We start from the raw sequence: 72,089 nt of genomic DNA on the forward strand, positions 1-72,089 counted from the left end.
ATAATTCATATTACTTTTAAAGAGAAACATCTAGAGTGCAAAATAGTCCTGTGTTGTTAGTTTTGTGTAGATCTTTTTTATTTTGCTTCCTTCTCTGCTCTATATAATGCAAAATCTGTTGTTTACTGTTTGACTGAGAGTACAGTCTATTTCATCTAAGATATGTGAAGCAACCAGAAACCGCACTGATGAATTTTGTATTAAAACCTAGATAGTTCATAACAGTTAAGTACATGCATTTCTCATAGTCCCAATCATCCTCTTTGACTAAAGTCATGGAAACCCACCTACCTTGGCATGAAGCCATTTCAACACCGAGGAAAATATTATTTACTTTTATTACAGTAGCAAACAAAGACCCTAGTGAGGATTGAGACCCTACAGTGCTAAGTGCTGTAGAAAGACATGATGAAAGACTAGGCCCAAGTTACTAATGATCAAAGACTATGATCCCTGGCTTGTAAGAGCTGAAGTGAGAGATATAATAAAATAAACAAAACCTTACTGTGGAAAGGGTTACACATTTACCCCTAAACAACTACATTTAGTTTGTTGCAGCTTTGTGTTGTTATTATTTGTAGAATGCCAGGGGTGTACTGAGTACCTACCCAGTTACTAGCATGATAAATTCCTGTCACAAGGATATTATACCAAAAACAGACATAGCATCGCAAGAGATGACAATAAGTATGGGTGGAGACTGGGGACTAAAAATACACAGATTTCAAATGTAAGAGAATATAAGAAAATATTATTGCCACATATGCAGATTATCATTTCTAAAATTGCTTGTTGTATTGACATTATAATAGTTAGTGTATCTGTGTTTGTTAGAGGAGACCCAGATTATTAAAATCTGAACATTGAAGTACTAAATAATTTGACATTTTGTTTACTGTAGGTTTTTATCCTGGCTCTTATAGAATAGATTGGTGGGCTAGTTAAGATGTACAGAATAAGGTGATCCACCAACAACAGAGAGAAAAGATTGTCTTGTGGCTAGCTGGAAGTTAAGTATCTGACCTCCAAGGCTATGTCTACCCAGCAAGGAAAATCTTGTGGCTGGCATGGGCCACCTGGCACGTGCTTGTGGGGCTAGGGCTCAGGGCTGATTCACTGCAGTGTAGACATCCAGGTTTGAACTCTGGGACTCTTTATCCCACAGGGCCCTAGAGCCTGGTGCCAGCCCTAAAGTGGAACTGTCCTGCAGCTGGAGCCCCACAAGACCAAACTGGCTGGCACAGGATATCCTGTAGGTTTTTCTTTGCTGGGTAGATATACCTCAAGTCACTTAAGCAAATGTTTAACTTTAACTATACAAGTAGTCTCACTGACATCAATGGGGCTACTTGTATGCTTAAAATTAGGCACATACTTATGCAACTCGCTGAATAGGGACCTACATTTCTCTCATCATCATCAACTTTCTGGATGACTAAGTAAGCTTATATGGAACTAGTTGTCACAAGATAGCAATATCTTCATCAACATCAGCATCTTCATCAATGATTTAAACAATGGCATAGAGCAGGGCTACTCAACTTTGGAAGCCCCAGGGGCCACAATGATACTCACAGCACATGCCAAGGACTGCATCTTAAGTGTGGTTGCATGGACACGCAAATATATATGCAAATATATGCAAATAGATTCTTTTATACTGATGGGCATGAATACAAAGATTAAAGCAAAACTACGCAACATACAGTCCCCATTTAAATCAGTTCTGCTGATAAAAATAAAATGCAATATTTACCTGATTTCCACAGCACTTTTAATGAGCAATGGCAATCCAGGAATTTAACTACTAAAATGCATATCAACAGAAGACCATTATATTGACTCACCGTTGTAGAGCATGTTCCCAGTGGAGGCCATGTTCAAAGGATCCCAACCGTGGGCCGCATGTTGAGCCCCACGTAAACCCAAACCACATCGTGGGCCGCAAACAAACAGGCCATGCGCCACATGTGGTCCAAGGGCTGCGTGTTGAGTAGCCCTGGCATAGAGAGTACCCTTTTAAATTGTATGGATGACACCAGATTAGGAGGGGCGGCAAGTGTTTTGGAGGATAGGGTCATAATTCAAAATGATCTGGACAAACTGAAGAAATGGTCTGAAGGAAATAGGATGCAATTCAATAAAGACAAATGGAAAGTACTCCACTTATGAAGGAACAATCAGCTGCACACATACAGAATGGGAAATGACCGCCTAGGAAAGAATACTTCAGAAAGGGATTGGGAGAAGAGGGGAGAGGATAACAAGCACAGTATGAGTCAACAGTGTAACACTGTTGCAAAAACAGTAGAAATAATTCTGGGATATATTAGCAGGAGTACGCAAGACACAAAAAACCAATCTTCCACCAGGCTCTGTGCTGTTTAGGCCTCATCTGAGTATTGTGTCCAGTACTGAGCACCATATTTCAGAAAAGAAGTGGACAAACTGGAGTAAATCCAGTGAAGAGCAACAAAATTGACTAAAGATCTAGAAAGCATGACCTATGAGAGAAGGCTGAGGAGTTATATAGTGACAGCTTTCAAGTACATAAAAGGATTTTACAAGGAAGGAGATAAATTGTTCCTTTTAACCTTGGAGGACAAGAAGCAATGGGCTTAAACTGCAGCAAGGGAGGTTTAGTTTGGACATTAGGGAAAACCTCCTGTCAAGGAGGTTAAGCACGGGAATAAATTTCTTAGGGCAGTTGTAGAATCTTAATCACTGGAGATTTTTAAAGCAGATAGCACCTATCAAGTGTCTGCATAATACTATGTCCTGCCATGAGTGCAGGGGACTGTACTGGATGACCTTTCAAGGTCCCTCCCAGTCCTATAATTCTATGATTTTATTATTCTATTATTCTAAAATGTCTCTGAGGCCAAGAGTTTGGCAAAATTCAAAGAGGGATTGGACATTTTTATGAGTTACAGGAATATCCAGCATGATAATAGCTAATGCTAGCAAAAATGTTAACATGGATATAAAACCTTGAAATTTAGGATTTAAGTCTCTCTCTTACTATTAGGGATTGAGACGAAACATTAATATGTAGCAAATTATCCTATGCCTATCATGGGATTACTTGCATCTTCTTTTGAGCATCTAGTATGGCCACGTTGAAAGAAAAGACACTGGACAAGATGGATATTGGGTCTACTCCAGTATGTCAGTTCCTATGTTTCCTCTGTCCCTAACCACTCAGAGCTTCAGTTTTCTCATTTGTATAATAGGATCACTGATACATTCTTCCTCACAGATGTGTTGTGAGTGCTTGGAAAAAATCTGTATTTGAATACATAAAAAATTTCACTGGCCATTTAAATAAATGTTTGGATAAAAACTTCTGAGAGAACATGTTTGCAACAATTTTTTTAAAAGAATGAGTGGATTAATTTCAAACTTGGCAAAAGGGAAACACCTTCAAAATATTTTCTATTTAAAATTTTATTAATATTCTTATTCATCTCTGTCAGGCTTCTTTCTATTTAAATTCTCTTGCCACTTCCATTACCAGATTTAAAAAAAATTGTCAGTGACATGTCCCTTGATAAGTTGTGCCAATCATTAATTACTCTCATTGTTAAAAAATTACACCTTATTTCCAGTCTGAATTTGTCTGGCTTCATCAACTTTCAGCCATTGGATAGTGTTATATTTTTCTCTGCTAGACTGAAAAGCCCATGATTAAATAGCTGCTCCATGTTATTAATTGTAATCAAGTCTCCCCTTAGCCTTCTCTCTGTTAAGCTAAATAGATTGAGATCCTTGAGTTACTTAATCATTGTAAGGAACGTTTTCTCAATCTTTCATCATTCTTGTGGCTCCTCACTGAACCCTCTCTAGTATATCAACATCATTCTTGAATTGTAGTCACCAGAAACTATATACATTATTCCAGCAGTTGTACCAGTGCTGAATACAAAGAAAAAATAACTTCTCAACTCCATCTCAAGATTCCCCTGTTTATGCGCCCCAGGATCACATTAGCTCTTTTGGCCACAGCATCATGCTGGGAGCTCATGATCAGCTGATTGTGCCCTGCTCCCCAATCTTTTTCAGAGTTACTGCTTCCCAGGATATTTCCCATCTTCTAAGTGTGGCCTACATTCTCTTTTTCCCCAGTTATAAATGTAAGCAGGATCTGAATGAGCTTTCCCCTGATATCTACTGGTGAGCTGGGGAAGAGACCTTCAGGAGATTTGTATAACCACACCCAGCCTGCGTAAGTTGCTCAGCATGATGTGATTCCTCGCCCAAATGATTGCTTTAAGCTGATTTTGGATTCCCCATCTCTTTTTTATTGGGACAGGAGTAATAAAGCATTATTAATCTGGTTGGCTGTGTCTAGACTACATCCCTTTTCTGTAAAAGGGATGCAAATTAGACACATTGCAATTGCAAATGAAGCGGGGATTTAAATCCCCCCCGCTTCATTAGCATAAAAATGGCTGCCGCTTTTTTCTGGCTCAGAGCTTTGCCGGAAAAAAGCGCCAGTCTACACACGGATCTTTTGGAAAATAAAGCCTTTTCCAAAAGATCCCTTATTCGTCTTAAAATAAGGAATAAGGGATCTTTCGGAAAAGGCTTTATTTTCCAAAAGATCCGCGTGTAGACTGGCGCTTTTTTCCGGCAAAGCTCTGAGCCGGAAAAAAGTGGCAGCCATTTTTATGCAAAGGAAGCGGGGGGGATTTAAATCCCTGCTTCATTTGCAATTGCAATGTGTCTAATTTGCATCCCTTTTACGGAAAAGGGATGCAATCTAGACACAGCTGTTGTGTGAATCAAGGACAGCAGAACTGTATTTGTCATACCCGTACTGAGGGACTCATCCTCAACTAAATAGCAATTGCTAGGTAGGTGACATGGGTTCCAAAGCCCAGTGTGTAAGAAGAAGGTGGGGTTAGGGGCTTGTATTGGGGGCACTGGTTAAGGTTATCAGTCATCATCTGAGCCTTTCTTTCTCCACTGTTTAATAAAATGGTTAATTTATACTCAATTGACTATCTTGTTACATACCCCAAATCTGAAATCACTGGTGTCTAGATTTAAGTGTTAAACTCAGGATAGTATTTCTGATGCAAGAGACTGTCTAGTGTGTACCACCAGTGAGGCTTCCCCACTAACAGCTGAAATTGCTGAGAGGTGTTGTGATGGAAAGGAGGAGTGCTGACCAGCACTTCGTGCCTAAAGGGTTAAACTCAGGTAGCTAAGAGTGTTGGCAAGGGGACAGAAGAACCAATGGGATATAGTGCTGCAATTTAAATCCTGCTGCCCTTTCTCTTTGTGCGAGTTCTAAGTCAGCAACTGGAGGAACAAGATGAAATAATCAACCAGAATTATGCCTTCAAGAAATATTGGCATGGGACTGGACTGGACCTTGAAGTACAGATCCGTACAGATTGGGAGTAGAGGGGAAATGTATATTTAGTCATGATCAGGTTATTTTTCTTTATTTTGCTGTCTGGTAAAACTTCTCTATGTGAATCCATGTGCCTCCCTCCCCCCATTCACTATGCCCCAAGCTCGTGCTCAGATATATCATTTTTTCTCTGTGTTTTAATCTGCTCTTTCCTTAGTTGCTCTGAAACACCTAGCAACCAAGTATTCCTTATCAAGTATATCTTTCTCTTTTGTTAATAAAATCATCTTTTTTAAGGTGATAATTTGATTTTTATGTCCTAGATGGTAACAGGAGGCTTGTGTGGGAAAAGAGGCTATGTCTAGATTACAGAGTTTTTCTGGGATACCAAAGGTATCCTGGGAAAACTCCCGCTGCATCCAGGGGAACGCGTCTACTCTTCCGACATTTTTTGCGGAAGAGCAGACGTGCTCTTTCGGAAGCCCTGTCTTCCTCATTTTACAAGGAAGAAGGTATCTTCCAAAAGAGGAAGTTTTTCCAAAATTTGGCCCAGTGTAGATGGGCCAAATTTCGGAAAAGCCGCTTCTGAAAAAACAATTGGAAAAAGGTACACAAATTACAGAGTGCAATTTGTGTACTTTTTTCGGAAAAAAAGCAGCAGTCTAGATGTAGCCTATGTCAGGCTTATCATTATCCAGTTCATCCCTTTTATCCTTTCTAAATAATGGCACACCTTTACCTTTCTTCTAGTCTTGTGGAACTTTCCCAATGCCCGCAGGATTATGGAAAGAGATCTTAACAGTTAAGTGAGCTCCTCACCAGCTCTTTAAAAACTCTTGGATGTAAGTTATTTGGACCTATTGACATTATTACTTTCTGTTTAACATCCTCCAGAGATACTAATGGAGTGTAAAGAGTGTTATCCTTACCATATTTTAAGAATATATCATCCGTTTTTCTCCTAATACAAAACATAAGTATTTACTGAGCACTTCTGTACTGTCTGCATTACTGTTGATTATTTTATTTTATTATTCAGGATTATTATTCAGGATTCTTTTGTTGTTAATATATTTAAAAAACAGCCTGTTTCTTATTGTCCTTATTACTGCTGGCTAGAGTTTTCGCTGTGTCCCTTGTCTGCCTTATAAATATTCTACAATTCCTAAATTTTGATTTACATTCATTACCATGATAGTTCTCAAAATGAAAGCCTAGGCTGCATAGCCTAGGCAAATGGGATTACTCTAACCCTGTAAAAGTTAAGCATTCACATGTTTTTGCAGGGTTGGGGCTTTTCATTTGGGTAAACAAAGCAACGACTACCCTGTTTCTCATAAGTGCATTTTATCAGCATCCCAGGAAAATGCTGCTGGAAAGGGTGTGCATCATGTTTCATCTGAAATTCCAGTTCTATAAACAGGAAGAGCAACACAACAGATCTTTGGTAAATCAATTGTATGCTGTATTTAGGAGCTAGGAACTTGCCTACCCTTAAATACTGTACTGTTTTAACTATTGCAATATAGTTAAAGTGATAAAAATCCTCTAATGTGGATGGAGTGACATTGATATAAAGATGCTTTAGATTGGTTTAACTGTTACAGAAAAGAGACTAAATTGCCTTTATAATGGTAAAACAACAACTACCATGCCTCTAACCGTAGATATAAAGGTAAAACTTTTAAGTGTAGGTCTTGTCTTACCCAAGCTTTGATGGTCTGAAACAAAATTTCTTTTTCTTCTTGTATTTTTTTTAATGATTCGTATATTGTATGCTTGTTGAAACACAGAGAGGAGGAAAATATCCATCGTTAAAGGCTGAGCATCCTTAAAAACTGCTTTAAAAACTGCAGGGAATCTCCCTGCAGCAAGCAGTGAAACATTTCAATGTTTATCTATTACACTATCTTCCATGCAAACCCTTTAGTCCCTGCAGTATTACTTATCACACAGCCACGCCTCACACTAAAGTTTGCAAAGAAAACTGTTGGGAGACTTTTCCTGCTTGATTTGCTTTCCTGCTTCTTTCACCCTGCAGCTGGGCTGGCTGCTGGGTCTGGGCGTTTCTGCTCCTAGGCTAGGGGAGGGAGCTTCCACCTCCCCTCTTTTCTTCCCTGCCTGGTTCTTCACTCCCCCTCTCCTCCTCAGCTTAGCAGGATCCCAAAAGCAGAGCATGCAATCAGAGAGCAGCAGCAGCAGCAGGGAAGATGCAGAAGCCTAGTCCGAAAGAGCATCTCTACAAGCTACTGGTGATTGGGGACCTGGGCGTGGGCAAGACCAGCATCATCAAGCGCTATGTGCACCAGAACTTCTCCCCACACTACCGGGCCACCATTGGGGTGGACTTTGCCTTGAAGGTGCTCAACTGGGATGCTGAGACAGTGATACGGCTGCAGCTCTGGGACATTGCTGGTTAGTACAGAGGAGAAGAGAAGGGATAGAGGGAGGGTTCCAATTCCCTTGCCCCAAATCTCTGTGTAGTTTAGCACAAAGTGCTAACTCCAGTCAGAATCAGGCCTTGAAGTGGGAACTATTGATGCTTTAAAAACAATGGAGGAGACCTAGGAGTGAATTCCTTGGGTTAGTGCAACACTTCAGAGTTCTCCGCGAAGCAAGGGGAGGGGAAGCCCACCCTCTGCTTGGGATGTTAGTGCTAAGGCAGTTCTGTCTAGTCTCACTTATTTTCTTCCCCATCCCTGACCGTCCACACTGTGCCAGAGGCACATTTACAGTCTCTCTCATCACTGTTACAATTTCCCACTCATTCAAATTGTTGTCACTGACCTTGCCTAACAACCCTAAGAGGTTTTGGGTTATTGTGGTGGGAGAGGGAGAAATGGCCTGCTCATGCATTTTCCAGAGGAAAAAAGACTCATTAGGATCCATAATGTGGTTTTTGTAGTTAACCAAGAAAAAACACTTGTTGGGTTATTTTATCAAACTTCTTCGATTTTTTTAAACTTTCAGGAGAGGGGAGGTTGTTGCAATCATATAGCATTCATACTGTTTTTTTTTTTTTAAATCACTACTTTTATTTGAGGAATAACCTCACTTGTTAATAACTGGTTTGCTAGTATTTCTGAGACATTGTACAGTAAAAGCAGCAAATTTCAGTAAATTACTCTGCATCGTGAGAGAAAACAAAACTAAACATCCTTTCATGCCTGTTTTATTTTCACTTTTAAAGCAGAATAATTCCATATCATTGCAACAGATTTTTTGGGAAATATTTTTTTGCATTGTCCTATATTTTGCTTCTTATTAAAGCCATGGATTTTCATTTTCACAGTCTCTTTTCATAACCATTTATGGGGTTTTCAGTGGGCAAAATGTAAATATGTCCCAAAGCTTATTTATCATGATGTCAGTATCAATTTTTTATTTAGTCTATATAAGAGAGGAATCTTAACTTCGACTATAACTCAGAATGTTTTATACTTCTATAACATAAAGTAAGGTCTTTTTCATTCAAATGAATTAAGCAGTTATCTTTACGAGCAAGAAACTGCAGAGAAAATTTTATGCCCGCTACTTACATTCTGACTTCTGATGTGTATTTTGGGTTTATTGACTTACTCTAGAATTACACCTACTAAGGCCAGTGAAAGAAAGAAAATTCTTAGCATTCCTTTTGAATAAGGGGATTTTATATACTTGTGTACTTGGCATAAACAGAGGAGCTAGCTCATAGCTAAGCTCTAAAGTTGGCACTGTACTATCAAAACTTACGCTACTAACACCACAGAAGCTGGTTGGTGTAAAAATGCACAACCCCTGATATTTGTATACATTTATGTGCCCCTATGGTTTTCTGATGCTAAAATGGCAATGAGAACATGAATTATAGTTGCTTGCCAAGGCCTAGTTATAATGTTATTAAAAAAATCCACATCTGTAAGATGGAATAGTCCATAGTAGACAAAGCATGATCTTATAACCAAACCTTTAAAAACACATGTTGCAGCATCGCTAAGGAGACATGTAGTCACTATTTTTACAAACTTCTTTTGTATGCCTTGCTCCAGAAACTATATTAAACTGCTGATCATGTGCTGTTGGATCATATGATGTAGCTTTCAGTCAGGCAGTAGAAGGTTTGAAGGCAATTACCCCAAGCAGTAGTATTCAATGACTAGCACCATCTCTGAGTGATCACACATGACAGAGAGAATTACAGTAATGGGTTTGTGTGAATTAATCAAGTGACTTTCTAAACTTCAAGCTGGTTGCTAAACTCCAAGAATCTCACTGAAGGTCAATAGAATGCTCAATAACAGAGAGAAGTTCCCATTCAACTTCTAAGATCTGGTGTCTAGCGAGTTTTTAGTTGTTGACTGATGTAAAATAGAAAATAACTTCTGTAAGCGACACTGTCAATTCAAATCAGCATGATTCTGGTTTAAGAGACACCAGGTATAAGACAGCTGGCTGGAGTGACACCCACATTACTTAAAAATCAGAGGGAAATAAATCTGATTGGGAAGTTTGAGAAATAAATTTGATTGGCAGTGAACAGAAGTGGTGTTTTGCTTTGTTTCTTTTACTCTGACTGTCGAGAGCTACAGCGAGCAAAATGCAAATATACAAAGTAGAAGAGGGACATGTGAAGTTCCAGAGCTGCTCTGGTTCTCATTCTGGAAAATGTCTTTATAATGTAATGCTTAGCTTTGCAGAGGAAGCAATGCCCATTCGCATGGGCAGCAAGTCCCCTTTGGAGACACTAGCCCTCCCCACCTCATTCCTTCTTCCCAAGGCCTGCCCCCTTTCATCCAGAGCCCTGAGACTACCTCTGCCCTGGGCCCCAGATGTAGGAGCCCCAGCCAAAGCATCCAGACCCCCAGGCTGCCAGCAAGCCTCAGCCCTGGACTGATCCCCAGCCCTGCCCAAGCTGCCACCTTTGGAAAAAGGGGGAATAAGGACAGGGCCATAACCTGGATCAGGGGAGGTTGAGCTTCTCTTGGCCTATTATACCCGCCACCCATGCCTTTTATCCTGCAAAACGCATGTACAGATTTGGCTTTGTATTAGGGCAACATTTAAAGCAGAAGATCCTGCACATTTATCAGTCTGAATTCTTATATGGCTCCCCACTTCAATGGTCACTAAACGTGCCATCAAACATTGTGCTTTCTTGCAGGAGTAGATCAATCCTCCTTTTCAGGGTGGTAAACTGAACCATGAGCCCATCATTTGCTCAGCAGTAAAATTAGTATGGGCTTGATTCTGAGTGGCACTGAGCATTGGAAATTGCTGTTACAACACTGCTGGAGCTTAGAGCTCAGCTGACTGCAATATCTATAGAATGAATTTACACTTTCCAGTGAGGTGTCTGCACACAATATAGCTCGAGACAGACATAGACAGACAATACTCTTATTGTAGCGGAAAAAAGGCATAATGCGCTCTAATGACTGAAAGCTGAGACTAGATTAAATTTAGACTAGAAATTAAGCACAAACTTTAAAAAGGGAGGGTAATTAACTATTAGACCAATTTAACAAGGAATGAGGCAGCTTCTCCTTCACTCGATGTCTTGAAGTTAAGACTGGATACCTCTCTCAAAAATACACGGAAATGAAGTTGTGGACTTGATGTTGAAATTATTGCATGACATTGTACAGCCTGTTTTCTCCAGGAGCTCAGACTAAATGATCAAATGGTCCATTTTGGCCTTTTAAAAAAATCTATGAATTTAAGTGTTTTAATAACTGCAAGTTCTAAAAAATAACATGCATCTGTGCTGCTAGCACATGCATGGGGAGGCCATTCCAGAAACCAATACTCCAGGAAGATTTTCCTAATACACAGCCTATCTTTCCTTATCTTAACCTCATCCTTTTATTCCTAGTTACATTTCAGAGTATCCACCTTCTTAAATACTCCTGCAGCTTGGCTTTCACACCCTTCAAATATTTGTAGTTTATTCTCCAATCCCCCTTGATTAACCAAGAGGTAGATCATTAGCTCTGTTAATCTTTCAGTCCCTGCATCCCCCTTATCTTTTTGTTGTTCTTTTCTGAGCTCCCTCCAATTTATCAGTATACTTTTGGAGGGTGGTTCTTAAACTTTAGACCAAAAAATACCAGGCATAGTTTGAACCAGAGTCTTGGAGACAGACACAATTATCTACTTGGCCTGCAGTGGTGTGCCTGCCAAATGCAGTTAGGGTTACTAGATGATTTAAAAAAAATACCGGACACACTTGATCTCAGATGGGGTGTGGGGACCAACCAGGAGGGGAGTGGGGCCGGCTGGGAGGAGGACGGGGGGAGCGGGGCTGGCCAGGGGAGATTGGGGGAGGGGGGAGCAAACCAGCCAGTGGGAAGCAGGGTTGGCTGAGTGAGGGTTGGGGGGGAGCAGGGCTGGCCGGGAGGAGAGCGGGGGGGGGGGGGGCGGAGGAGTGAACCAGCCAGCAGGGAGCAGGGCTGGCCCAGGCACATGCAGATCCCGGGGCACTGCCCATCCCGCTCATGGTCCTGGCAGAGCACACGGGTGAGTCCGGCCCCAAGGATTCCATCCCTCCCCTGCCCCGCCCCTGCCCCCCCCTCCCAAACTGCATAGTTGCGTACTGCCAGGCTGGTAGACACGCTCACGCAGCGTGAGCATGTCTACTTGCCAGGCAGTACGCAACTACGTACTGATACTCATGATACTAATAAAACTTACGTAATTAGAAAATACCGGACATTTATATGTCCATTATTTTCTCAATTTGTTTCCTGGACAGAAAGCTCAAATGCCGGACTGTCCAGTTCAAAACCGGACACCTGGCAACCCTAAATGCAGTCCAGAACTGTTTGGTGTACCTCCCAAATACAATTCAGATCATGTAATACACAGCAAACTCATGTCTAATTTACAGTTCACTATCACTCCATGGCATGATTTTGCGGAAATACTTTTAATGGAAAAGTTTTTCCATTAAAAGTATTTCCGCAAAAGCACGTCTAGATTGGCATGGATGTTTTTGCGCAAAAAGTGTTTTTGCGCAAAAGCATCCGTGGCCAGTTTAGACGCGATTTTTGCGCAAGAAAGTCGGGATCGCCATTGTAGCCATCGAGGATTTTTGCGCAAAACAGTTCTTCCCTGTCTACACTGGCCCGAGTGGGAGCATGAAAGTATTTGCGCAAGAAGCACTGATTTTGTACATTACAAAGTCAGTGCTCTTGCACAAATTCAAGCGGCCAGTGTAGACAGCTGTCAAGTTTTTGCGCAAAAGCGGCTGTTTTTGCACAAAATCTTGCCAGTCTAGACGCACCCCCTGGGTCTCTTAGCCTTGGTCTACACTAGGCCCTTATTCCGAAATAACCCCCAACTTCGAATGTATAAGCAGTGTATCCACACTATTAAGCCCTTTACTTCTAAATAACAGGCTGTTGAATTCAAACTCTGTACTCCTGCTTTTCATGATGAGTAATGCTAATTCTGAAGTAGTCATTTCAAATTAATGGTAGTGAGGATGCTTTGGTGCCACTAATTTGAAGTAATTGACCTCCAGGAGGCCTCTCGCAGTTCCCCAGAGTGCTTCCTGGGGTTCAATGTCGATGGTAGCACATCCACATTAACAGAGCCTGCCTCAGACTGATTTTGATGCCTCCCCATAGTGAGGACACGCTAGTTTGAATTTGTTAAATCAGGAGTTCTTGAATCAAATTTAGTAACTTCAAAATAGTTTCCTAGTGTAGACATGGCCTTACAGGATTATTTCTGCCAGGTTTCCCTGTTCCATTCACTACATGCATGTCAGATTATTTCTTTCTCTGATATATTTGCTTTCATTTTCCTAGCTTGGATCGATTCCCATTATTTTTTGCCTGTGCCCCTCATCTTGAAGACAGCAGCATTGAATTGCAAATGGTTTTGTTTCCCATCCGTGCCGTTTTTACCTTCAGAGACATACATTTGCACAGATTCTATTCAAATGTTTAAAAAGCTGTAACGTCTATAATAGCATTAGGCTGTATCACGAGCAAACAAGCCTTTCATTAATGTTGAATGCATTACATCCTCAGGAGATCACGCTTTTAGTGGGCTGCCAAACATTTTGGGTCATATGCACAAAGAAGATAGTAACAGTGATTTCTCAGCTAAGCTCCCATGAAAGTACATCTCAGCAGTCATAAATAAGAAGCCCCGTGTACTTCAATGGGGTGCTTCTTCTTTCCCTCTAGTGTTGCACAGACACTGTCAGTGGTCTGTAATGCGATCGGTCATGATCTCTCCAGCACATTATGTATGCAGTCTACTTGCAGCCTGCTTTCCAAGCCTCAAGTTGATGGCAGATGCTTAATCTACTGCATGCCAATGTAAGATCCAGTCCTGCTCCCACTGAAGCCAATGACAAAATTCACAGTGATTAAAATGGTGCAGAGTCAATCCCATAATTAGAGAAATGCCATTCTGAGGGGGAGAGTGGGAAACACCCCCAGAAAAAAGCAACTCTCTTCGGGGAAGTGGGGAACAGATGGAGAAAGAAAATTTTTGGATCTGTCCATTTTCCCAGCAAAAGCTGGGGGTTACTTAGACCACAGGAAAGGAGGAATTTGATATCCTGTAGCTCCTGGTAGGCAGGCAGATGGATCTGGGCTTGGTTTGGACTGGATTTTTCATTTTAATTTTTACTTGAAAGGAGAGGCAGAAGGAAATGCCCTGCCATTCACCAGCGAATAGGGATAAAAAAGGGAGTTTGAGCTCAGCTATTTTAAAGCAGGGGACGGAATTCTTACATCAACCATTTTATTTTCAAGGGGAGAAGAGTCCTCAGATCAATAGAACCCTTTTGCCTCTGACCAGATGGTAGGAACTGAGCTGTCCGAGGAAGGAAAGACTGGTACATTTAGTCAGTGGCCCATTCAAAGTTGCTCTCTCGCTCACTGACTTTCCATTCGCTTGTTCATTATGGGAGGCCCAATTCCTAAATGCATAAAGGGGATGTGGCTATGGAGGAAAGATCAGATCAGCTGTGACAAGGCCTTTAACCTTCCACAATCTCCTGTCCCTGGAGAGTCTTTAAAAAAGTATTTACCCAGGCGACAAAGATGGACCCAAATCCGTTGGTTGCAGGGCAGTCTGCACACTATAGGCTAACAGATTCTTTGCAAGACTGAACAACACAGGGCACATGCATATCACAGGCTAGAACATGCAACCCTACCACAAACTGATTACTGCTGGCAGCCAGTGCTCAACCATGTGGGTCGGGCTGCACAGTCTAGGCCTACACAAGAACTTAGGTAACAAAGAAACAAGCATCTCTGGGGATAAATAAGTTATTCACGTTACAAGATCTCTATCAGGCAGCCCCCAGGAGTTATAGCCAAGTGAACCATTTTCATTTTAAGAATAAACCACTCTTTCCAAGACTCTTTGTCACTTTTATTACCTACAATGGCCACACTCTTACCTAGACATCCTTAGGCTGCGTCTAGACTGGCATGATTTTGCGCAAATACTTTTAACAGAAAAGTTTTCCATTAAAAGTATTTGCACAAGAGAGCGTCTATACTGGCATGTGCCTTTGTGCAAAAGATTTGCTTTTGCGCAAACGCATCTGTGCCAGTGTAGACGCTCTCTTGTGCAAAAAAGCTCCGATGGCCATTTTAGCCATTGGGCTTTCTTGCGCAAGAAATTAACGTTGCTGTCTACACTGCCCACTTGCGCAAGAATACTTGCGCAAGAGGGCTTATCCCTGAGCGGGAGCATCAGAGTATTTGCACCAGAACCACTGATTTTGTACATTAGAATGTCAGTGTTCTTGCGCAAATACTTGTGGCTAGTGTAGACAGGCGGCAAGATTTTGCGCAAAAATCATGCCAGTCTAGGCACAGCCTTACAGTTCTAATATATGAGCACATCCTGTTTCCACACTGTCCCACTGGTGTGAAGTGCTAGTTTAATGCCATCCTTCATTGATCCTCTGGGCAGATCTACATTGTACCTGGGAGCATATATCCTCTGACCCCTGTTCCTCATATAAATAAGACAGCTAGGTGGGAAAGGAGGAAAGCCAGGTAGTCTGGGCTGTAGTATCATCAGCATGGGTATGTCTACACTGCAGATTTTTTTGTTTTTCCAGAAAAACTACTTATATCCACACTGCTATTGCATTCGTTCTGTCAGTCAAAAGAACGGAGGGGTTTTTCTGACAGTGATAAACCTCTTTCTACGAGGAAGAAGTCTTTTTCTGAAAAAGCTTTTTCAGAAAAAGATGTGTGTGGACCTCGAAGAGAGTGTTTCTTTCGAAAGAACAGACCCCCAGGAAAAAGCACAGGTGCCCTGGTGGCCACTCTGCCCACAGTAATCACAACTGAAATGCAAGATAGTGTCCATGTTGATTGTAGGCTATCTTTCGAAAAAGCAGATCTCTTTTTTGTTACGCTTTTGCTGTGTAGACACTCTCTTTCAAAAAAAGTTTTTCCCAGAAGATCTCTTCCAGAAAAGCTTCTTCCAAAAGAAGCTTGGACTCTAGACGTAGCCATATACAGGCAGTCCCTGGGTTATGTACAAGATAGGGACTGTAGGTTTGTTCTTAGGTTGAATTTGTGTGTAAGTCGGAACTGGTACATATTGTACCCCAGGGCTGTGTCTACACTGGCATGAATTTACGGAAATGCTGAAAACGGAATACTATTCTGTTTTCAGTTTTTCCGGAAAAGGAGTGTCTACATTGGCAGACTGCTTTTCCAGAAAAGCCCTTTTTCCGGAAAAGCGTCTATGGCCAATGTAGATGCGCTTTTCTGGAAAAGAGCCCCGATCGCCATTTTCGCGATCGGGGCTTTCTTCCAGAAAAGACTACTGGGCTGTCTACACTGGCCCTTTTCCGGAACAGTGTTCCGGAATAAGGACTTATGCCCAAGCAGGAGCAGAATAGTTTTTCCAGAATAGCAGCTGATTTTGTACAGTAGAGCATCGTTGCTTTTCCGGAAATTCAAGGGCCAGTGTAGACAGCTCGCAGCTTATTTCAGAAAAGTGGCTGATTTTCTGGAATAAGTGGCCCAGTGTAGACACAGCCCAGGTGTCCCCGATTCAGCCACTGCTGAAACTGACCAGCGGCTGACTACAGGAAGCCCAAGGCAGAGCTGCTTTGCCCCAGGCTTCCTGTAGTCAGCCGCTGGTCAGTTTCAGCAGAGGCTGACTTGGGGACGCCTGGGGCAGAGCAGCTGGGGTGCTGCTGGGTTGGTCCAGTAGTGCCGCACCTCGGCGCTGTGGGACCAACCCGGCAGACCCCAGCTGCTCTACCCCAGGCGTCCTGATTCAGCCACTGCTGAAACTGATCAGCAGCGAGAAAAGCCTGGTCTGCTGGGGGGGCACACTAGCTGCGCCCCCACCCCCCAGCAGACCAGGGAGACACGGAGTGGCTTTTCTCGCTGCGGAGGATGCGGGCGGCAGGACCGCGGTGATTCTCGGTGGTCCCGCTGCCCGCGTCCTCCGCGGCCAGAAAAGCCGCTCCGCGATTCCCTGGTCTGCTGGGGGGGGGGGGGGGGGCGGAGCGCTAGCTCCACATCTCCCTGGTCTGCTGGGGGGAAGTGCCCCCCGCGCCGCCAGAGGCGGCGACAGTGGGGGAGGCACCCCGCACTAGCTGCGCCCCCCCGTTCATAACGAGGGGTCCCACTTAAGTCAGATTGACATAACCCGGGGACTGCCTGTATGTCAGTTTTTCTTCTTTCCTACACCGCCACCAAAACTAGGTGCTTTAGTGGCCCTGCTTTCCAAGGCATTTGATATATGGACTTGAATGAGAGTGAGCTGACAAATTCAGAATATGGGAATGTGGTATCTGGCTGCAGGAAAGTAGCTGCCTTTCCAGTATTTGACTTTCTCTTTGCTTCTCAGTTCAATGATGTATAAAGCACCATGTGTTTGGGTGCTATGTCCCCAAGAGGTCACTTCTCCCTTCATGGTCTTCTGTAGCAGCTGAAATCAAGGACACCTAGGTTTAAATGTCTGGGAGTGGCTGGCAGCCCTCTTTAATGGAGGGCTCTCAATCCTGGAAATTAATTTCCTCCGTGCTGACTGCTCAAGTGCTGTCCTTAGGGGCCTGTTGCAAAGTCTTTCTGTTCCACAGACTTTAGCCAGACAAGGCTGGGAGGAAGGGGTTACACTGCTGTAAAATGTGGAGGGAGGGCTTGTTCTAACTTTTGGTTTACATTCTTCAGGCTCTGGGCAGATACAATAGGATTAGAGTGTGTAAAGTGTGACTTTTGTAATATGACTTTGGTCAGCTACATTTCGATGGTTGCAGTATAAATTACGTTGTGGTTTCTGGTGACAGGATGTAGGGTGAATTTTTATAAGTCCCAAAGCCCAGATTTGGTGCCTGTGAGGGGCTGACTCACCACCTCAGTGCCACCAGCCAGCTGTTCCAGGAATTAGTTCTTCGTGCCTTGCTGGACGCCTTTCTCTAGGTGGTGTCACCCCATGTTTCTCCTCATGTCATGGCATCCTCTTCCAGACACTGCCCTCCAGCAGTGCCCACCTCAGTGTCCGAGCCCCCCTTCCAGGAGAAGTTGTTGTTCTGTCTGTTCACCTCACAAGATCTCACTTTCCCAGAACACCCTGATTTCCTCCTTAGGTGCTAAATTAGCCTGGGAGCTTGCCTGGCCAGAGCTCCCCTAGGCCTTCCTTGCCTCCCCAGCACTGCCCTAGCTCCAGGGAGCCTCCTGAATCCCTAGCAGTCAGGCCTTCACTGCTCTCTCTAGAGCAGCTGTCAGTTCCCCCTTATATAGCTCCCAGCTGGGCCCTCATCAGCTAGACCTGCCTCCGCTGGGGCTTTGCTCCTAGTCCCTGCTCCAGGCTGGAGTTTTGCCCTTAAAGGGCCAGTGCAGGGCAAGAGCCCTGTCACAGTGCCCTTTATCTTTATTTGTGTCGCATTGAGGGCAGTGGGAACTAGATGCTTAAATACCTTTAAGGATCTGGGCCTTGGTTACTCTGCTCAGCTGTTGGCTCCACTTTCTGCACATCTTCCCAACTGCACCCACCAGGGACACCCTTGCTCCCCACCTCCTGACCACGCTTCCCAGAGCACCAGGGATGTTGGCACTTCAGTTGTGTCACCTGGCCAGAGCTGCAGCCATGCTGCCCAGAGCATTGGGGTTGGCAGCTAGTGATCATGTTGCTGAGGAGCTGGGGGGTGGGATGGGGGCGAAAGCTGGGGGGAACAGGATAGGGGCCAGGTGCTAGCCTCTCCAGGTGGGAGCTCAGGGGCCAGACATAAGGGTCAGATGAGCTGCAGTTTGTCTCCCTCTGGTCTAGGGGTTAGACACTCAGGGTACGTCTGGACTGCAAGGATCTACTGGAAAAAGATGCACAAAATGCGCTCCACATTTTGCGTATCTTTTTCTGATACTTTTGTCGGAAGAGGCTTTTCTGAAATTTGTCCCATCTAAACTGGGCCAAATTTTGGAAAAAAAAACCCTTTTGAAAGCCCTCTTCTTCGTCGTGGAACAAGGAATACAGGGGCTTCTGAAAGAGCGTGTTTGCTCTTCCACAAAATAAGTGTTCCCTGGACGTGGGAGAGGTTTTTTTTGGATATCTCTGGTATCCTGAAAAAACCCTGCAGTCTAGCCATAGCCTCAGAGAGAGCTGTGCCAATTGCTAACCTGCAGAGTGACAGTGGGGCTTACCAAGCCTGGAGGGAAATGCTTGTGTTGCCTGCAGAGAGTGGAATTGAGGAGCTGACAGATTCATCTTTCTCATACTAAGGGCAAAATAGCAAAGTGCTTCTCAACCCTGGGTAACCCCAAGAAGCACCAACACTGGAGCTGCTATGCTCTCAAATCAATTTGTGAGATTTAATAAAATCTTCAAACTTAGCCCAGAACATCTGTGATGCCATCCTAACAAAGAATTGAAAGACACGCAACAACTGGACTGAATAATGAGGCCATTATTTACACAGTCTCAGTAGGGACAGAGTATGTCTTGTGCCAATTTACCAGTCATTAGTATTACCAGCCAGTCAGTTTCTGGACACAGTGATGTGAAACAGTTATGGTGCAAAACTTTAGCTCATACAGAATATTTAGCTCATGGTTTCCTTAGAAACTAATGGCATTTAGTGAAAATGGTTTATTTTGTGTACACGATAAAGCTGTTTGGATACTTAGGAGACAATTCTTGCCCATTGGCTCATGGGCTTGGAACCACCAAGGTTTCCAAGAAATAGTGTGAGTGTATGAAAGATGACAGATGATCTTTTCTATAAAAGGGATAAAATACAATGTGGCTTTTTCCATGACACAAAAAAATGCACATTACCTCACATGTTCTTGCTAGCAGGAACTTGTCTGCTAGGAAATTGATTTCAGTTAGTGATCCCAGAGTACGGTATCTACTTATTGTGCACAGACCTGCACTCTAGGTTGTCCAACGTAACAAAAGTTCAGCCCAGACTGTTATAGTACGTTGTTTAGAATAAGGCCCAAAAGGTAAAGACAGATTAGATTAGTCTGAGCAAAAAAGTCTGCTGATCCCCCTCTCCCAAGGACTGTGTTAAGAACATCCCTAATGAATGAGGGTATGTCTACACTAGCCCTGTAGTTCGAACTAGGGAGGCTAATGTAGGCATTCGCGAGGAACAAGGTATACCGGTAGTTCTAATTAGAGATCCTAATTTGAACTACCTACTCCGTGCCGTGTATAGCAGTGGGCATGGAGTTCGGACTAAGGGACATTTAAAAATGGCGGCACCCGGGAAGATGCAAATGAAGTCCGGGATATTTAAATCCCGGGCTTCATTTGCAACTTCGAATGCCTACATTAGCCTCCCTAGTTCAAACTAGGGGGCTAGTGTAGACATACCCTAAGAGTCTAGAATTGGAAATGAATGGACCAAAATGGCATGTAAAAAATTAGGCCTTGCTGGTGAATAAAATTAGAGCATGGACTAGTCCACTCGTTGTCCCTTTCTTGGAGTCTTTAAAAAGAGATTTTTTGGGTGGGGGTGTCAAAATGTGGAGGACAGGTGAGACCAAAATGAGTGAGCTCCATCAGCATCATTATCACCTCCTGCCCCCTTGTATCAGACCTTCATTGTCCTGACCAGGCAGAGCCAGAGAGACAGACCTAGATGACACTCATCTCCACCAGCCTTAGTTAAACCCTAAACCCCTAGAATGTGAGCCATGATTTTCCTGCTTCTACCCCCTTCCTCACGTGTCACTTTCCTTCCCACTTTTTTATTTCTCTTTCCTAACTCTCTTTTTGCCCTTTGTTTAATAAGACCCAGGCTTAACTGGCCAAGACTGAATCTTTTGCAGCTAAAAGGAATTCTGGAAGCAGCCCTGTGCTGGTACAAGTTTGACAGATCTTACAGCGGTTGCAAGTTAGAGTCAGCATCACATAAAAGCTGCATTTTCTCTTTTTGCTGCTCCCCTTTTGCGCAAGTTTGTCTTAGGGTATGTCTACACTACAGCACTAATTCAAACTAACTTAATTCGATTTAGTTAATTCGAACTAAGATAATTTGAATTAGTGCATCTAGACCTAACAACTAATTCGAATTAGCATTTTGTTAAATAGAAATAGCATGTCCACATTGAGTGGACCCTGAACTGAAGTTAAGGCTGGTCGGAACCCCCAAAACTGGGGGGGGGGAGGGGAAACCTCAGGGGAGACTGGGAAAATGAGGTGGGAGAGGGAAGAGAGAGGGTGGAAGCGGGGAGGGGGAAACCTGGGAGGAGGGAGCTGGAAGGGGGAAGCCAGGGGAAGAAGGAGGAGGGGAAGTATAAAACTATGGTACGCCATATCTTCAGTACTGTGTACAGATGTGGTCTCCTTACCTCAAAAAAGATATTTTGGCCTTGGAAAGGGTTCAGAAAAGGGCAACTACAATGATTAGGGGTTTGGAACAGGTCCCATATGAAGAGAGGCTAAAGAGACTGGGACTTTTCAGCTTAGAAAAGAGGAGACTGAGGGGGGATATTATAGAGGTCTATAAAAGCAAGAATAGTATGGAGGGGGTGAATAAAGAAAAGTTCTTCATTAGTTCCCATAATAGAAGGACTAGAGGACACCAAATGAAATGAATGGATAGCAGGTTTAAAACTAATAAGCAAAAGTTCTTCTTCACACAGCACATAGTCAACCTGTGGAACTTCTTGCCACAGGAGGCTGTGAAGGCTAGAACAATAAAAGAGTTTAAAGAGAAGTTAGATAAATTCATGGAGGTTGGGTCCATGGAGTGCTATTAGCCAGGGTATAGGAATGGAGTCCCTGGCCTCTGTTTGTGGAAGGCTGGAGATGGATGGCACGAGACAAATGGCTTGTCATTGTCTTCGGTCCATCCCCTCAGGGGTACCTGGCTGCTGGGCTAGATGGACCTTTGGTCTGACCTAGTACGGCCATTCTTATGTACTTTTGTTCTAAGCTCAGGGCTCAGGGTCAGGGGTCTCACCGGATCAACTTGATTGTCATTCAAACCTGCTCCTCAGTTTGCATGTGGCCTTTGGTGGCCAGGCTGGCAGCTATGGTCGTGGACGTTGGAGGCCTCCCCTCAAACCTCGATGAGATCCACGATCTTCACCCTAGACCATGCAGTCACCCACCTCTTGCGGCCCTGGGCAGGCTCTTGGGAGCAGCCAGCCTGGTCCTAGAAGAGGCGTAGGGCTGGGTGGCATGAGGTGCTGTGCCAGGTGCAGGGTCTGCTGGCTGGTTGCTGGCAGGCTTGCAACTGGCACGAGCACTGTAGCCAGACCGTGCCCCTTTAAGGGCTCCGGGGCTGGGAGGGGGGTAGAAGAGTTTCCCTGGTTTGGCCCAGAGTGGCCACCAGGGCAACCTGGGAAGGGCTAGCCTCCAATTAGTTTGAATTAAGTGGCTACACAGCTCTTGATTCGAACTACTTAATTCGAACTAGGCATTAGTCCTCGTAGAATGAGGTTTACCTAGTTCGAATTAAGCGCTCCGCTAGTTCGAATTAAATTCAAACTAGTGGTTTGTATGTATAGCCGCTATTAAAGTTAATTCGAACTAATGGCTGTTAGTTTGAATTAACTTTGTACTGTAGACATACCCTTAGGAAAGTAAGGGTATGTCTACACTACCCCGGTAGTTCGAACTAGCGGGGGTAATGTAGTCATCCGCAGTTGCAAATGAAGCCCGGGATTTGAATTTCCCGGGCTTCATTTGCATGAAGCCGGCCAGCGCCATTTTTAAATGCCGGCTAGTTCGAACCCCGTGCCACGCGGCTACACGCAGCACGGACTAGTTAGTTCGGATTAGAAGTGGCAGGGGGTTCGAACTAGCCGGCATTTAAAAATGGCGCCGGCCGGCTTCATGCAAATGAAGCCCGGGAAATTCAAATCCCGGGCTTCATTTGCAACTGCGGATGACTACATTACCCCCGCTAGTTTGAACTAGCGGGGTAGTGTAGACATACCCTAACTGGTTAACTGGTTACCTAGAAAGTATCATACTTAAGGGGTGATGCTCACCTGGTATCAATTAACCATTACCTCAGGACGGGATGTGGGTGGAAGACTGCTTCATCTTGCATTGGGCTGCTAACTCCCAGTCTGTGTGGGGCCAGAAGCGGTTTCTGTGGGGGAAAGGTCGCACAGGCTGGTAGCTGGTACCCTCTCCCCTTCTCCCCCTCTGCTGCCGATTCCAGCCCCTCATGAGGCTGCCAACTCCTAGAAGCCTAATTAAATGAGATTTTACATCCCTAGTTTGTCTTGCTTTGCCTTCAAGAAAATGGAAGAAGAGAGTCTTAGGGATTCCCTGAGAAATGGTCAAAGGCTTCTGCCTGGCTCCAGAAATTCTGTCCTTCAGTGGTCAGACACCTTGGGATGCTGAGACCATCATACCAATGAGGCTGTTTGACCATCACCACTGGCTCATGCCAGGACCCCAGCCTGATATGTGTGAAACCTTGCTCTGTCTTCAGTTCGCTTGTGTTCCTTTCTGTTCTCCAACTTCCTCATGTCCTCTCTCTTGGTTTGTCACCTGATCCTGAGACCACCTAGACTGCACAGCAACTGTGCAGTTGGTGAGTGCTCAGGCCAGCCAAATGGTGTCCCAGACTGGGGAACTCATACAGGGTCCAGAGCAACAGCTGTGACGGCAGCTTACCATCCATGACTGACCAGCCACCTTGTATCCTGATAATATCAACAAAAGCCATGTTTCCCCACCTTCTCTACATTATCTCTTATTATGTGTCTGTGTCTTTTGTCAAAGCAGAAAAAATAGCCACTGTTCACAGCAGTCATCTCAAAAATCAACACAACCAATCCTTTCTTCCCCAGTAAGCAGGCTAGCTTGACAGCATAAAGGGCTGTAACTTACAATCTCTGTCTGAAAAAAGGGACTTTGATAAATTTTGGTTGTTCATTTTGCGTAGCCACTCAGTTTCAGAATTCTTTGTTTTGTTTGCCAGGGGATTCAGTAGGCTGAGGTTTCTGCACTCAAAACCTTGAACTAGGGTTAACTTTTTGTTATTCTCTGGTGACAGGATCATGATAACAGCTGAGACTCTCGTTCATTCCATCAAAATGAGCACACCAGCAAGTAACTCTCTTGGTCTGGGATTCTCACATTTGTAGAACATTGGCCACTCCCCCTTCCATTTGCCATTAGGCAGCCTTTCTGCATTGAGGGCAGGGGAATGCCTGCCTCCATGGTGTCCTTGCCCTATTCACAGTAAGTCTCCTACACTACGTCTAGACAATGGCACTACCTCAGCATACTGAAAGCATCCTGAAAGAGCAATTCCATGTTTTTAAATGCACCTGTTATTTTGAAATATATTTCAAAATAATGGGTGCTCTATCCACAAGGGTTGAGGGACATTTCAGAATAGCTCTTTATTTCAAAATGACCTTTGCATAGCTTCTTTCGAGGTAAGGGTGCTGTGTAGACACACCCCTAATGTGCATCTGAACTGGGAGCGAATGCCTTAAAAGCAGGTCTGGTAGAGATGACTTCAGTTTATAACGATGACTCTTGAAGAATTTTTTTTAAATAGAGCCATTACCTTCTTTATGCTCATGATGTATAATGAAGGCCTGACAAGCTTATTTCTATCTTAGAAATACAAGGAATGTCAACTCTGGACTCCCCTAGTTTTGTAGGTTGGCTTGTTGGAGGTGATCTCAGAGGATCTAAATTGTTTTCTCTAAGCCCTTATTTGAGGAGGTGAGAGGGTGCTGAATTTTTAACAAGGTTCAAAATACGTTCAAAATGTTCATCAGTCACTGAAGCAAAATTGATGTTAACCAAAATTTTAAGCAGCCTTGACTGAAATTCCTTCCCCCTCTCATTTGCTCAGCTTTCACACTCTGAGGTTACTGTGATGTTGTCATTCCTCTAGTTCTGCTGCCAGAGAGTTTTCCAGGAATTTCAACTGTTAAAAAACATGCAGAAAATAAGGGTATGTCTACACTTGCAGCCTATTTCGGAATAGGGCTGCAAACGTAGGCATTCAGAATTGCAAATCAAGCCCGGAATTTAAATATCCTGCACTTGATTTGCATCTTCCCAGCCGGGCGCCATTTTTGAAATTTACAAGCCTGGAATAACTGCTCGCGTCTACACGCGGCAGTGAAACGGGCATTCAAAATAAGGCCCTATTTTGAACTACCTGTTAAACCTCATTGCAGGAGGAATAACAGGGTAGTTTGAAATAGGGTTTTATTTCGAACGCTCGTTTCACTGCTGCGTGTAGACGTGAGCAGTTATTCCAGGCTTGTAAATTTCAAAAATGGCGCCCGGCCGGGAAGATGCAAATCAAGCGGGATATTTAAATCCCGGGCTTGATTTGCAATTCCGAATGCCTACGTTTCCGAAATAGGCTGCAAGTGTAGACCTACCCTCAGACTTTGAAACCAAACAGAAAAACTTCCAGGTTTTCTTTATCCTGCAGAAAGAAGCGAAATAAACATCCCATGTCTAGGGGTTTGTTTTGTTTTGTTTTGTTTTTTGTCCCATCCTCCCTGCTCTGCAGGATAACTTTTTAGTTTTCCATTTCTGACCCTGGCTCAGGGAGGTGGTAAGAGGCACTCAGCCACCACAGCTCCCTTATTTGGATTGGGTTAGTGAGACAAGAGGAATGCCACACAAGAGGCTGTGCCTGAGCAAGAAGAAAGGCTCCTCTGTGCAAATGGCGTTGTAGGCATGAGCTTGGCAGGGAGGACAACACTTAGCTGCAGGGCCATAGTGGTGAGCTTCCCAGTGCAAGAGCCAGGGGGGATCATTGTGAAGGGCAAGGCAAATGTCCAGTTGTGAAAGATCAGTGATATCTTATTGATTCTTTGATGCATCCATGGACATTCTTTTTTTTTTTTTTTTTTTTTTTTTTTTTGCAAGCATGGTCTTTAGTAGCTCTTTCATGGTAAACTAGTCCAGGTTTTGCAGCATATTTTGCAAAAGCAATTTAGTAACATGGGGCCTCCCCTCCCTGCAGCACTTGGCTGTGAACTCTTTGCTGGAAGGTGAAGAGAGGCCAGTCCTGGGGATGAGTGAAATGTGCAGTAGGTGCATTAATGGGATTCACAAGGTTCTTCTGTGACTAAGGCATGTTATTTATATACTGCCCTGATCAGAGTTAGAGTGAACTATTAACTTAGCCCAGAGAAAGAAGTAGAGAGGTAGCTACACTGCCTGTGGAGGAGATCTGGGAAGGAAGTGTGCCTTGGATGCACGGTCAGTCCCATCCTGCTTTGTTTGGGGAGGGAAGAAGTTACTACCCCTCCTCCCCCCGCACCTAGTTAATTATTCTGGCTGGTGAGTGCAAGAAACAGGGTGGAACCAGGAGCCCTCTACATCTCTCTTCTCTCTCATCCCTTCCAACTTAGGGGGTATGTCTAGATTACATGCCTCTGCTGACAGAGGCATGTAAACTAGGCTACCCTACATAGTCAAAGAAGCCGGGATTTAAATATCCCCAGCTTCATTAAAATAAACTTTAAACGTCAAACGAGGTTTACAGGAGCGGTTGACAAAGGCTTCCCCTGTTGACCGATCTGTGTCTTGACTCACGTGCTGTGCCGAAGATCAGCTGAGCCAGCATAGCGCGGCAGCCATGTTTATTTTAATGAAGCCGGGGATATTTAAATCCCGGCTTCTTTGACTATGTCGGGTAGGCTAGTTTACATGCCTCTGTTGGCAGAGGTATGTAGTCTAGACATACCCTAAAGGGGCAGTATCTGGCATGCACCCTTCTTGTGGCCAGAACTGCAGTCCGCTCAGTCTTTACTTAGCCAAGTAGAGTGCACAGAAGGCAGGGGTACTATTTCCACATGAAGGCAAGCTATGCTTAGCCCTTGGAGAGCAAGAGACTGGGAACTTTGTATATTGGTGGGGTCTGTTCCCAGCTCTGCCATTGATCTGCAGAGTGACTATTAGCAGGTTGCTGAAGTTAACTGGGACTCAGTCTGCAGAAGAGAAGAGTGAGGGGGGATTTGATAGCAGCCTTCAACTTCCTGGAGGGAGCTTCCAAAGAGGATGGAGAAAGGCTGTTCTCAGGAGTGACAGATGGCAGAACAAGGAGAAATGGTCTCAAGGTGCGGTGGGAGAGGTCCAGGTTGGATATTAGGAAAAACTATTTCACTAGGAGGGTGGTGAAGCATTGGAATGGGTTACCTAGGGAAGTAGTGGAGTCTCCATCCCTAGAGGTGTTTAAGTCTCAGCTTGACAAAGCCCTGGCTGGGTTGATTTAATTGGGATTGATTCTGCGTTGGGCAGGGCGCTGGACTTGATGGCCTTCTAAGGTCTCTTCTAGCTCTATGGTTCTATGATTCTATGATTCAGTCTACCCTTCTGTAAAATGGTTACAATCATAACTCCCATCAGAAAGACACTGTGAGGCAGAGGTTTACTAATCTAATTTTATACTTCTAGTGTCAGCCCCCTGAGAGCCTGCCATGAAAAATAAGAAGTGTTTCTGAGCCATGATGCATGAACATTATTTATATCTCCTGCTGCTGTCGAACCTAGGCTTTTGTACAGAAATTCACTTTTATCTGAAAAAAATCTTCCCAACAAGTAGATTTATTGAATAACACATGACACCCACTCATCTGATGATCCTTCTCAGAGGGCTACAGTGAGAGAGATCATGAGACTCTATTATAAAACACGGCTGTAATAATAGTTCAACATGATCTTATGTTTCCCAGAAATGACATGTGCATGTCTTGTACCATCAATGCAGAGCAGTGTTTGTTTAAGGTATATAAAACCAAGACTAATTTAGAAAAGACGGAAGTTCGTGCTTGGCTTCTATATCATGTGAATGAATCTCTCCTCATTAGCCTGCATGTTAATTGAGAAAACAAAAGCTAAGTATCACAGAGCTGTGGAGTGGTCAGCGTAATGCACATTCTCAGAATTCCATGTCCTCGCGATGGGGATGCTTGCTCTGTGGGACTTCCAAGAACAATCCCTCTAGCACGGAAAGGCAATGGGGCCTGACGATGAGAGCACAAGTTCCAGTTGTGCAGATTCCTGAACTCTATTTCATGGGTCAGGGCAGGATACATCTGCACTGCCACTGACAGTGTTGTTGCCAGCCCAGGGGGAGATAACACTCAACCTTTGATTGAGCTAGTGTTGCAGCAGCCCAGGCAATGGCTTGGGGTGGGTACCTGAGTACAATCCTGTCCAAGATTTTGGGTGTGTACTTGGGTGGCTATGCTGAGCTGCTACCTATGCTGCCATATCTATACAGGCAGTCCCCGGGTTACGTACAAGATAGGGACTGTAGGTTTGTTCTTAAGTTGAATTTGTATGTAAGTCAGAACTGGTACATATTGTAGGGGAATTCTAGCCAAATATTTCTCCAGAGCTCAGTTTTATTCTCCCACACCTCACTTCCCTCAGTCCTTTATTCTCAAGCTGAGGTGTCTGCTGAGAAAAGCCGCTCCGCGTCTCCCTGGTCTGCTAGGGGGAGGGAGACGCTAGCTTCGCGTCTCCCTGGTCTACTGGGGGGAAGCAGCTAGTGCGGGGTTGCCTCATCCCGTTTGTAAGTAGGGATCCGATGTAAGTCGGATCCATGTAACCCGAGGACTGCCTGTACTGCTATTTTTTGTGTGCAAGCTCCATCAAAGTGAGTATGTGTGCATTTGTATGAGCTGGAACTCATACCTCCAGCTGCATCGTAGCCATACTCTGCACCTAACCGCCCTGAGTGACTTCATAAAACCCCATTCTACAAAATCTTGCCTTGTCCTTATGTAGGGGCAAAGCGCTAGGGAGGTTCCTTGCCCTCACATCATACCCTCAGATGCATGCAATGGGAGCAGGGTGCATTAGATTTAGCATTTCTTTGAATACTAGCTGGGGCTCTAGTGTGAATTTTTGTGACATTTCTATGAAGCCTATTTGTGCCTCAGTTTCCCCATACTTTGCTTTCCTACCCAGAGGTGGGGCAGTGGCAGGATGAAGCTTGTCAGTGCAGGCAAAGTGTGTGTGTGTCACTTAGCTACCTGAGTGGACTGACTGGGTCATTTAAAAAAAAAGGCTGGATAAGGCTAACCCATATCAATGGAAAAATCTGAGAAGACAATGGGAGCAACCAACAAACAACCCAGAGGAAGGAACTTTTCCCCACCTTTCATCAGGGATGCTAAATGGTGATCCCAGCTCAGGAACAAAGGAGTGGGTGGAATGAGAGAGGACAAGTGTGGGCTCTGGGAGAAACTCGGCCTCTCTGATTTTAGAAGTGACTAAAGTCTGGTCTACCCTTGACAATTGTCATCTCTACTGTAAGTCCACCTCCCTAGCAGCACAGTCCAGCCAACTCAATCCTCAGTGTGGACAGTGCTGGGTCTGTGGAAGAATTCTTACCTGTGCCAACTAGAGAACCTCAGAGTCTGCAAATGGAGTTCCTCAGAGCTTGGATGGTAAAGTGCGATGAGCTGACCAGAATGGACTCTACTTGAATCTTTCTTTCTCTCTGTTAACCTAAGGACTTCCAATGCTGGGTTCTACCTCATTATTAAACCCTACTCTGTTTGTTTGGAGGGTCACTTTAAGTTTAAGTGGGGTGGAGCTGAAGAATGTACAAGTTTTTACCAGGAGTCTCTCAGGTGGACTCACTGGATGGAGCTCACAGAGTAAACAAGGAATGCAGGAGCCCAGTATCTCAGTCTAGGAGGCAGGGAGGCTGTGATGCCTACCCTGAAGGAAGAGTGAATCCCCTTGGCTCTTCTGAGAGCCTGTCTAAAACCACAGCACAGATACAGTAGACCCGTGGCACGGGGCTATTTTAACAGGAATGCTCCAGACTCCAAATGCATATTACCAAACAATTTAGCAGCATGGGCAGACATTAGTTTTGTACCTATTTCTTCTATTGTAATAAGATGCATATTACTTCTTTTTGAAGCAGTAATCAGGGGCTTTACATGGAACAGCATGTTGATCTCAGGACCTATGTGAATCATGCAGCCCTTTGCCTAACCACGGCTGCCCTATTCCCCACAGTGCATTTTACACTTGTAAGGCTAGAATTTTGCCCTTAGCTTCTCTAGTGCTTTTATTTTCCCATCTGTAAAATGGGGATAACATTTATATGCCCTGTAAAGCCTGCTAAAGTCCTCGATATTTTCCCTTAGATCTGGAAACCTACTGGATTGATCAGACTCTGGCATAATATCTGAGCTTATGATAAAGTTACTACGTTTTCTTGGACTCTTGTCTTATTAAACTCTTTCTGCTCTCCACAGCCACTGGCATTTTCACACAAATGAGTCTATCACTCTATATTATTGTTTAGATGAATTGTAGCTTGCCAGATTTACAACATTAAGCTCCAAGCTAGATAATGTTCTGCCAGAAAACATACAGGCAGGTGAAATATTGATTGAGCCTGAAAGTGGTGATTCAAATGTTTTTTTTCCCTCCCACCTTCATCATCACAGGTCAGGAAAGGTTTGGAAACATGACAAGGGTCTATTACAGAGAAGCCATGGGAGCATTTATTGTCTTTGATGTTACAAGACCAGCGACGTTTGAAGCGGTGACAAAATGGAAAGAGGATCTGGACTCTAAGTTGATTCTCCCGAACGGCAAACCCGTGGCAGCCGTTCTCTTGGCAAACAAATGCGACCAGGGAAAAGATGTGCTCGTGAACAACGGTCTCAAGATGGAACAGTTTTGCAAGGAGAATGGGTTTGTGGGATGGTTTGAAACATCAGCTAAGGTAATGTTGACATTTCTTTTTTAATGAGAAGCATTCCCCAAATGCTTTAGCATTAACTGCTAAAATAGGTTACTCAGTGGCAATGTCAACCATGCACAGCTCTTATTTCTGATGAATCAATGAAGGGTAAACTTATAAAAACTCTCTTAAGAAAACAAGACCTTTTGAAATATAATGTATGGGATCATTCCTCTCAAAGGATCCAAAAGCATTTTCAAGCCACTCTGAAATGCAATCACTACTAAGGGTGTATCACAGGCACAGCATCCTGCACAACAGTGTCAGAGGAAGAAGGCATGTTTGCAATGGCCAACAAAGCTCTTCTGATGAAAGATACCATGAGTTCCTTCATTCCCACACACAGAAGGGACAGTCTTGTGGTGAACTAGAGCAGTTCTAAGTATTTGGTCTGAAAGATCTGAGTTGTCAGGTTCTCACACGGAGAAAAAGTTTGGTGCTGTGGTAAAAGAATGAACCACGTGAAAGCCACTACACAAGTTGTTGGCAGTGCAATTTGCTAAGCTATCAGACTTCATAGTCTTTACTTTGTTAATAAGTAGACCACTAAACTAGTTGAGTAGGCTACTTTAAGGCAGTGCTTCTCAACCTTTCCAGACTACGTGCCCCTTTCAGAAGTCCGATTTGTGTTGCGTGCCCCCAAATTTCACCTCACTTAAAGTGTCACAGCACACTATTACTGAAATTTTTTTTTCATTTCTCATTCTTACCATAGAATTATAAAATACATCAATTAGAATATAAATATTGTACTTACTGTTCAGTGTATAGAGCAGAATAAACAAGTCGTCGTCTATATGACATGTTAGTTTGTACTGACTTTGTCACTGTTTTTTATTCAGCCTGTTGTAAATCTAGGCAAATATTTAGATTAGCTGATGTATCTCCTCTGTGTACCCCAAGGATATGTGTACCCTGGCTGAGAACCATTACTTTAAGGGAATCAATTTGGCCAAAGTCTGTAGCATGTCTTACTTAATAAAAGTATTTTTCCAGTGCTAAAATTCCTTGTATACCCAGGGCTAGATGCTCAGTTAAGGTAAGTTTGTGTAGCTCAATTGAAGTCAGTGGTGCTCAGCTTAGAGATGTGAAAGACTAGTCGACTATCTGATAAGCAAATACTTATCAAATAGTCAACAGGATAGTCAACTGGTCCCTCCGCCCCCTTGCTGCCTCTATTTGATAGAAGCAGTGAGAGGGGAGGGGGAGAAAAGGAGGGTACTTCAAAGCTGCAGCGCCACATGGAGCCTGTGGTCAGCTGCTCCATGCGGTGCTGCCGCTTTGAAACACTGTTGTGGCATTTCAAAGGGGCAGTGCCACCCTATCAACTAATTAAATAGTCGATGCAAAAATGCATCGACTATTCGATTAGTCAATTACACAATACTTAACATCCTTAGCTTGGCTAGCTTATGCTAGGTGAGTAACTGGCCAGTAGAGTCCACTGTTTCACTCTTGCTAGTGGTGGCTATAGTTCAATAGCATCTGGTTTCTTATGGTATTTTGACACATCCATATCCAGGCTAGACTGGAAACCAAGAGAATAAAAAGCATGAAAGAGAAACATTATCTATTTTTTCAATAAAATTGTTTAAATTACTTTCTGAAGAAAAGAACAATTCAAAAAGTCTGGGCTCAATTATGAAAAGTAGCTAACTTTAAATTCCCTGACCTCAAAGTCGTACAAATAAATATCGGGGGAACAGATGAGCCAAGACATTGATTTTTAGAATATTGTGCTTTTCTCAGTTACATAATTCTAGGTTATCAGTTCAGGCCAGCAAAATCATTGATTTGATTGTTGGTGTTTGACCTGCGAGAAATGAGTTAGTGGTGTCAATCTGGTTCCAAGAGGTTAGGTGTCTATTCAACATATTCATAAATGATCTGGGAAAAGGGGTAAACAGTGAGGTGCAAAATTTATAGATGGTATAAAACTATTCAAGCTAGTTAAGTCCCAGGCAAACTGTGAAGAGCCACAAAAGAATGTCTCAACATCGGGTGATTGGGCAACAAAATGTCAGATGAAATTCAATATTGATAAATGCAATTATGCATAACAAATGATGGGGTCTAAATTAGTTCTTACATGTCAAGATTTTGGAGTCATTGTGGATAGTTCCCTGAAAACATCCATTCAATGTGCAGTGACAGTCAAAAAGGTAAACAGAATGTTGGGAACTATTAAAAAAGGAATATATAACAAGAGACAAATATGATATTGCTTCTATATAAATCCTTGGTATCCCAGAATGGCTTTTCTGTATGAGGAGAGATTAATAACACTGGGACTTTTCTGCAGAAAACAGACCAAGGGGAGATATGATTGAGGTCTATAAAATCATGACTCGTGTAGAGACAGTAAATAAAGAAGTACTATTTTCTCCTCATAACACAAGAACTAGGGGTCCTCAAATGAAATTAATAGTCAACAGGTTTTAGACAACAACAAAAAAGGAAGTATTTTTTCATACAACACACAATCAACCTGTGGAACTCTTTCCCAGAGGATGTTGTGAAGGCCAAGACTATAACAGAGTTAAAAAAAGAACATGGAGGATAGATCCATCAATGACTATTATTAAGCTAGATAGGGATGGTATCTCTAGTCTTTGTTTGTCAGAAAGTGGTAATGAGTGACTGGGGAGGGATCACTTGATTATTACCTGTACTATTCAGTTCCTCTAGGGCACCTGGCATAGGCCACTGTCTAAAAACAGGATACTGAGCTAGACGGACTTTTGATCAGACTCATTATGGATGTTCGTATGTTTGAAACACTTGGAGGAAAGGAAGGTGATCAAGATCAGTCAACACCAAGGGCAAGTCATGCCTGACCAACCTGATTGTCTTCTATGATGAGATAACTGTGAATACGGGGAAAGTGGTGGAAATGATATAGCTTGACTTTAGCAAAGCCTTTGAAACAGCCTACCACAGTATTCATGCCAGCAAGTGAAAGAAGTATGGCTTGTATGAATGAAGCATAAGGTGGATAGAAAACTGGCAAAATCATCAGGCTCAACAGATAGTGATCAATGGCTTGATGTCTGCTTGGCAGCCAGTTTCAAGTGGAGTGCCTCAGGGATCAATCCTGAGGCCAGTTTTGTTTGACATCTTAATTAATACGCTGGGATGGATTTCACGCTCTGCAAATTCTCAGATGACACTAAGTTGGGGTGAGAGGTAGATATGTCGGCGGGCAGAGATAGGGTCCAGAGTGGCCTAAACAAATTGGAGGATTGGGCCAAAATAAATCAGATGAGGTTCAACAGGAACAAGTGCAGAGACCTGCACTCATGACAAGAATCTCATGCACTGCTACAGGCTGGAGACCAACTGGTTAAGTGACAGTTTGGCAGAAAAGGACTCGGGGCTAACAGAGAATGAAAAGCTGGATATGAGTCAACTGAGTGCCCTTGTTGCCAAGAAGGTTAACAGCATATTTGGCTGCATTAGTAGGAGCATTGCCAGCATATTGCCATTCCCTCTATTTTGGCACTGTTGAGGCCATCTGATCTGGAGTATTGCATCCAGTTTTGGGTCCTCACACTACAGAAAGGATGTGGTCAAATTGGTGAGTCCAGCAGAAAGCAATGAAAATGATTAGGGGGCTGTGAGGACAGGCTGAGGAAACTAGGCTTACTTATTCTGCAGAAGAGAAGAATGAGGGGTAATTTGATAGCATCCTTCAGCTACTTGAGAGGGGAGGTTTCAAAGAAGATGGTGCTAGACTGTTTTCAGTGGTGGCAGATAACAGAACAAGGAACAATGGTCTCAAGTTGCAGTGTGGAAGGTCTAGACTGGATATTAGGAAAAACTATTTCATTATGAGGGTGGTGAAGCATTGAAATGGGTTACTTAGGGAGAAGGTGGAGTCTCTATCCCTAGAGGTTTTTAAGGCCAGGCTGGGCCCACCACACACTGCTCCAGCCAGGCTGGGAAGGTTCTGCCATACCACACCATGGGTGGGGCCACCAGTTAACTGGTACCATGGGTAAGCAAGCTGGTAAGGTGAATGCTTACTGGGTAACTGGTTAACCCTTTATGTCCGCAGTGCAACCCCATCTCAGAGGGGGGAGAGCTAGCAGGATACCCTGCGACCGGGATCAGCTTGGTTCTTCCATGAGGGCAGGAAACTGGACTTGATGGCCTCTCTAAATCCCTTCCAGTTCTAGTATTCTATGATTCTACGATTCTATGAAATCATTCCAGCCAGGGCTTTGACAAGTATGGCACAGCAGGGAGTATAGGGGTGATGGTGGGGGTGTGCCTCTACCTCCTTCTCCCCCCCTCCCACCTTGAAGCGAGTGAGGTAGTCTCCAATGACACTCTGCTGCCTGATCTTTTCAGCTGTTTTAGGTGATTTGGGCAGCTTGGCATGCTCCTCCTTGTCTGAGCCATGCTTCTTCTCTGACTGTGGCTACCTCACAGGCTTTGTACTTGGCCTTGCTGCTTGGAGCAGGGAGTTGGAGTAGATGACCTCCTGGGGTCTTTTACAACCCTAAATGTCTGTGGTTCTTTTAAAAGAGGTTGGATTTTAGTAATTCTAAATTAGAGTAAACTCTGGTTCAGATCTCATATGTTCATATCCTACATCTCTACTAGCCAAATAGTTCCCAATGCATAGGTTCAAGCCTTGTTGAGGTGTGGCAGAAATCACTATGACTGCGTTTTGCATCCTGCATCCATGTTTAAGTGGACAACCAATTATTATTTAATGGGCAGTGGGCATAACACCTATCATTTCTATCTTTTGCACCCAGAAACAAATGGATGAAGATTTGATGTCTTGCAATGTTCAGGTATTCCTTACTCCCAAATGGGATTAGACACAAAAGTGCCACAGGTATCCTGAGAAGCTGTTCTTTGTAAAGTTCCACACCAGTTTTTCAGGCTTAACTGGTACAAATAATTCAGATTAATATTGTCCTTGAGTCAGAACTTTATGAACCTAATTGATTCACCTTAGGACTGTATCCTGCAAACACTCAATCATTTAAGTAGTGCCATTAAATCCAATGAGACTACTCTGGGAGTAAAGTGACTCATATATGCACCTGTTTACAGGTTAGGATCTTAGGAAGCTTCAAATGAGGAAAGAGTCCGCTGAATCAGTAAAGTCCAGGGCTGGTAGTGATTTAAAGGGCCATTGCTGCAGTGAAGTCACATCAGTGTGTAACTAGTCTGAGATCAGAATTGCTTCCCAATTTGGTCTTAATTCTGAATTAAAGGCCACATTGTTACGCTTTTTTAAAAAAAGCAACAAGGAGGCCTGTAGCACCTTAGAGTATGTCTGCACTACCACCCTAGTTCGAACTAGGGTGGTTAATGTAGGCAACTGAAGTTGCAAATGAAGCCCGGGATTTGAATTTCCTGGGCTTCATTTGCATCTTGCCGGGCGCCGCCATTTTTAAATGTCCACTAGTTCGGACTCCGTGCCCGCGGCTACACGCGGCACGGACGAGGTAGTTCGGATTAGGCTTAATCCGTTCCACGAGGAGTAACGGTAGTTCGGAATAGGAAGCCTAATCCGAACTACCTAGTCCATGCCGCGTGTAGCCGCGGGCACGGAGTCCGAACTAGCGGACATTTAAAAATGGCAGTGCCCGGCAAGATGCAAATGAAGCCCGGGAAATTCAAATCCCGGGCTTCATTTGCAACTTCGGTTGCCTACATTAACCACCCTAGTTCGAACTAGGGTGGTAGTGTAGACATACCCTTATAGACTAACAGATGTATTGGAGCATTAGCTTTCGTGGGCAAAGACCCATTTTGTCAGATGCATCTTTTTTTCAAGTATCCTTTTTTAAGTTATGATTTCAATTACTTTAAAACCTGGAAAGTTTCTAGTCTTTTTCAGCCTAGGGCAAATTAAATAATTGAACTCAGGTGTAGGGGAAATAAAGATCCACCTATATTTTACATAGAAAATATAAATTATTTTCTGAAGTAGGTTAATATTGACTGAGAATCTATCAAACCATAGCTAGCAGTTCAAACAGGTAATGACTCTTTTTTTCCTTCAATCTAGTGTAATTAGCTCTCCAGAGGTTTTTTGGAATCATGCTTGGAATTTTTAGAGATCTCTGAGCAGAGTGAATATGATTCATGCCTTTTGGGGAAAAAAGGTGATTATTTATAAAAATGCCCCCTTTATCTCAGGATACACATTGCAGAGGCTGGGTGTAATATGCATACAGAACATATTTCAGACTGTCATGGGTTTGAATCTTTCATCTGAAACTGTTGGAGAATTACATCAGAGTATATTGTTGTATCATTCCTTAGTACTATTTTTTTTAACTTAATGATCTTAGAAACAAAACGTTTGGGGGATCCAGAATGAACTCACATTGTGGTGGGTTTTTATATTTTTAAAGCAAATATTTAATCTGTTTCAGTCTTCAGTGCTCTGAAAAGTATTTGGGGATTCACTCTGACAGATTGCCTTGCTGTGTAAGAGCAGAGTATAAAACAGTTATAACATACACTTATTGTTATATTTTCACTTGGGGCCTGATCTCTCTTTTATGTATGCTTACCTCCCAGTATTTTATTTATTTGTATAGATTTCAGCCTAAAAAACTCCAAATTTTTTAGGCAATCCAGTCACACATTTTAAGCCACAACATCATAGCAGATGCAAAATATGCAACATCTAAAGCAGCAAGACTTCTTTCTGTCACACACCATTTAAATAGCCCTCATATGTCCAATAAAGCTGAAAACTTCCTCCGTATTTTGCTATCAAGCATATATCCAGGATTTTCAGTACACCCCCTACGACATCACCACTATTGCCTGTTAAAATAGATGGGCTTTAAACTGTGCCTACAAAGGCAATAATTTCAGCCTCATTGACACTTTTTAATGAAACGGAAGTTATTTGTATGTGGAAACAAGCCAGGTCAGGCAAAACTAGATACACTTTTAAGTCTTGGCTTAAAAATGTACTACAAGTTGCTAAAGTTTTGTATGTACTGTTTTGCACAGGATTGCTTCTAGTTTCATTACACCATCTTCTTCACTCCTGCCACATATATACATATATCCTGCTGGCATTCCTTCACCCTTGCCCCTGCCCTGCAAGGAGCATGCAGTGCTTCTAAGCGCCACGTGCTCTTGGAAGGGTGGCAGGAGACTTTGCACGCTCCCCCACCCACAGGCCAATCAGGGCTTGGGGGCAGGGGAGTGTGCGAAGTCTCTTCCTGCTCTGCCAGGAGCGTGTGGCATTTAGAAGCACTATGTGCTCCTTGCAGGGCGGGGGCAGGGCAGAGTAAACTTTGCACGCTCGCTCTGCCCCCAAGCCTGAGGGCGGGGGAAGCGTGTGAAGTTTCCTCTGTCCTTACCCCCATCCTGAAAGGAGCATGTGGCATTTCTAAGCACTACATGCTTCTGGCAGGGCAGAAGGAGACTGGGGGCAGAAGGGGGAACACGCAAAGTCTCCTCCCTCCCCAAGAGCATGGTCTGTGGGTGGGGAAGCAAGGAAGTGTCCTAGACCCACTCTTTCCACTTGAGGCCCCGCTCCTTCCAGTGCAGCCCAGGACCACTTCAAAAGTTTCTGAAGTGGCCTCCACCAAAAAATTATTGCCCGCCCCTGATTTAGAGCATAGGGGGCCCAGGGCAGGGGGAAGTGAGGGTTCAGGAGTCAGGGCTGGTAAATGAAGGGTGGGGGCAAGGGTGCCATTTCAGAAGGGTGGGGGGTGTTGTAGCCACATATACCAGGTCACTGTGATTCCTCTTCCTCTGACTCAGGGAGCATGGGGAAAGTTTACAACCTGCTGAAATCCTCCCCTCGGCAGCCAGGAACAAGAGGAAAGCACAAGGTGAGCACTTTCCCCTTGCTTCCTGATCGTTAGGGGAACAGAAAGAAGACCTGGTATGTGTGGTTGCAGACTCCCTGTCCACGCAAGTGCACCAGGGAGGGAGACGAGGCCCTGGGGCATCCCCAGATAAGGGGGCACATGCACGCCCAGCCAGTCCTTTTCACCCTCCAGTTGACCTGTTGCTTAGCAAGGCAGCCTACAGAAGCCTCTGGGAGCCTAGGTGGCAGCAGCTGCCACTGAATGCCCCAGCCGGCTGGCTTCTTGCCAGAGCACTGAACAGAAGTGCACTGGCTTACTTTCACCTCTGGTCTCAAGAGAAAAAATGGAGGACATAAAGACATCCTGTTTCGTATCAACAGAGACAGAAAGCTAGAGTAGCAAAAAACAGGAGTGTCGTCTATAAAAGGGGATGAATGTCCACCCTAGCTAATATGCAAGATTGGGACTTAGGGAACCTCTCTTTAAGTCCTGCCATTAACCTACTGCATGACATTGAGCAAGTCACTTTCTTTTCTTAGTGCCTCAGTTTTTCAACCCGTAAATGGAGATAATGTACTGACCTCCTCTCCTCTGTAAGCATTTTGAGATCTATGGATGAAAAGTTCCATATACGAGATATGTATTATTTATTTAAGTAGAGGTGGTTCTAACTAGGAAATATGACTATTTAAAGCAAGACACATCAAAAGTTCTCAATTGAACAGAATAGCTAGTTTTGATTTCCAGAAAGACAAACTAGGCTGGGACATGAATTTGACACATCAAATCTAATCTGTTAGAATATAAGAACATAAGAATGGCCTACTGGGTCAGACCAAAGGTCCATCCAGCCCAGTATCCTCTCTGCCTACAGTGGCCAATGCCAGGTGCCCCAGAGGGAGTGAATCAAACAGGTAATGATCAAGTGACCTCTCTCCTGCCATCCATCTCCTCCCTCTGACAAACAGAAGCTAGGGACACTATTCTTTACCCATACTGGCTAATAGCCATTTATGGACTTAACCTCCATGAATGTATCTAGTTCTCTTTTAAACCCTGTCATAGTCCTAGCCTTCAGTTAACAGAAATCAAAGTGTCCCATTTGAAATTGCCAGGCATGATTCATGACACACTCTTCCCTAATCTCTTTTTTAATTCGTCCAAGGAAGTTTCTAGTACGTGATTGCAAAAGTATGTGTGGCTGCTGCTACAGGCTCTCTGCTGGAGTCAAACCAATAAAGGGGAATCTTAGATTTCAGCTATGCCTTTGGCAGAACTCCCTGTAGAATCTGCATTCCTGAAAACACAATATAAGAGCAAAAATCCCCTGTCAAGATTCCAGGTCAGATTGCTGTACCGCCCTGCTCTGGTGATTCTCTGCTGCATTTCCTGAAAAGGAGTGTTATCTGGTTTCAGGGGGGACCTGTGATCATGAACTCCCAGGTTGCTGATTCTCAGTCAATCTGTTCCAGTGTTTGGTGGACAGAATGTAGACAGAAATGGTTTTAAAGCTATTCTGGCTATATAGAACAGAATTGTGAAAATACTTAGAAAGCCTTTTCCTGGGTAACTAACACCTAGATGAGTGTGAGTGTGGGTCTGTGCCCCCATCTAGTGGCTGGAGGTTTGTGCATTTGCTACTACTTGAAGTTACAGGGAGATATTTTCCTGTCAGATCCCTTTAGCTCAAGTATTAGAGACTTAAGCTCTTCCCTCTGTAAGCCCAAAGTTCAGGTCCAACAACATGTGCATGATCTCATTTATAGATCCCTGACGATTTTAGAAGTAATAAACTTGCAGTCATAGAAAGAAACTGCTTGACAATAGAAATCTAGGAGTAATTTTGCACCCGAGGGTAACTGGGGTGATAAATTCAAGCTCTCCCTATTGAAAAGAACAAAATGTTTCATTGGAAGTGTGAAAGGCCCATAAAATCAACAAAGGTCTTTTTTCATCACCGAAGAAATAAAAGTCAATCTAGTCCAAGGGGATTTATTTCGGATATTAAAACAGAATGCTCTCGATCTTAATGGTTTGCATTTGTGTTAGAATGAGATGACAAATGGGGGTGGGGTGGGAAACAAGTTAGGAATACTAAGTAGCATACAGAGACTGTATTGCTTGGAGGCCCTAACAATAAAATGTTTATTTCCTCATCCATTGAATATTGCATTTTTAGACAGTGACATTATTTCCCATAGCAATTTGCTAAAAAGTTGTAACTCATGTAAAACCCAAAGAAAGCAGCACACAAATAAAAGGGTTATGCTTTCTTTTATGGAGTTCTATTTAAAGGTGTATTGCAATGCAAATGAAAATTTTATATGTGCTCCCTTCTGGTGTTCAACAATGATCCCAATATTAATATTAAAAATTAAGACTATCAGGTGAGATATATCTATCTATCTATCTATCTCACCTGATAGTCTTCATTTATATATATATATATATATATATATATATATATATATATATATATATATATATATATATATATATATATATATATAGAGGCAGTCCCCGGGTTACATGGATCCGACTTACATCGGATCCCTACTTACAAATGGGGTGAGGCAACCCCGCACTAGCTGCTTCGGCCCAGCAGACCAGGGAGACGCGGAGCGGCTTTTCTCAGCAGACACCTCAGCTTGAGAATAAAGGACTGAGGGAAGTGAGGTGTGGGAGAATAAAACTGAGCTCTGGAGAAATGTTTGGCTAGAGTTTCCCCTACAATACGTACCAGTTCCGACTTACATACAAACTCAACTTAAGAACAAACCTACAGTCCCTATCTTGTACGTAACCCGGGACTGCCTGTATATATTCTTTCCTGGCAAAGTAGAGAAGAATGAAATAACAGGGGTGCAAACCTGGGCCATGGAAAACCAGCAGGCAATTCTCTGTTGTGCTAATTAATTAGACTGTAGACAAGTCACTTAAGTTCTCTCTGCTTGAGTAGCTCACTGGGTCAGTGGAGGTATTAGTACTTCCCTAGCTTATTGGTGGGTTGAGAGAATAAAAACATTGAAGATTGTGAGGTGCCATCTACCACGGTAGTGGGGGCCATGTCCATAGCTTAAATAGCTAGAACTTCTATGTTCTTTGGGTGTCCATAGAGGTGACTTTACAAGAGGCTAAAAGAGGAGCAGGAGCAATTCCAGCTGGGGAGTCGTGTCTCTCCCAGTACTTGTGGAGCCAAGACCCTGATAGTCTGAAGTGGCACCATCCCAGAGATGGGATCTGTCTTGTGTCCTTTAGAATGAAGGGAAGAGCATACTCAAAATGCAAATATAAGGTAGTTAAAACATAAGGTAAAGCCAAAGGTGAATTGAATTTTTCAATATTTTTTTTTGAGTTGTATTAAGAAGTGGGAGTCCTGTGGCCTCAATTGTACAGAACAAAGGCAATTAGTAAGGGAAGGGTAAGGGTGGAGAATGAAAAGGCAAAATGCTGCTCAGTCCATTGTTCCTGTGTTTTCTGTATATTTTAAAAGACAATGAATGTTATTTCTTGGTAAACAGTTAGCAGTTTCCAATGTTTCAATGCCAACATTGGAGCATGTTTGATTATTCTCACCTATCCATCACCACCCATCTTTCTGTCTGTTGTCTCTGTTAATTATCTTTTCTTTTGCTTCCTTGAACATACCCTCCTACATATTGATTTCTTTCAAGAACATATTGGGGGTGGGGAGTGAAAATCAATATTTTCATTAGGCAGACCAGAACAGCAACAGTAATACAAGCAGAGATCAATCCACAGCCCTAACAGGCATGGTCAGACACCATGAAATTAGGGTCCTAACAAAAGGTGATATAAATATAAGGTAGCAAGCGGTTAAGGAATGGAAAAAGGTCTTGGGAACACTAGAGTCACTTTCTGGCATTGCTACAGGCTTCCTGTGTGACCTTGGACATGTCACAACCTTTCTGTATCTCAGTTCTCACCTGTACAATGGGATTAATACCTCCTTACTTCTCAGATGTGACATGAAGATAAATTCATTAATGTTTGTGAAATGCTCAGATATACTTGTTTCATTTGGGTTAATTAAAGAGAATGGTTTAAGAGATCTTTCTAGTAACTAAAATGTTAATAAAGATGTTTAGAGAATTATATTTGAAAATTTAAATGTTAAAAATCAAGGACTCACTCTCTTTTTCAGGCCACCAAGTATAGCAGCAGCATGTTTATTTATGCCTTGCTTGAATTCAGAGATGTAAAAGACTAAAGGCTATATGGGGGCAGATGGTATGTGAATGGTATGTTTGAAATAAAATGAGGCACATGTTGTGATAATGAAACCTCTCTAAAATATACACTGCTTGTCTGGAGCAGATGTACAAGGCATAACATAAAGGATCAAGATTTGCAGGTTTGTTTATTCTCCAACTTAGGGTCTGATCCAGGAAGTCCATAAGAGTTTTTCCAAAGTCGTCAATGTCTGAGATGCTAGAGATATACTCAGAGCAGCTAGCCCTTCCCGCTGCTCCATCACTGTGGTGACACTCTATTTTTAGCATGCTAATGGGAAGGGAGCTAGTGCAAATATATCTCCTTGAGCTGTGAGTCACTCTACCCCTCCTCCCATCATCCCTGCTCAAAGAGTAGACTTATCCTAAAAATGACATATTTCAATTTAATTTAAATATGTTCCTAATTGGCTTAAACTAAACTGAAATAACTAATTTAAATTGAAACCTGTGTCCATGCAGCCTGTTACACCAGTCTTACAAATTGGCTTTAAAATAAAACCTCAAGGGCTTGTTTTCACTACCGGCTGGATCAACGGGGCATCAATTGATCCAGTGAGAGTCAATTTAACAAGTCTAGTATAGACCCGATAAATCGACCAACAATTGCTCTCCTGTTGACTCTGGTACTCCACTTCAATATTTCTTCATGCGACTCATAATCAACCTGTGGAACTCCTTGCCAGAGAATGTTGTGAACAACAGGATTTAACAGATTTCAAAAAATAACTAGATAATTTCATGGACAATATATCCATCAATGGTTATTAGCCAGGTTTATCAGAGGCTGGGAATGAGTGATGGGAAGGATCACTTGATATTTACCTGTTCTGTTCATTTCCTCTGGGGCAGCTGGCATTGGACGTTTGCTCTGACCCAATATGGCCATTCTCATGTTCTTATGTTCTTATACGATGCGCAAAGGGGAGTTGATAAGAGAACATCTCCTGTCAAGTATCAGAGGGGTAGTCGTGTTAGTCTGGATCTGCAAAAGCAACAAGGAGTCCTGTGGCACCCTAGAGACTAACAGATGTATTGGAGCATAAGCTTTCATGGGCAAAGACCCACTTTGTCAGATGCATGTAGTGGAAATTTCCAGAGACAGGTATAAATATGCAGGCCAGAATAAGGCTAGAGTTAAGGAGGTTAATTCAGTCAAGGAGGGTGAGGCTCACTTCTAGCAGCTGATCTGGAGCTGTGAACACCAAGGGTATGTCTACAATACATGGTCGACGGAGCCATGTAGATGAGCTTTGTAGACATAGCAAAATGAAGCGGCGATTTAAATAATCGCCACTTCATTTACATCAAAATGAATAAATGAGCTGTGCTGATCAGCTGTTTGTCAGCTCAGCGCGGTAGTCTGGACACTCGGCGGTGGACATCAAAAGCCTTTGTCGACTGCCCCGGTAAACCTCATCTCACGAGGCATAATAGGGAGGTTATTATTTAAATCACTGCTTCATTTTGCTATGTCTACAAAGCTCATCTACATGGCTCCATCTATGGAGCCATGTAGTGTAGACATATCCCAAGAGAGGAGAAACTGCTTTTGTACTTGGCTAGCCATTCACAGTCTTTGTTTAATCCTAAAATGATGGTGTCAAATTTGCAGATGAACTGTAGCTCAGCAGTTTCTCTTTGAAGTCTGGTCTTGAAGTTTTGTTGCTGCAGGATGGCTACCTTTAAATCTGCTACTGTGTGTCCTGGGAGATTATCAATATATCTCATCAAAGACACCGTGGTAAGTAGATCTAAGTATGTGGACTTCAGCTAATCTATTCATGTAGCTGAAATTGCATAACTTAGATCGATCTCCCCCACAGTGTCAACAAGCCCTACATAATGGTGCACTCAGTCTCCCAGAAACATGCTCGCCAAGTATGTGTGTCCAGTAGGCAACATAGGAATGTGTTACACTCACAGAACACAAAGACATGAATTAGTTAACCCGCACTTCAACCTTGTGGCTGCAAAAAGCAAGTTTCTTCATCTCTTTTTACAAAAAGGGAAACTCAGTATGGTTACTACCTTTCAATAATTTGCGTTAGGCCACAGAAGGAATCCATGCAAAGCTCAGACCATACAAAAATTCAGTTGATTTTGTTTACTCAAAGTGGACAAGCATCTTATGCCAGTAAAAGGAATTTTTTTGCTGCTACAACAAGAAAAACCCCAAACCACCTCCCCAAAACACCCCACCCCAAAATGCTCACTAAAATTGCCCCAAATGAGAAGGAAAATGACACTCCATTCCCTTTGCACACCAGAGTCTAGGGGGGCCCAGACTAATAGGTTTTGTGTGCTACAGCCCTGTGGTGGAATGGCTGGGGAGCTGGGGCACCAGAACTGGCTCCCCAGTGCTGAGGGAAGTCCTCAGCCTCAGGAGACCAATCCTGGCAATCCAAGAGCCACATCTATCCCCCAGGCCTTAGGTTCCCCACCCTGTTATACAAGGTTCCCAAACAAAGTAAGCTATATCAGCAAAAGGACATTTTTGCCAGTATATCTGTATCTAAATCAGGAATTTTGCCTGCATATTAGTCAACTGGGGTATGATATTTTTTTCACATTCCTAATTGATGGAGCTATGCTAGCAAAAGTTTTAAGTGAAGGCCAAGTCTGGCTCCTATAGTTTCAAGTAGTTAACAATGAGGCCTTTTATGTACTGTTTCTAAATATTAATAGACTTCAGCTAGTTTTTAGATAATTGATGAAGTATTCCTTGGACAGCCATCCTGCCTCTCCAGAAAGGAGGCAGCATGGGGGTAGATGGCTTGGTAGTCACCACATTAAGGACATTAAATACAACGTGGCAGAAGTATGTGGATGTACATGTGTGTGAGAGAAAAACAGTAAGAAAGAGAGAAAAGATACTATTTTATCTTCTGTTTTCTATGCAGTGCTTTAAGATTATTTTCTTGTTGGCTATGTCTTCTAATTAAATTTCACTGTGCCCTGAAAATGGCTTGTTGCCTGAATGAGGAATTTGAGAGTGTAGTGTCAAAAAATCTTGTGATGAACTCTGGTTCTGAGGTTGCAGGTGGTGTACATTGAGTCCCAGTTTTATGCTAGCCATTAGATTTGTAAACTTCTCATGTTATGATTTATTTGTTTAGAATCAAGTGATATTATTTAGAGGTAAATGTTTAAATACTGAGGCACATTCATGCGTGCGTGTGTGTGTGAGAGAGAGAGAGAGAGAGAGAAATCCTTTAAAACCTAGGACCAATATTAAAAAGACTCATCTTCTCCCTAGATTTTAGCTCATTACTGTAGTACAGATGCATGAGTTCTGGGTCCATTTAATCAATGGACTTTAGCTATTGATTACAAGGGGAGCAGGAAAATCCAGTCCCAGAGAATCCATTACCTTTATTTGATTCTGATCTTTCATACAGTCATGTCTTCTGTATTCAAACCCATACGAATATGCCTTTGATAATTTTTTAAACTGGAACTGGATTTAATATTTTAAGGACCTCATTCCTCTGGTTTTTGTTTGTTTGTTTATTTGTTTGGTATGTATATATGGGAAAAATGCTCCAAACAATTAATTTGAAATGATGATGTATTCATGACACTAAGGTAAAACTGTACTATCCAGTGCCCACTGGAGTGGGGACTTGACTCTTACACTGGCACCTAGCATAATGGGCTCAAGTTAAGATTGGCACCTTAGGGAACTACCATAGTTCAAATAAATTGATGCATATTTTTGTTCTTAAGAAGATATTATTATTAATGTTGTTGTTGTTTGTTGTTGTCTTTGTGTTATTGTTATTATTATTATATGCATATACAGTTCCTAGGGCAGTGGGTGGGTGTCAGATAAGTGCTTCGGTGCTTCCATAATAGAACTAATAATTAATATGTAAGCAACACCAAGACAGTTACTTATATTTTGTGGCTGTGTTGAGCTATATCTTACTGAGCAGGTCACTTTCTATGTCTAGACTACGGGGAAGATTTGAAAGAGAATATGCAAATTCCATGGGAATTTGCATATCTTCTTCCGATCTCAGCATGGCAGCCATTTAAATTTAAATGAAGCAGCGATTATTTAAATCGCCGCTTCATTTTCCTATGCCGAGTAGCCTAATCTACATGCCTTTGTCGCCAGAGGCATGTAGTCTAGACGTACCCTCTATCTCTAAAGCTGGACTAAAGGTGATACTGCTTTTTGGAAATTAGATAGATGCCGATAGACAAAACAATAGATCCAATGTTGTATTCGGGCTTACTTGTATGTGGAGAAACTCAACTCTGTATCTGTGTATTCAGAGATCTTTTTCATCACATATCATTTTGTGCAACGGGCAGAAAAAAACAACTGAAAAAAATGGACAAGATATTAAAACACCAAGGTTACGTCTACACTGGCATGATTTTGTGCAAGAACTCTTTTGCAGAAGAGTTCTTGTGCAAAAACTCTTCCAGAAGAGAGCGTCTACACTGGCATGTGCTTTTGCGCAAGAGCATCCATGCCCGTGTAGATGCTCTCTTGCGCAAGAAAGCTCTGATGGCCATTTTAACCTTAGGGCTTTCTTGCGCAAGAAATTCATGTTGCCTGTCTACACTGGCCTCTTGCGCAAGAACAGTTGCACAAAAGGGTTTCTTCCTGAGTGGGAGCATCATAGTTCTTGTGCAAGAAGCCCTGATTTTATACATTAGAATGTCAGTTTACTTGTGCAAGAACTCGCGGCCAGTGTAGATAGGCAGCAAGTTTTTGCGCAAGAGCGGCCGCTTTGGCGCAAGCTCATGCTAGTGTAGACACAGCCCCAAAGGTATAGAGGGCTGCAGCTACTGCTGAGTACTCAACACTTTTGAAAACCAGGCTTCTTGATCAGGGGCAAAAATATAGCTGTTTATTCAGGTGTACCCATTTTTTAAAATCTCTGCCAGCATGTTTTCAGAAAGCAATACAAATGACTGATAGTTTTTGTAGACTAAATAGTACTGTTGTGTGTTATTCAATCGATATTTGAATGATGATGTGTATAATTCCTAATTAACATAATCTGTACATTTTAAATCCACTTGCATAGGAAAGTAAGTATTACATATTGCCCAGAATTGGTCTCAGAATATAGAAGATATGTAACATGGTATGTCTACTGATTTGGCTAATTAATTTCTCTCTCTCTCTCTCTCTCTCTCTCTCTTTCACCTGCAGGAAAATATAAATATAGAGGAGGCTTCCAGATGCCTGGTGAAACACATAATTGCCAGTGAGAGTGATCTAATGCAGCCTATTGAACCAGATATTATAAAACCACACCTGAATTCTACTAAGATCGTCAGTTGTTCAGCTTGCTTTAAATCCTAAGAGACTCCCAGACCATTGCTGAGCAAATAGATAACAATGAATAATTTATCCCAAACACACAACCTGTTTTTGTGCTCACAGGTTATCCATGAGCAGATAGCATTTTTTTCAAATGTATGTGTTATTTAAAAGTATCCAATGGTTTTTGTTTGTTTGTTTTTTGTTTTGTTTTTTGTGGGGTTTTTTTTGACTCTTTGGATTGATTGTGAATAGTTCACTTTGACAGTAACTATTCATATTGTCTTGGTCATTTGTGATTAGTCAGATAAGTCATATTATGTTGTTCCTACTCCCTGATTAAATGAGTGAGCAAAAATTGCTGGGGCAAGTCTTTTTAAAATGTGTTTAGAACATAAAAATGGCTATACTGGGTCAGACCAATGGTCCACCTAGCCTACTGATCTGTCTTCTGACAGTAGCCAGTGCCAAATGCTTTTAAAAAAAGTCAATAGAACAGGGAAATTTCAAGTAATCTATTCTCTGTCATCCACTCCAATTTTCTGGCAGTCAGAGGCTTATGAAAACCCAAACAATGGGTTGTATCTCTGATCATCTTTGTTAATAGCCATTGATGGCCCTATTCTCCATGCATTTACCTAATTTTTGTTTGAAACCGATTATGCTTTTTTAGGTCTTTACAAATTTCCCTGGAAATGAGCCCACGGGTTGACTGCATTGTGTGAAGTACTTCCTTGTGTTCTTTTTAAGTCTGCTGCCTATTAATTTTAATGGGTGACCCCTGGTTCTTATCTTATGGAAAGGCTTCCCTAATCACTTTCTCCATACCATTCTTCTCTTTATAGACCTCTGTTACATTACTCCTGCCCCCTACACACACACTTCATTGTCTCTTTTCTAAGATGAGCAGTCACAGTCTTTTTAATCTCTCCTTGGTTATTACAAGTGCTTATAAGACTTGGAAATTTGTTTTCTGATCATATTTTTCTAGTAAAATTCAAATGTATGAAAGCTCAGAGAAAGTAAAAAAACAAAAGGCATTGAGAGAGAATATTTATAGGATGTTTTTGCAGTATTTACATAACTCTCTTGGGTACCTATTCAAACACAACTAGAGCACATGAAATCTGAATTGTGGCCATGGGGTCCAGTGCATAGAGCCTGGATTTTATTCCTTTTGTTTGTTCTTGGGGAAGGTGCTTCTGTTTTCCATCTCATCCTTTGCCTGTCTCATGAAGTGGTAAGCTCTTTGGGGCAGGGACTGTCTCTTACAATTCATTTGTACAGTGCCCAACACAATGGGGTCCTAATCTGAGCTGGGGCAGTTAGGGTATGTCTACACTACCCCGCTAGTTCGAACTAGCGGGGGTAATGTAGTCATCCACAGTTGCAAATGAAGCCCGGGATTTGAATTTCCCGGGCTTCATTTGCATGAAGCCGGCCGGCGCCATTTTTAAATGCCGGCTAGTTCGGACCCCGTGCCGTGTGGCTACACGCGGCATGGACTAGCTAGTTCGGATTAGGCTTCTAATCCGAACTAGCTGTACACCTCATTCCACGAGGCGTACAGCTAGTTCGGATTAGAAGCCTAATCCGAACTAGCTAGTCCGTGCCGCGTGTAGCCACGCGGCACGGGGTCCGAACTAACCGGCATATAAAAATGGCGCCGGCCGGCTTCATGCAAATGAAGCCCGGGAAATTCAAATCCCGGGCTTCATTTGCAACTGTGGATGACTACATTACCCCCGCTAGTTCGAACTAGCGGGGTAGTGTAGACATACCCTGAGATACTCGGGGTTGAACCTCTCTAAACATCTCAACCTCTAGGACTCAGATCCAGACTCCCTGGGATTTAGGGTAAGTCTTACATTAAAGGGGAAGTTTGAATTAAGATCCATAACTCCAGCTATGTTAATTACATTAATTCGAGTTTCCACTCTGACTCCACAGCAGTCATTACCTTTCCTTACTCTTCACGAGTAAGAGCAGTACTGGCACCAACTGGGGCCCTCTCTAAGTCTTTCTTAGACTCACTAAATGAAACTCTGGAAGATCGATAGTAACAGTGTTAATCTTCCACTTAGTGAAGACATGGCCTTATCTGCCTAAATACTTTCTGAGACTCAGTGTTTTAGTTATGGAACTAAATGCCTCATTGGGACCAGAGATGTCTGGTGTCTTGCTTTCCCAGAAATTAATATGTATGAGATTGTTGAACTAAACTGTGTTGTAAGTAGGTCTCAAAGGGACTAATGTGCTTTATCTGTTCTCATCTTCACTTGTCCACAGCAGATTCTAATCAATGCTCCTGAAACAGAAATGGAATCTCCTCCTAGAGAGGCCCGTGTGAGAGCTTTGCCTAACCAAAGAACAGAATATTTCCTTGTTAAAAAGAAACAAGAATAAAACATTGAGAAACAAATCTCTTTCCTTTAACTTATTGTATCAATGTCTGGTAAGCTCTCCACTGCCCATCCTTTGTTCAGCCCTGTGTTTTTTTATAACAACCAAAGATTGTCCATTATCTCATATATCAGAGCCGAATTCTTCCCTGACTCTCTCTGGATTGCAGGAGATGTATGTCAGTTCTGTGGTCTTAAAGTAGTTCCGCTTTGTTATGCTGTACGAAAACACTGCAATGCAGTGAAGAATCAGATCCCTTTAAGGTATGTAAAGATCACATCATTCCAGATTTTTTCCTGATGACTGTGCACTGTTTTTATTTTACTGAGATGATGAGACACTTACAATAAACCAGAAATGCACAAACACCACTAGGGTAAACAGAGATTCTGCATGCTGAGAGGATGTCAGCACTTCAGAGAGAATGCTCTCTAATTTAATATGAATGTGATCGTGTTTTGACTAGATCCTGTCTGGACTGAGCATGAAATTTAGTTTTATTATTTCAATCCCTGATTGGATGGGATTTTCTTTCATGTTACTGATATATTTGGTATTATCTTGTCCTCTCTAGTATTGGGGAGTGAGCTTTTGAATTCCATGGGTATTGCAAGGCAAAAAGGCTTTTTCGCTAAACTTCTGGAAAGCCCTGCTATAAGAAATGAAAGTTGGGCATTGTGTAGTTATTGTCATCTGTGCAAAATGGGTTTAAAAAGATACCAGAATAGAATTTGCCACTCACATCACACTGTTAGCTTTTTACAGTACAAATGAGCGTACAAATTGCTAGGCAGAGGAAAATAAGGCTTGACATCTCTCAATAGAGAAGTTTCTCTTTTTTTCAGAATTTTGGAAAGATTTTGATATTTTAGTGCCAGACTTTGCAAATTTCTCCCATCCAAAATGTGCCCAGAGGAATAACTATGGTTATGTTATTTTTGCATTTGGATGTTGCATTGTATCTTCAATGTTTTGTACAACCAGGATCTAACTGATTCTTATATGCTCTGGGAGAAGCATGTAAATATTATTAACCCCACTTTTCAGAGGGGGAAATTTACACACAGAAAGGCAAATTTGGCTCTCTTACACCTGACTAAGTATAGTGAATTTGATGGGGTGAACTCCCATGGAAGCAGCAGATACTTGACTACTCTTAAAAATCAGGCATCATTCTTCTTATGTATTAATATTGCAGAGAACAAAGTTGTCCTTAACTTTTTCAAAACAGAAATTAGCTTATTCCCAACAATACAAAGTTGGGCCATCATGTCCTTTGTGTACATATCTTCAATTGTCTGCATAGCTGACACTTTGTTTCTGGAGCCCATTGTTTCTGGTTTAAATCTATAACTAATTGGGCTTTTCTTTTCTTTTCTTTTCTTTTCTTTTCTTTTCTTTTCTTTTCTTTTCTTTTCTTTTCTTTTCTTTTCTTTTCTTTTGTTGGAGTTGGGTTGCCCACAGTTTTTTAAAGAAACTTGTCTACCTTAATTAAATATAAATGGCAAATATATTTGAATGCAGTAAAATGTAATTTATATTAATTGCTGGGAAATAGTTAATGCAAAATACATTCAGTGCACTTGCATTTAAGCATATGACAAAGGTTCTTATGGTGATAATAATAATAAAAACTATTTCTGGCCGAACACAGAGTAATGTATGTTCTCTAAAATTAACCAGACAAAATAAATGTAAATGAATCATTTTTTTAACCATATTTAAATTCAGCTACTCTCATGCAACACTTCTCTGCTTCATTACTTTCTTTTTAGAATTGTTTCCTTTGGACTGTCATTTGTTTTAACACACTATATATAACATTCCTTAAACTTTTAAGTTGAGTGTTTGGCATTAATAAAAATATTATACATTTGAGAAAGAAGCGTTTCCTTTCCCCTTTCCCTTCACACCCTAATTAATCTTTTCCATTTTAAAGAGGCAGTTTAAGCCCGTGATTTCTGAAATGGATTCAGTTCAGTTTCTGATTTTAAAGTCATACTTTTGGGCCCATAATAAATTAATCTGAACTGAGCATGTAGTTATGGAACTCAGAACGGTAACATACTGCCTGTGCTTGCAAATGAGGTAGTTATCAACTGGACCCATCATTAATTCTGAATGCACAACTGTGTTTGCAGCATAGTTACCTATCCCAATCATACAAAAATGAGTAAAAAATGAGTTAACTCTCAAATATGAGGTTGACTAAAAAAAATCACAAGTATTTTAAATAATAAATTTGAAGGAGTTGCTTTTGGTTTTTGCATCCTTTAAAATTTCTGTTCTCAAGCTTGTTGCAGCCATGAGGGTTAGAGATATTGGAGTTTTTTAATAAAAACTGAGATTCCCACATAACATGACTCCAGAAGCTGGAGAAACAGCAAATATTGGAAGATTTGTCATAAAACCACAACATGTGGCAAGAGTTCTGCAGTATTAGTGTGAATCTCAAAATCAGACATGAGCCCCATTGAATAATTTGGGAATATTAATTTGATGAAAACAACAGTCATCTTATTTGCAACTTCAGCACATAAAGCACCCAAAGTCTTTTTATGTTTTGATTCTTGGAATATCAGTTTATAAAGATAAGGAGTTAACCCTAGCAGAGCTACAGAGTCACAGCTAATCTGATGAACATGCCCTGGTAGACTTGTCTGCAGTTCAACAGCAACAGAAAGTTATGTTCAAACAGCTCTGTGGTTCTCTATAGAAGATGAATTGGGGAGAGGTCACAGTCCAATTCTTGGAGGGCTGGATTTGACACCAACAAAAAATACTGTGATTACTACATGAACCTTGGTTATTCAAGGATTAAATGGACATAAAACTCATACTCTCTTTCCTCTGGAAATGTGTAAGGTTTTATCACCCTGTGCCTTTATTTATACAGGCAGTCCCTGAGTTACGCGGATCCAACTTATGTCGGATTCGCACTTACGAACGGGGCTTTCTTGCCCCGGAGCTCGCAGGCAGCGGGACCGGCCAGAGTGCAGCGGTCCCGCCACCTCGACCTCCGGGGTGAGAAAAGCTGCTCCAGGTGCCCCTGGTCTGCTGGGGACTGTCTCCAGCAGACCAGGGACACCTGGAGCAAAGCCGGGGAGGCAGAGGCTTTGCTCCCGGTGTCCCTGGTCTGCTGGGGGGGGGGGGGGAGTGCAGCTAGTGCGCCCCCCCCCAGCAGACCAGGCTTTTGTTGTGGACCCTGGGGTGCTGTCGGGTTGGTCCTGCAGGGACCTACCTGGCAGCCCAGCTGTTCTGTCCCAGGCTCGAGATTCAGCCGCTGTTGAAACTGATCAGTGGCTGATTCCAGGAAGCTGGGGGCAGAGCAATTCTGCCTCCAGCTTCCTGTAGTCAGCCCCTGGTCAGTTTCAGCAGCAGCGGCTGAATCTGGAGCCAGTTCCGACTTACATTCAAATTCAACTTAAGAACAAACCTATAGTCCCTATCTTGTACGTAACCCAGGGACTGCCTGTACACCATAACTGCCACCCATCCCACAGGCCCCGAAGTCCGCCCCGTGTCATGTCTAGCTAACATTAGCCTTTAAATCTTGTCTTGAGAGAGTTCACACCGGGATGAGACGTAGTCTAGTAACGCCACCTGGAGCAGCAGAGAGAGGGGGGTCCAGGCCTGCCCTCACTCATGGACCCCAGCCCAGGACCCTAAGGACTCGGACCTAGTGAGGTCTGGTCCGGCTGGTGGGGCTTCCCGCCGAAATTCGCTAGCCCACGGGCGACCTGCGAATGCCCTGCCCTGGACTGCTTCCTCTCCCTTTACCTGGCTCCCTTGACTTCCCTACTGCCTCCGTCCCTACACCCCTTTCGGTTCTCCATTTCCCTTTTCAAATTACCCATGTCCAGGCTCGGCATCTTGTCCCTCCCCAGTGGATACCTCCCTCTTTCATCCTCATCCAGGCCCCACCCTCTCTTCCCCACATCACGCTCTCTCTGCCCTTCTATGCTCCTTCCCTGGGCACTGCCCCAAACAGCTGTTTGGCGGCCCCCTCGCACATTGCGCATGCACGCACTCTGACTTGCCACCTTTCCCCCCACCCTTGGCTGACATGGGAGAGGGGCATTTAAGGGGTGGGGCCAGAACGCCCCATCACACATGGGCACCGCCCACGCAGCTGGTTGGTGGTGCAAGAGCACGCAGTGCACACACTCACCCCGGTTCGCTGTGCCCCGTATATGACTGGTGCAGGGGGTTTTGGAGTGCGGGGCAGCAGTGCCCAGTCACAAAATGGAATCTCAATTATAGGCTTATGGGAGGGATCCTGTGAGGGTGGGGATGGGGAAGCAACACTGCACTCCACCTGTATTTTAGTTTATCAGCAAAAAAATGGAAGCTCAAATCTTTCAAGCTAGGACATCTCCCAGGTGTTACATTTGCTTAAAAAAAACCCCCAATATCTTCCTGATTAACTTGTGCATTTATTCTTTGGGCTTGCACTAGCATCACAAGTTTTAATGAGCACAATGAGGAATTTCTTTGGGAATGAGGCCTCAGCCATGTATTGCACCTTGAGGAGACCATGTATTGCACCTTGAGGGTTCAAAGAGTGCATACAAAAGAGAAGCTAGAATTACAAAAGTTCACAAATATCAGGTAAACATAAAGGCTGCAGGGAGGGAAATGCCATTAGTGGCATATAAGCACTGTCAGTATGGGAAGAGGTCTACAGAAATTCCAAGATGAACATTGTGAGGAGCAATACTACAGGGAGGGCAAAGAGCCATCAGCTAGTAAAATATTAAAATATTTCTTCCCACTGCATTCTCTTACTAGACGTCTGCTCCAAAATACTCTGCTCCAAAGTGCTTCAAAGGTATTCACTGGATTGAACAACTAGCTCAATGTACAATATCTATGAAACATGGCTTGCCATCAAGTAGCATTATGGCAACCTCGAATTTCAACTCAGGAAACAATAGAAGACATTAAAACATCTGTAAACATAAATTACAATGACAGGATGCCTTAAATATAGAGTAGAAGGATGGTAAAGTAATGCTGGGTTTAAATGACTTCTTGCGCTACATCAATACTACCAGTTCCAGGTTTGAGTTCAAAGTTGTGTACACACATGCTCTGAAGCTCTCATGTAGCTAGTGTGAATAGACATGCCTGTATAGGTGAAGTAACATGAGCAGCAATAGCAGAGGCTAACTACATACCCACTCTTTTCAGGAAAGTTTGTCCTTGGCACAGGTAGCCCATTCTACCATTACTGCTGTCCAGGGCTACACTGCTGTTTATATTAGCATTAGTTCTTGTCAACCTAGCATGAGTATGTGTAGATACCTCTAACTAGTAGTGTAGAGGTAGCTTTGAAAAGATGCTATAGCCCAAACACAAGTTTTTGAGCTAGAAGCAGAAATCACTGGATGAAATCCTCTGGCCTGTGTTGTGCAGTAGGTCATCTATCTATCTATCTATCTATCTATCTATCTATCTATCTATCTATCTATCTATCTATCTATCTATCTATCTATCTATCTATCTGAGAGTCCATGCATCTGTCTGTCTGTGAGTCCATGGAAAGGGAGGAGGCTGATTGGAAGGACAGCTATACTGCAGACTGAACACAGCGGGATGGCCACACCAACAAGAGAGTGTCCTGCTGGGACTAGGGCTCCACATTGCTAGCCACCAGACTGTGTAAGTGGCCTCCCTCCCCTCAAACAGTGCCAGATGGTGGGGAGCCCCACCGCCAATCAGGGCCAGGCAGCGCAGGGCCAGGGCCAGGGCCAGGGAGCGCAGTCCAGGGCCAGGCAGCGCAGCCCATCCCCCCTCTCTTTCTCCCTCTCCCTCCCTCCAAGGAGATTCCCTTCCAAGAGAGGCTGGTGCCAGGAACTGCTCCCACCCAAAGAGAAGCCCCCCAGAAAATACCCCTAGAGGAGAGGCTGGGAACCACACACTGGCCCCCTGGGGGGAAATGCTGGGGCCAGGAACTGTGGACCAGCTGCAGGTCAGGGCAGTTCCTGGAGCCCTGGCTCCCCACAGACTCGCAGGACGAGACTCTAGCCATTGAGTGCAGTCCTGACTGCCTGGGAGGAGCCGACAGCCAGCAAGTGCAGCTCTGGCCCCCTCGGAGGACCTGCTGGTTGAGCAGAACTACTCTTAGCCCAACAAGCGGCCCCTGTAAGCACTCCCAACCTCCCAGTCCCATGCTCTGAGCCTCCTGCCCCTCCACCGCCTGCTCTGAGCCCCCTACCTCATTCCCTCTGCCCTGAGTTCCCCAACCTTTGCCTTGACTCCTCCACTCTCCAGCTCCTACCCTGAGGCCCCCCACTTTCCACCCTCTGCCCTTACTCCTGCCACTCCCTGCCTTGAAGCCCTACCCTGCCCTGACACCTGCACATTTCCCCACTGCCTTCCCTGAGCTCCTCACCCCATGCCCTGACGCCTACACCCTCCACTCCCTGCTGTGAGCCCCTCCACACACTCAACCTCCTTCCCTGTTCCTGCACCCTCCACCCCCTGCCCTGAACCCCATCATTTAAATAAAACATGCACATTTTTCCTTTAATTAAAAAAACACATTACTACACTTAAGGACACGAGTAATGCTGGGTACATTTGCTTGTACTAAATATTCATAATAGTCCAGGGTTTATAATATATGAACCATTACGGGCATTAAGAACTACATTTTCACCCCATTTCCATGAAGATTTTTGTTCACTGTTGGCTTTTAGAATGAACCTGCTATTTTCTTCAGGCTTTCTCAGAACAGATTACAGTCCCGATGCATATATATATTAGCCTGCCTTTAGCCTCACTTTTTCATTTCCTTCTCATCCATTCAGTGATGAAATTTTATTATGAGAGGGTTAGGTACACTTGGCATTCTTTACAACTTTTAAACTAAACTGAAACCAAAGCTACCTGATTTAAATAAAGCCTATCAATAATCTAATTATCTGTAGGAGAGAATGCAGGCAGAGCCCAGCAGCAGAGTATGTGTGTGTGTGGGGGGGGGGGGGGGGGGATATCCTGTTTATTGCACCCAATGTAGCATGTGTGATTACCTGCCCTAAGGACAGGTGGCGATGTGTGCACTTGAGGCCAGGAACATCTATGACAGTCCATCAGGCAGTATGCAAGAAAAGGCTGTGATGTCATCGCCCTCTTTGACCATTCATTGTTTTTTAATTTTTCTCTTTGACATAATACACTAAGAAATGCCCCACTATAAACATACAGCTGCGAAAGTAGGACAAGTAGAAGAGGCTGAAGACAAACATTTCCCAAAGCAACTGCTCATTGTAACGACTTTGCTACATTCAGATCAGGGGGACATAAGACATCCCTAATGTGGTGTTCTTATTATGGGATGCAAAAATCTTGCTAGAAATATTGTGTCCATGGCCACCAGGATAGGCTCGGCTAGAAGGGGTGCATGGGATGGAAGCAGTGTGTATGGGGAAATGTACATTTTCTAAAGATGTCTATGGTTGTTTTTTTCTTTTTCTAGCTGACTTCCTTTCTTTTTTGTATGATCTGCAGCTCAAACTTAAAGGCCTTACTCTGGTGCCAGAAATATGTTGGGGAAAAGTAAGATGTTTAACAGAGCGATCTTTCCAGGCAATTATGTGTATAAAAGGTGATAAAAGTACGTACTGAAGAGGCTAGTGACATATTATATTATTAAACCCAGAGATAGCTATTGAGCTACATATCAATGTTTAAAGGCACCTCTTATTTTGTTGTTTGCAGTAAGCTGCTTAGGTGCTCATTGTGTGATGGGAAGGACTACACTGTTGTTTAGCCTGAATATCTCCTTACATTCAGGAGGTCCCTGTAATGAAGGCACAGAATGAAGCTGGGGGAGGTTATAACTAGGACAGTGTCATGAACCCTCTTGTTATCAAGTAGTCATTGTGACAATGGTTTTCTGGTGTTCTGCGAAATTCTTTTCAGTGAAGAATTATGGGAAATCTCCTTCCCAAAAAGAGAGCTGAACTAGTTAGCCAAGGAGGGAGAATAGGTCTTTCTCAATACTTAGGCACTGCAGTGATCCATGCTATTCAAAACCAACAGATAGATAACGTGTGTGATCCCAAATATTCCTCACCTGCAATATATCAAGTGCTATTTTAATGCTACCTAAGTAAAAAGTGTATAATCCACAAGTTATTGGGCTCAATACAGGGGTAATTGGATGAAATTCAATGGGCTATGTTATACCAGAGATATATGTAATTAACCATCAACACTAGACCTCTTGGCCAGTTCAGAAATTATGGTAAATAATATGGTTGGTTCTCAGTATGATCTTTGCTAAGGTCATTTTGAGGCAAAGCCGGCAAAAACTTAGGCCTAAGGCTACGTCTAGACTGCAGCACTTTTCCGGGATACCAGAAGAATCCTGGAAAAGCTATGCTGTGTCTAAGGAACGCATCCACTTTTCCGAAAAAAAAAAATCAGAAATGCAGACGCGCTCTTTCACCATCCCTGTAAACCTTGTTCTATGAGGCATAGGGGATGTGTTGAAAGAGCAAGTTTTTCTGAAACTTGGTGCCGTGTAGACGTGCCAAATTTCGGAAAAGCTTCTTTCGAAAGAAAAGCAGGAAAAGATATGCAAATTGAGGTTTGCAATTTGTGTATCTTTTTCTGACTTTTCTTTGTAGTCTAGAGGTAGCCTAAGTAACTATTTGAAGTGATGCAACTTCTCCAGGTGCTTTTGGAAGGCAGCTATGTAGATATAAGATATTAAAAAACAAAAGACATTGGAAAAAAGTGCTATAAAAGATTGAAGTAGAGAAAAGCCAGGAAAAGCCAGGGAATGTTTTGAGGTTTTATTTAATATAGCTTAATGCTATACTATTTGCTATTTATACAAAACATATACATGCAACATTACACTAATGTTTGATCTATATTTACACATGTTCACTTACAGGTACAGTAATGCTGCTCATATGTATGTGTTCCATGTATGGATGATCACAATTTTGCTCACAATTATTTGCATTTAAGTTACAGACATCTGGACACTATATTGCACCTGTAAATCAGATACCTGGTGGGTAAATAACCTAAATTGCACACACACAAGTACTTGCATGTGTGCAATTTTGCCCCCTTTTTTCCTTTCACAATTTGCAAGCACAAAATCAATGGAGTCTGTCATGGCTTTACCACACACTGGTCACCTACTCTGTTCATAGTAGATCTATTTGGGATATGATTTAGCACCCAATAAGGCAAATGAGGAGGGAAAGACAGAAAAAATGGATATTAAAAAAGGCAAATGAGGACAAATTCATTGCAAAATGCCTTTCAAATGTTAAGGAACATATAGGAGATTATCTTAAAAGGGAGATTTATAATCAGCTAATCTTATTAAGAAAACAATTTCAAGTGAGAGTACATGCATATGTCAAACAGATGGGGCTGTCAGCCGGAGTATGGTGGAGCTATGTGTTACAAGATTTGGGCCTTGAGGAAAGTGGGAAAATTATATGATAAAAATTATTTCTATTTAAATGGGGGGAAAACCTGCACTGCAAGAAGCAGTTACTGGAGTGCTTATTGTGAGGCAATGAGTAAAGGCATATCAATAGTACTAATAAATAAATAAATAAATATAGACTTCTTGTATTTGTGGGTGGAGAAACTAGAGGCCTGATCTGAATTCAGGCCAGGACTACACTGGGGAAGAAAGTCAACCTAAAATACACAACTCCAGCTATGAGAATAGCGTAGTTGAAGTCAATGTGACTTAGGTCGCATTTCCATGGCATCCCCACTGCAGGAGGTCTATTGGAGAAACTCTCGTGATGACTCCCCTGACTCCTTGTGACTTGGTGGAGTACCTGAGTCTATGGGAGCTCCCCCATGGTTGATTTGGCAAGTTTTTACTAGACCCACTAAATTGAACCCAGGGAGATTGATCTCCGTAGCATCGATCTCCGGATAAGTGGCGACATATGATCTCCACTGACCTCAATAGAAAATCTGTCCTTCTGAAAATCTGTCCTCCACATAGGTGTAATATGAATCTTGAACCCTCACAATAGGCATTTAGGATTGAAATTTTAGTGACAGATTATAAGTGTGCACTTCCATTTAGCTTTAAAATCATTACTCAGAAAACTGACTTTCCCACCTAGATACATACTCTAGTTCAGCCACAAATTGAGCTGTAGGTATTGCTTGGAGAAATTCTATTGCCTGCATTATGCAGGAGGTCACACTAGTGATCATGGTGGTCCCTTCTGCCCTTAAATTCTTATAACCTGAAAATCATAAGTTTTAAATTGAAATGGAAGCCCAACATTTTAAAAGGGGCTACTGATTTTAAGAGTCACAACTTTTGGATGCCACACTTGAGGCACCGAGGCCAGATTTTTAGAAGTACTTTGGTGTGGTTCTGGCTTAGTATTGCAAGGCCTAAAAGACTTGAACAGCTAAGTCCCATATTCAAAAGTGACTTAGATACTTAGGCCCAGCTCCTCAAATGTACTTAGTCATTATTCCACTTGCTATTTCAACATCTACCTACCAGCCATCTGCTACCTACTGGTATAATGGTGAGAGTTAAGTGCTAAGGAAAGGGGCCTGAAAAATCAGGAAATTGAGTAGGAAGCCACCTAAACTAGCCACTAATGAAATGTCAAACAGATCGGAGGGATGAGGCTGCCTAAGGCCTGGTGTGCCTTGCTGATGAGCAGAGATGCTGTCTAGAAACCCAATTGAAGCTGCTCAGTCTAGTTTCATTGTCCAGTTAGCATAATCCCAAATACACCAGGGTAAATGTGGACATGTAGCTTAGTTATGAGAGATCCCTACAGCTTTAGTAATCAAAAGTTGATAGTAACTGTTGTAATGGTATTTTTCAATATTTTTTTATCTTGACAACTTATCTTTAATCTCTAGTGGCTACCTTTCGCTCCCCCCAACTAAATTAGTGCTGATTTTTATTTCTATGTCAGTTTGTTCTTAATTTATTCTGCTACTGTGTCTGATTTGAGGGTCTTTTACAAATCAAAGACAAACATCAAATTATTGCCCTTTGTGTGTGTGTGTGTGTGTGTGTGTGTGTGTGTGTGTGTGTGTGTGTGTGTGTAAAATAGGCAGTCTGACATCTTGTATGAAAGTCAACAACAGCTGATGGCGAGGAGTCTTTATTTTTCTTTATTTTTTCAGTCCAAGAATAAAGGTTATAGCCAATAATCATACACTTCAGTTGCTGTCCCTCCCCCCCAGGCCAGGCCACACATTTTGAAGTATAAGCACTTCTGAACAATCATATATATGTGAAGATTATGATAGTATATCTGTGGTTGATGGTTAGTCAATCTAAAATAAAAATAGAAGCTACTGGTACATTCAGTGGCACAACCTTTGCATGTGTTCTTGCTGTGAAGGCATTTTATTTATTCCTTACCATCTCACTGACTTCCCCTTTATAATATAGTTTGGGCAGTTACTGTTGGCCCCATTACATTGATTTAATTGATTGCTCGAATGATGATGGCCCAATGGCTGCATTAATCAATGTAACACATCTGACTCATTTTCCCATATTAGCCCTCAGGGAAATCCTTTAGAAAATTATGTCCACATGTTAATCTCCTGTGAATAATCAGTTCACTTAGAAACCTCAGCTGCTAAAATCAATGCATTTTCTTTAGAAATCAACTTCCTAATTTAAAATGACAGCCTTTTTTCTTCATCAGGTAAAAGCCAAATTATATACCTAAATCATATGCAAACAACACTCATTTCAGAGGGGGAAATAGGATTAGCTTTAGATCCTTCAATGAATGTGAATTGTAAGCTTTCACAATCCAACAGTGTTCATGTTCAAAAAGCATTCTCACCCTTAATCTTCTTCAGTAACAAACCACAATACGATAATCATTAAGATGAAACAAAGGTGCTCACTCTTCATCGTCTCCAGGAAATCTTTTCCTCTCATAATTTGATCTTCTGTGTTAGATGTAATACTAATAGCATTAGTTAGGACAAAGCAGGTCAGATTACCTGGTTTATAGTTGGTAGTGTCCTCTACAAGGAACATCAAAGGTCTCACTTTGTAACCTCTTACACCTAATTTGCAGGTACTGGGTTTGCATGGATGATTGTGTTATCTGGATATACAGATTATTTGTGAAACTCATCACCTCCCAGAGGACCAGTGCAAGGAATGCACCCTTAAACTGTGAACTGGCTCATAAATCTTATGCTGTCTAACTTCATATGAATGAAAATCTCTCTAAATGCATGGATAGAAAAATCAGGCCCCTAATGGTATGTCTACACTTGCACCCTAATTCAAACTAGGGATGCAAATGTAGGCATTCAAAATAGTCAATGAAGTGGGGATTTAAATATGCTGTGCTTCATTAGCATGATCTCGCCGGCACGTTACTCCTCTCAACAGCTGTTTCGAAAGTGAAAGTGCGCATCGGGACCCATTAGTTCGAACCAAAGCCCTTGGTTTGAACTAATGTTACTCCTCATTTTTTTGAGGAGTAAAGTTAGTTTGAACCAAAAGCTTTGGTTCAAACTAATGGATCCCAGCTCACACTTTCATTTTCGAAACAGCTGTTGAGAGGAGTAACGTGCCGGTGAGGTCATGCTAATGAAGTGCAGCATGGGGTCCAAACTAGTCGGCATTTAAAAATGGCGCCGGCCGGCTTTATGCAAATGAAGCCCGGGAAATTCAAATCCCGGGCTTCATTTGCAACTCCGTATGACTACATTACCCCCCCTAGTTCGAACTAGGGGGGTAGTGTAGACATACCCTAATAGAGTGTGGGGAAGAAGAAGTGTTACAGCATTAGGATCCTGGATTCTTATCACAGGCAGATGAATTACTTCCATGTTTCACATAAGACAGAGTCTTTAAAATAATAATGGGTATCATGAAAGCTGTGAAGGGGTGCATTCAGGGAAGGGGGCAGAAAGAGATGGACAAGAGGGTTCTGAAACAAAAGGCAAACTATTAAGTATTCATTACCTGAAAAGAGTTTGATTCTTTCCTCAGGGACAGGATATTATTGAAATTACTGTGGATAGCTCCCTAGACAAATTATTCAGCTGTTCTATTCTTCCTATGAAATCTTAAGAATGGCACTGAAATGTTAGCTCAATGTATTTTCTACTAATAACAGTGCCTTGTGCATGTCTTATGTGTAGTGAACCAAGAAGGATTAGAAAACACCTGCATTGCAATGTTTCTACATTTGAGTAAGCCTCAAATCTAACTGGCTGTTATAAAATTTAATAGATTCCTCACACAATGAGATGAAACTGATGTTAGCAGAAGCAGGTAGGTGTTAACACCATACAAAGAAATATTGACAGTGTAAGTGGTCTAACAAGTTCCATTAGAATCATAATGGTTTTAAATCCCACAGCATCTTCATGGCAGGAAATGTAAGGGGAGTTTTTACAATCCTTCTAATTAGTGTATCCATCAAATTAATTACTCTAAAAAGTTTTCCTCTTGGTCCACATTAAACTGAGAATGGAAGTGTTCTCTCATTGTCTATACCAGTGTTTCTCAAAGTTGTCTGCAAAACTGCTTTGAGAAACCTGATAATTAGCCGTGCCGGTTTGTTTATTTTATCAGTGCCATGGCCACTGAGCCTCGCAGCTCCTATTGGCTCTGTTTTGCCATTTGCAGCCAAGGGGAGCCGCGAGAAGCAGTGGCCCAGCCCATGCCTCTTCCTGTGGATCCCCTTGTCTGCAAATGGCAAAATGGAGCCAATAGGAGCCATGAGGTTCTGAGACTGTAGCACCGGTAAATAAACAAACCGCTTTGACTGGTTAACACTGGTCTATACCAATGGTCTCCAGACTTTTCAAGCACTAAATCAAATTCTTGAATTTAAGTTCAATCCAGAATCTACCTCAAACCGAGATACTTTTTCTTCACCTTCTTCCCTGCCCCTTCTCCAAGGCCCTGCCCTGCTCACTTCTTCCCACATCCTCACTCACTTCCACCAGGCTGGGGCAGGAAGTTAGGATGCTGGGAGTGCAGGCTCTGGCCCTTGCCAAGGGATTCAGAGTGTGGGAGGAGCTCCAGGCTGAGCCTGGGGCAGGGAGTTAGGTACAGATGGGGGTCAGGGTGTAGGCTCTGGAAGGGAGTTAGGGTGCATGAAGGGCTCAGGGTTGGGCACCACTTACCTCACGCTGCTCCTGGGCAGTGGTGCAGTGGGGCTAAGACAGGCTGTCACGTTACTGGATTTTGAGGGGAGCAGACAGATCACTGCTGCACCCATGGGGGGGTATTGGCCCCAAAAGTGGCACAAAGGGGGGCCAGGTGAGGTGTTGAATAGAAGCTCACTGTCTGCTAATCCTATGTATGCTAGTCATGTGATTGTATAATGCCTGTGTGTGTAGTTAGGAATCTGTAATCTGTGTGGATACTGAATATTTCTCTGCATGTGGTTGAGCATTGGGCAGAGCCTGGCCTATGGACATGCTAATTAGCGAGGCCCTGTGGGACAATGGCACTCAATGGGCCAAGGACACACCTAAACAATGAGGGCTGACACCTAAGGGCTGCCAGCAGGGAACACATCGATAGGCCGCTGGTCAGGTGACCTGCTGCAGCCAAGAAGAGACCAGGAAGGACGTATAAAGATGCCATGTGGCAGACTCCATCTTGGTACTCAGCTCAGCACTTCATCCCAGAGGCAGCAGTGCAGGGATCGAAGAGCCAGAAAGAACTGTGGACCCATCCTGATTCTAGGATGCGCAACAAGGACTTTTAAGCCAGCAGCTGTAACATCTCTGCTAGAGCCTGCATCGAGAACTGGGAGATTCGAGGCATGTAATGTACTATCCTTCAACAACCTTACTCTCATGCTTTTCTTTATTGTGGTAATAAACCTTTCGATGTTAGATGCTAAAAGATTGGCTCAGCGTGATTTGTGGGTAAGGTCCAGAGGGTAAATTGACCTGGGATCTGTGCCTGGTTTCTTGGAACCGGACAGAACTTGTTTGGGGTAGGTGGGATTGGGTTCTAAGACCCCCCACCTGTGTAGGAGGCCCGGGGCCATCTGGGGCACAGATATTGCTGGGGTGTCGGAGGGGTTTTACTCGTGAGGCTTCAGTCAGGCTGCTGAAGCACTCTGTGGGACTGGTTTGTGGCCTGTTTGGGAAGGTCACCAGTCTGGGGGCCGTAAGGAGCCCCAAATTTGAGCAATTCACCCTGAGCAGATGCCCTCAGCTGTGCCCAGACTCGACCCGATCCGTCACAGTGCGGGCTCTGGTCCTTGCCAAGGGATTGAGAGTGTGGGAGGCACTCCAGGCTGAGCCTGGGGCAGGGAGTTAGGTATAGAGGGGGATCAGGGTGTAGGCTCTGGAAGGGAGTTAGGGTGCATGAAGGGCTCTGGGTTGGGCACCACTTACTTCAGGCTGCTCCTAGGCAGTGGTGCAGTGGGGTTAAGACAGGCTCAGCCCCACCCTGGGCCTGCACCACTCCCAAAAGTGGCTGGCATGTCCAGCAGCAGCTCCTAGCGGTGAGGCACAGGTGAGTCCAGGCTCTGTCCCCTGTTGACAGGCAACATCCTCTCGCTTCCTAATGACCATTGTTTCCCATTCCCGGAGCTGTGGGGATTGTGCTGGCAGACAAGGGAAGGGTATGGAAACCCCATGTCCTGCCTTGCTCAGGGAACTAAGGGACATGCCGGCCACTTCAAGGAGAATGAGAGAGATTCTCATTGCCCTTTTGAGGATGCTGAGCTCGTTCAGACATCGGAGCAGCTTCCAGCAAGCTCCTTCCATCCTGAGCCATGCCATATCCTCCCTCACTGTAGAGAGGGGGTGCAGAGGTGCAGGATTGGTGACTGTGCACCCCTGGGGGCCTGTGAGGGTATTACAGGGGGTCTTCTGGCCCTGCTGGTCAACTCCTCCCCCTCCCTCCCAATACCTCCTGCATGCTGTGGGACAGCTGTTTGACAGTGTGCAGGACACCCTGGGAGGGAAGGGAAGAAGTGGGGATGGGGCACACTCAGGGGACGGGATGGAAAGAGACGGAAAGGAGGAAGGAGCAGGATGGAACAGGGGTGGGAAAAGGTGGGATCTGAGACTGAGCAGAGGAGTTTGGGGGGTCCAGGAAAAATTGGGGTCCTTAGGTTGTTCAAGATTTAGAACCACTGCTCTAAACAATAAGAATTTGTTTCCTTTGTCAGATTTAGCCAGTGTTTGGTATATTTTATAGATGTTTAAGAATAAGATACATTTTTTTTCATAGTTATAGCTGATGAGTGAGGGTGAAATCTTGTCCCCTTTGAAGTCAATGGGAAAACTCTCCATTAACTTGAATAGAGTCTGAGAGAATAAGGATTCCTGATATCTATTGTTTCACTCACTCATAGGACAAATCTCCTAAGCCTAACTTTTCAAAGTTTCCTCTGCAGTTATGGAATTTCACACATCATAGTTTATTTTTTTGCAAGCACAGGATGCTTTCTCCTTTCCAAACCATTGAGCTGATGGAAAATTAGGCCTGAATAATGCATAGAAATGATATGGCTAATCAGTGGGAAGTTGAAAAGATGCCTCCATATGGCAATCACTGCTGACAGCACTCTGTTTTCTTCCCTCATCCTCTCTTTTTTCTGTCTCTCTTCAGCTCATTTTGGTACAACTGTAAGGAATGCTGAAAAATGGAAAACTGGAGCCTGAAAACAGGCAGCTCCAAATAGTCCTTTGCCCCAGTGTTGCAATTTTGGAATTGAGAATGAAAGAGGCAGGTGGAACAATACAGTGTATCTACAAAGGATTTTTTACTATGCATACTTTCCCATGACAAAAATGATTTGCTTCTGAACTTGTGGACTAGACACATAGCACAGAGATAGGACCAAGCAAAGCATCATAAATGTGATTTCTGGACCTCTTAGCTGAAGTTAGTTGTGGGGAAGGCTGAGCAAAGGGGACAAAAAAAGCACTTGCCCTTACACAAACTATCCCTCGTTCCAAGAAAAGTATGGGAACAAATCTTCCCTCCCTGCTTCCCCCATCTATGTTTCTAGCCTCAAACTCTGAGCAGCTCTACATCGTTTTCCCATTGTGAAAAACCTAGGCTACACGGGAATATCAATGGCATCCCAGCCTGCAGAAGCTGCTTCAGGACTGTATGGGTATGTCTACACTACCCCGCTAGTTCGAACTAGCGGGGTAGTGTAGACATAGTTTGTTCACTCCACCCTATTTAAGAGACATGGTTTGTTCACTCCACCCTATTTAAGAGCTGTGCTACTCAGATTTAGGGCTCCCAGGGTCATGAGACTCGGCGGGAGGGGAGGTGTCCTGTGCCTCTCCAACCAACTCTCCAGCTTGAAAATGTGAAGCTAGTGAATCTGGAAGGCTCAGAAATTGAAAGGCAAATACAAAGATTCTAAAGTTCATTATTCAAAACCAGCTCCTAGTGTTAAGCCAAACTCATGATTTTAGGAATCATGGGGCTGACAATAATTCTACCACTTGTCAGTGTAACTAGTTAATCAAGATTCAGGGCTTTGTGATTGTTCCCACCTAGAGGAGAAATGGACAATAGAAGTAGGCAGTGCTTGGACAAAGTCCTGTTTTTTTCCTGGGTCATCAGATTTAGCAGGAGTAGCTGAGGGAGCCTGACATTCCAGTTGATCCTAACCAGTGGTCAGGGCACTCATCCTTTTACAAATCCCGTGTCCCTGTCAGGTGGAGAAGGGACGTGAAACTGGGTGATGCTCACATCTCGGGGGAGCGTTGTAACCACAGGAGTTGAAGAGGAATGCTAAACTGGATTACAGTCTTCAGCCACTAGGCGGTGCTGTGGATGTGACAGTCCTTATTTCAGCTAATTTCAGCTAAGTGCTGGGGCATGAGGCTGGCTGGGCAGCTGCCACCATGGGGACCAAGGAGTGGATTGCCAGCACAGCACTCCCATGCCTAGTGCACGTAACATCATGGCTGCCCCTGGAGGCTGCACCTGCTGGCATCAGGGCACTGCTGACAGATGCAGTGATCCACTTGACTACATCAATGCTGAGGAAGCCACTGCTGCTGCAGTTCCATTAGGCCTAGGCTCTGATGGTGCCACCACTGAGTGGGTTACAAGTCTGACAGGGAGGAGCTCACCAGGAAAGGTGTGGGGATGCAGTCAGTGCAGGGCTAGGCCCAGGTATGGAGACGCCACACCCAGTCCTGGAAGAAACCTTCTACTTCCTCTGTGAGGGGAAGCAGCACCTCCACTGGGAAGTTCATTCAGCCCATTACCCATTAAAAGTTAGAGGTAGAGACACTGAGCATCACTGCTCCTAATTGTCCATGAATCTAGTCCTGTGTGTCCAATGAACCAGTGAGCATTTGAGAGAAATAAGAAATCGTTCCTCACACGATGGAAAGATTAATCCATCCTATGTTGGAAGTGCACTTGTTTTGCTTATTAATTAAACAGGGTTTCAATTCCACAATTCTTGTACCTCACAGTAATAAGAATGGATGTGAGAACTAGTGGCTGCAGTCTCTTATGAAAGGGAAACATAAGGGGTGCATCTAGACTGGCAAGATTTTGCACAAAAGCAGCCGCTTTTGACACAAAAACTTGCCAGCTGTCTACACTGGCCGCTTGAATTTGTGCAAGAGCACTGACTTTGTAATATACAAAATCAGTGCTTCTTGCGCAAATACTTTCACGCTCCCGCTTGGGAAAAAGCCCTCCTGCACAAGAATGCTTGCACGAGAGGGCCAGTGTAGAGAGGGGAGAACTGTTTTGCGCAAAAAAGCCCCAATGGCTAAAATGGCGATCAGGGCTTTCTTGCGCAAAATCGCATCTAGACTGGCCATGGATGCATTTGTGCAAAAACACTTTTTGCACAAAAGCATCCGTGCCAATCTAGACACGCTTTTGCGGAAATACTTTTAACAGAAAAACTTTTCCGTTAAAAGTATTTCCACAAAATCATGCCACTCTAGACGCAGCCAAGGGTTAAAGTGAGCTCTAAATCCTGTATATAAATTGTTGCCTCTTTGCATATTTTGGTGGATATGTCACTTCTTCTCCTAATAAAAATATTGGAACAAAAATTAAAATAAGGAGAAAGGTAACATGATATGCTTTTTTATCAAGTGCACATATAACTCATTTCATCTATTTATTTTTTCCTAGGAAAGGTGAGCTCTAAAAAAAATAAGACACATTTTTCTTGGCTGCATTCCTCTCCTGCATGAGTTGAAGCACTGTCTCGCCTAAGCATTGTAGAAAAATAAACATGTTAATCAAAACTGCCTTTTGTTACAGTTTCAGCTTTTGATAGAATTGATTGCAATTATTTTTTCCAATGTAGAATGTCAGTGGATATTGATCTCATGTGTGCAGTACAAAACAATATGTGTAAATTATTACAAACATGACCTTTTTATTCCCTAAGCATCATGAACTCTTCAAGAAAGATGGCTGTTCAGACCCTTTGTTTGAAGGCTATATATAAAAAATATATTTATTTGTAAGGTCTTTGAAGTAGGGACCATCTTTTGTAAAAGGACTCCTGCTTTATAACCGGGACTACAAAATACTATGGGTATGTCTACACTACAAAGTTAATTCGAACTAACAGACGTTAGTTCGAATTAACTTTAATAGAGGCTACACATGCAAACCGCTAGTTCGAACTTAATTCGAACTAGCGGAGCGCTTAATTCGAACTAAGTAAACCTCATTCTATGAGGACTAACGTCTAGTTCGAATTAAGTAGTTCGAATTAAGGGCTGTGTAGCCACTTAATTCGAACTAGTTGGAGGCTAGCCCTCCCCAGCTTGTCCTGGTGGCCACTCTGGGCCAAACCAGGAAAACTCTTCTGCCCCCCTCCCGGCCCCGGAACCCTTAAAGGGGCATGGTCTGGCTACGGTGCCCATGCCAGGTGCAAGCCTGCCAGCACGCAGCCAGCAGACCCTGCAACTGGCACGGCACGAACCAGCCACCCGCTGCCACCCAGCCCTCCGCCTCTTCCCGGGACCAGGCTGGTGGCTCCCGGGAGCCTGCCCAGGTCTGCAAGAGGCGGACGCCCGCCTGGTCTAGTGCGGAGATTGTGGACCTCATCCACAACCTCCACACTAGGCACAGGAAAGTGGCCGTCTAGGGCAGGATAGCTGCCAGCCTGGCCACCCAGGAGCAGGTTTGCATGAAAATTAGGGAGGTCCAGTGAGACCCCCGACCCTGAGCTTAGAATGTCCGTACTGGGTCAGACCAAAGGTCCATCTAGCCCAGTAGCCTGTCTGCCGACAGCGGCCAACACTAGAGACCCTGGAGGGGATGGACTGAAGACAATGACCAAGCCATTTGTCTCGTGCCATCCATCTCCAGCCTTCCACAAACAGAGGCCAGGGACACCATTTCTACCCCCTGGCTAATACCATTCCATGACCCAACCTCCATGAATTTATCTAACTTCTCTTTAAACTCTGTTCTAGTTCTATCCTTCACAGCCTCCTGCAGCAAGGAGTTCCACAGGTTGACTATTTGCTTTGTGAAGAAGAACTTTCTGTTATTAGTTTGAAGCCTGCTACCCATTCATTTCATTTGGTGTCCTCTAGTCCTTCTATTATGGGAACTAATGAAGAACTTTTCTTTATGCACCCTCTCCACACCACTTGTGCTTTTATAGACCTCTATCATATCCCCCCTCAGACTCCTCTTTTCTAAGCTGAAAAGTCCCAGTCTCTTTAGCCTCTTTTCATATGGGACCTGTTCCAAACCTCTGATCATTTTAGTTACCCTCCCCTCTCCCACCCTCTCTATTCCCCTCTCCCACCTCCTTTTCCCAGTCTCCCCGAGTTTTGTTCAATAAAGAGAGTTTCTATTTTTGAACACACGTGTCCTTTATTTTGTACATCAGGAAGGGGGGGCTAGGGAGGGGTAAGTGGAAGGAGGTGAGGGAGGAATGGGGTACGAGCCCCCAATGGGGAGGACTGGGGTGGCTCTGCGGGCTCCTCGGGTTGGAAGCTCTCCTGCAGCCCCCTGATTGACCCCCCCCCCCCCGGATGGCAGCCTGCGGCAAGTGCAGCCAGGCTGATGGCCGAGTGCTGTGATGTGCCGAGTGTGGGCATTCAGGGCATTCCAAGCCAGGACTGCTTTGCAAGCGGGGAACCTCTGCAGACAGAACTGTCTGTCTGGGGTGGATGTAGGGTCCCTTTAAGCACAGCCCTCGGCTAGCCTGAGACAGCAGCTCCACGCTCTAAGTCCTAATCTGATGCCCTGCCGGCACTGCTTCCGGCCAGCCTTAACCTCGGTTCAGGGTCCACTCAATGTGGACATGCTAGTTCGAATTAGCAAAATGCTAATTCGAACTAGTTGTTAGGTCTAGATGCACTAGTTCGAATTAGCTTAGTTCGAATTAACTAATTCGAATTAAGTTAGTTTGAATTAGTGCTCTAGTGTAGATATACCCTGTGGTTTTACCAATACATAACAGAAATACATAACAGAAATTCCCTTTCCAGTTCACCAAGCAAGGCCCCATTTTAGGAAAGCATTTGAAGCACACATTTAACTTTTAAGTATGTGATTTCCCATTTAAGTCAGTGGAACTGGACCACATGCCTGCACCCCAAAGAGTGAGACCTTTGCTTAACCTTCAAGGCTTTTCCTGAATTATATCTTCTCCTTCCACTGACACTACATAAGAACATAAGAATGGCCATACTGGGTCAGACCAAAGGTCCTTCTAGCCCAGTAGCCTGTCTGCCGACAGTGGCCAGTACCAGATGCACCAGAGGGGGTGGACCGAAGACAATGATCAAGTGATTTGTCTTGTGCCATCCATCTCCAGCTTCTGACAAACAGAGGCCAGGGACACCATTC

General features: G+C 43.4%; 1 protein-coding gene across 1 annotated transcript; it reads left to right on the top strand.

Moving 5' to 3' along the window:
- Window positions 1-7,399: 7,399 nt before the first annotated feature.
- On the top strand, window positions 7,400-49,246 carry RAB38 (RAB38, member RAS oncogene family). The gene is made up of 3 exons (XM_006118370.4): window positions 7,400-7,777; window positions 30,223-30,503; window positions 47,759-49,246. Exons 1-3 carry the CDS (start codon window positions 7,573-7,575, stop codon window positions 47,909-47,911), a joined length of 639 nt encoding a protein of 212 aa, XP_006118432.1. The 5' UTR covers window positions 7,400-7,572; the 3' UTR covers window positions 47,912-49,246.
- The last annotated feature ends 22,843 nt before the right edge of the window (window positions 49,247-72,089 follow it).

Source organism: Pelodiscus sinensis, chromosome 1, assembly GCF_049634645.1.
Source record: "Pelodiscus sinensis isolate JC-2024 chromosome 1, ASM4963464v1, whole genome shotgun sequence".
NCBI lineage: Eukaryota > Metazoa > Chordata > Testudines > Trionychidae > Pelodiscus > Pelodiscus sinensis.

What these genes read in the sequence shown, in the direction of transcription:
- RAB38 (XM_006118370.4), top strand. Translation starts at nt 7,573, where the DNA reads ATGCAGAAGCCTAGTCCGAAAGAGCATCTCTACAAGCTACTGGTGATT. An exon ending in GCAGCTCTGGGACATTGCTG is followed by an intron (nt 7,778 to 30,222) that starts GTTAGTACAGAG and finishes TCATCATCACAG; the next exon opens with GTCAGGAAAGGTTTGGAAAC. An exon ending in GGTTTGAAACATCAGCTAAG is followed by an intron (nt 30,504 to 47,758) that starts GTAATGTTGACA and finishes TTTCACCTGCAG; the next exon opens with GAAAATATAAATATAGAGGA.